A 72,089-nucleotide genomic window follows, 5' to 3' on the forward strand; every position below is an offset into this window, starting at 1 on the left:
ACCAATATTCAAGATTATATGCTGGTGTAAGGTAAACATAAATGTTAAAGAGCCCCTGGGTAGCGTAGCAAATAGCAATCACAAAACACTCTTATAGTTATAAACGGGAAGACAAATAAATGAAAAAATGGAGAAACCATTTACAGAATAATAAATTTTGTAGACTGTAGTCTGTAGATGATAGATTGTTAAGGAGAGCGATCTAAACTGCCTGAGGAAACTAGAAGCAATAACTGACAGCAATTAAAAGAAGAACGCCCGATGCTTGATAAAAAGACTAATGGTTTTAATTGGAAAACAAACTCCTCTTGCGAGGCCTTTCCCTTTTGCCAATCCAAACTACTTTTCTGGATGCCCTTCCCTGTCAAACCTCGAGGGAAAAAAAATAGCCAGAACTCCTAACGAAATCAAATCCTAAAGATGAGACAACCATAATAATCTAAAAGATAAACATGAATAAAAGACTCCTATCAAACTATAATAATTTAAAATATAAACATGAATAAAAGACTCCTAACAAACTATAATAACTTAAAAGATAAACTAGAACTATCATAGATCACATGCAAAACGATTTCAATGGAACTACAGATACATTCAGAAAGAAGCTAGATAGAAAAAAATTAGCCAAAGGAATACTATAGGAAGAGCGAAATCTCAGACTGACAAGGAATCATGATATAACTAAAATTCAGATTCTGACCTCATACTAGGCTAGGTATTACTGAAGTAGCAAACACCAAACAAGTGGGTAACGCCATCCACAATAGGAATAGCCCAGCAATAGCCTAGCCACAAACTCCTCCTGCCACATCATCAACACTAAAAATCCTCCTGCCACATCATCAAAACAAGCAAATAACCCAGCCATAGCCTAGCCACATCACTCAAAATTATATAAAACAAATAATTAACAATCACACAAAATACGGAATTAAATTTACTACACACATACGGGAAAATTCAATAATAATATTAAAATTTTAAAAAGTACATTAATTAAAAAAACACACTTCATTAAAATTAAAATAACATTACAACATCCTCATTAATGAGTTTGTCCCACATCGAAAGTGGAACATAAAACATTCAAGGATGTCTCTATAAAAGAGAAACAACCAAGAATGAGTTTGCCCCACATCGAAAGTGGAACATAAAACATTCAAGGATGTCTCTATAAAAGAGAAACAACCAAGAATGAGTTTGTCCCACATCGAAAGTGGAACATAAAACATTCAAGGATGTCTCTATAAAAGATAAACAACAAAGAATGAGTTTGTCCCACATCGAAAGTGGAACATAAAATATTCACGGATGTTTCTATAAAAGAGAAACAACCAAGAATGAGTTTCATAAAAAAAATATTAAATAAAAAAATTAAAAAATCCGCTGGGCGATGCGCTCGGCGATCCGGAGCGCTGCAATAGCGCCGAGCGGATCGCCTAGCGCACCGCCTAGCGCCTTGAAACCGCCGAGCGCTCAGCGGTTTTTAATTCCGAAATCCGCTGGGCGGTTGCAATGGACCGCCTAGCGCCGACGCTCGGCTAGGCGGTGCGCTAGGCGCCATTGTGAATGGCCTAAGTTGATATCCAAGAGAACAAAAAAAAAAACAAGACAGGATATATCGCATATCAAATGGGAGCATGTTTTTGTCAGCTCAGAAGAATATATCCCGCCATTTTGTACAACAAGCTTCTCCATTTCCTTACGTTCATCTATAATCAAATTAAAAGACCTTGTCACCTTTTTTGTTGCTACAGAAAAAAAGCAAACAAAATTTCCAACCTGTGGGAATTCCACTGACACATATCGTCAATCCTGAAAAAGGAGGAACCCTATAAGGTTCATGAGGAACGTGTTGGAAATATTGAAGCCTTTCAGACGGGCAAACTCTTGCTATTACAAAAGAACCAAAAACTGGAAGGTAAGTAAAACAAAGTAAATACAATAAAAGAAACAAGATGCAAACTATATTCTTCTTCAAGTCGAGTCGAGGTATCCTTCTCTCCGCAAGAAGAAATACGCCCCGGCTAGTGCTCACGGATTGACGTAACGTCCCCAAAGATGAAACGACTTTTCTCCTATCGAGTTGAAGCACCTCAAACTCGTAGGCTCCGGCGAACTTGAATTGGAGGTGAGAACCGAGCAATGCAATGCTCCTAAGATGCGAACTAGAATGCTTGAGCTAGAGAGAAGAGAAAGTGTATGTTGTGGTGTCCTCTTCCTTCCAAGATCAAGCCTATTTATAGGCCAAAGGAAGATACTTGAAAGGCTTGACAATCAAGACATGACATAAAGAAAATGGAGGTTACTTAAGTTGAAAGGCCAAAAGCCTCTCTCTTTTCCCCACATTTCTCACGTTTTCCTACAATCCCCCACATTGGTTAGAGTCCTGCAAACTCAAACCAACACCAGACACAAATGCATGTATGCAGACTCTTTTGCTCAGTTCTCAGGACACGATACTGTATTTGGAGAGGTAACTTGTGGTTTTGAACCTTCCATAGTCAACACTATCGGACATACCGGCTGACTAGTGGACGCGATGCCTTGAACTATTCCTCCTTGGTGTATGCCTAGTCAATAGCATCAACACAATATTGTCTCAACTCCATCAGTTCTCACGTTTGTGTCCGTTTCGGCCGTGGAACACCTCTTTGGAATTCATAAGTGACTCACACACACGAAGCGGCCCCACTTCTCATTTACATAGGTGATTCTTTCATGAGTATCCTGCCATACTGCATCACCTTGAGATTTCAAGAATCATTAAAAGTCAAAAGACTTAACCTCTTACCACGTGCAGGTTACAACACTCAATGCTTTCTAAAGAATGGGCGAAGATTAAAATCTTCTGAGTGTTACAGCTAGATTTGTATAGCTTCGTTTTCCCATTGAACCAATCCCATGGGATCTCCAATCGTATGGTTGGGTTACCACTATACTCATCTTTTAAGATGTGGTTTTCAGTCTCATTCCTTTTAGCAATTTATGCATTTGATCACGGTTTAAACCTTTTGTTAACGGATCCGCTATCCACTGACTTTACATAGTCAACTGAGATAATGTCACTTGTGATCAACTGCCTTACGGTATTATGTCGCCGACGAATATGTCGAGACTTACCATTATAAAAGCCACTTTGTGCTCTACCTATAGCTGCTTTGCTATCACAGTGTATCAATACTGCGGGCACTGGCTTCTTCCAACATGGAATACATTCTAGGAAATTTCTGAGCCACTCGGCTTCTTCCCCTGCTTTATCCAAAGCGATAAACTCAGATTCCATGGTGGAACGAGCAATACACGTCTGTTTCGTTGATTTCCACGAGACAGCACCACCCCCCACAGTGAACACATACCCACTTGTCGAAAATGAGTCTTTTGAATCAGATATCCAATTTGCATCACAGTACCTTTCAAGTACTTGGGGATATCTTGTGTAATGCAACCCAAAGTTAATAGTATACTTCAAGTATCTCAAAATTCACTAGATGACCATCACCTATGAACTTTTCATACTTGGTCAGTATAACCTTTTCACACTCAAATTCTAGTGAAAATCCATGATTTACTAGAAGTGAGTCTGACACCAAATTATTTCGGATGTCTGGGCCATGCAGCACATCTTTAAGGGTAAGAACCTTTCCTGATCCTAATTTTAGGAACATATTTCCCACACCAACCACCTCAGAAGAGGCTAGGTTTCTCATGCGTACTTTTCTACCTCCAACAGATTTGTAAGTAGAAAAAAACGCTTCTCTCGGAGCACACATGACATGTGGCACCCGTATCAACAAACTATTCATTTGGATTATTACCATGGTCCACGTCGGAGACCACTGCGATCACCTCGTGATATTTGTTGTTTATAACAACACGTTCAAATAATTTGTACAGTATTGTTTCCAACAATAAGTACACAATTATATTGAACCAAATGTGCATTGGTATATTCATCAACCCATGCATCCCAATTACTACTACCAAATCTAAATTGGTCTTGCTTGTCAAACGACAAACGATAAACATCATTCTCAAGAGAATAGATCTCAAGGAATTAACCACTCCATAGCGCATCGACATTGCGACCGTTCGTTGCTTTATTCCAGCTTTGAATTTCATGTTTCCTCCAGCATCGGTCAACATGATTTCAACAAGAGTACAATATTTCGTCTTGCGATTGTTGGAAATATTGAAGCCTTTTAAACGGGTAAACTCTTGCTATTACAAAAGAACCAAAAACTGGAAGGTAAGTAAAACAAAGTAAATACAATAAAAGGAACAAGATGCAAACTATATTCTTCTTCAAGTCGAGTCGAGGTATCCCTCTCTCCGCAAGACGAAATACGCCCAGGCTAGTGCTCACGGATTGACGTAATGTCCCCAAAGATGAAAAGACTTTCCTCCTATCGAGTTGAAGCACCTCAAACTCGTAGGCTCCGGCGAACTTGAATTGGAGGCGAGAACCGAGCAATGCAATGCTCCTAAGATGCGAACTAGAATGCTTGAGCTAGAGAGAAGAGAAAGTGTATGTTGTGGTGTCCTCTTCCTTCCAAGATCAAGCCTATTTATAGGCCAAAGGAAAGTACTTAAAAGGCTTGACAATCAAGACATGCCATAAAGAAAATGGAGGTTACTTAAGTTGAAGGCCAAAAGCCTCTCTCTTTTCCCCACATTTCTCACGTTTTCCTACAGAATGACACGGTGTTCTTTCCATCATTGCTCCAACCATTCGGTTGTGACTATTGGTTTTTTCGCTTGGGTTAGAGCCCACTGCAAAACAATTGCAAGGAGAAAAAGAAATAGAACAAGTTACGAGACTTAACCGATCAAACTATCATGTGGACATTTACTCTCACTCTCTCTGTTCTGATCTTCTTTTTCTTATTTTTCTCAATCTCTTTATTTGTCCCTTCATGTTCTTAGGACGCTGGCAACAGAAACTGACATCAAGTGCAAACCATACAATAGCTCAATTGAAATTCAGATTGGGGCAAACAGTTCCACTAAAACTGGGAATTCGTTTAGGGGCAGTTTGGTAGGGAAGATAAATAAACAAATTATAAGAACACATATTTTAGGTAATTTGGCCATATAACTCCAAGATAGATGAGTTATCTTCCCTACTAAGCAGCCCTTTATTATTAAAAGGTTCATAGAGTTCCAGGACTAGAAAAATAAAGAATAAAAGTAAACCTTGTATTTTTGGACTAGGACATCCTTCACAATTATGAAACTGACATCTGATGATGTTTTTTTCGTCACCTGTCCTCCCATAGCATTGACCTTCTTTCAAATGGCGTCCTACAAGTCATTTCGATAAACTAAAATTCGTCATGTGCATATATAATATGTGAAATAGAATTAGAAAGTACTATATTATAGGAAAAAGATGAGATGTCGAGTTACACTGCCCTTGATGAATGTGATAACAACGAAATGCAAACTCCAAAAGATATTATGGTGCTCGTGGCATTAAGAGCTACTAGTATATGAGACTTGAGTGTTACATTAGAAAATGGAAAAATACTTGTGTGATTATACTTTCCCCGAGCCGAATACACACCTAAAAATGTTTCCACCATATGCAATTCTAAAACAGTTTTACAAATAGCTTGTAAGTAATAAAAAAAGATGAGTTATGTGAAAATTCAAAAGTATAGGTAATATAGAAAGTAAGATGGCTGTACAGCTGCAAAACATGTAATATAATTTGGTATGATAAGCATGAGATGTACGCCCACAAGGAGAGCATAATCTTGTAAATTCTAAGCCCTTGTGAACCACAGATATATATCAAGACTCATAACAATTTACAAATAGCTTGTAAGTAATCAAAAAGATGAGGTATGTGAAAATCTAAAATTATCTCTAATAAAAGTTATGACGATGGCTGAACAGCTGCAGAACATATGTTATTTAATTTGGTAGGCTAAGCATATGATGTACGTCCACAAGGAGAGCATATACCTGTAAATTCTAAGCCCTCGTGAACCACGAATATATTAAGACTCATAACAATCACAAAAAAAAATTGTGAATTATAAAATACAATTAATTGTAGACAACAAGACGGGCATACATACAGTTCAGCTAATGTTTAATCAAGAATAAAAGAAGGGATGTTAATAACCCTTATTTAATTTGACACTGATTGGAGGAGCTAAGTGGCGCACTGTACCTTTACATCCTTCTCAAAACCAGATGTAACTATATTTACACCATCAAATGCAATGCAGCAAGTGTACCCCTGATTAGGTAGCTTTCGGCGCTCTTTCGCACAGAACAACACACACTGAGGACCTGGTAGTAACCAAGTTCCAGCTAAAGTAAACAAACTGCAAATTAACCTAAGATGTTAAACATGAAAAGCGGTTTACTGCATCACCTACTATGAATGCAGAGACTATTTGGTGTTTATTTAATGCATCAGAAATGTGGCACTAAAACAAGAAGATGATCACTACTTTTCCGATCAAATTCGCTTTGTAAATATTTTTACAGCAAAAATTGTTAGAGCTCATATAATATAATGATAGATAACACTGAAGCTTAGTCTATACACAAAATCCCCAAAATTGTTTCATAAGCGTACAAACATACCGAGCAAATTACAGTTATTTGATCGAAGATACTCGAACTTCTCCTGCAAAATCAACAACAAAAAAAGTGAACTCAATTAATTTCCAATGCAACTGCAGTTCAAATTTCACTTAAAGCAGATAGAGTTATGTACATGGTCGGGCGAGGGGGTTTTTTCTTCTTTTGTACTAGACTAGAGATTTCATTCCTCGTTTGTACTGGAGTTTTTTTTGTTCCCGATTTGGGAGAGACGCATGACCCTCATGCGTCTCCTTTTAATGAGACGCATGACGATCATGCGTCTTTCATAATGCGTCTCTCTTTTTTTTTCGTTTTTTTTAACGACGCATGAGGGTCATGCATCTTACATAGAGACGCATCTCCCTCATGCGTCTTTTATTTTTTTAAAATTTTAATAGACGACGCATGAGCGTCATGCGTCTTAGGGAGAGACGCATGAGGCTCATGCGTCTCTAATTCGAAATAAATCATTCGGGCAGAGGCAGTAGCCTCATTCAGGCGCAACACAGAATTTCGAGAAAACGAATTAGGCGATTTTGGAGTCCACTTTTCCGGTGAATCCGACGATTTCCCCTCGTATTCCGGTAAGTTTCTTTCAATCTTTCAACATTCCTCTCTTATTTATTGTTAATGTGCATATCTTGTTTAGATTTCTCCCAATTTTGTAAATTAGGGTTTACAACAAATTGCTTAATTTTTAGCCGATGTTTTGTTGTTTTGTTAATGGTAATGGATATTATTGGTTAAATTCATGCTATTGTATAGTTTATGATATGTTTGAGATGCTTGGTGTTGTGATTTTGGTTGTAATTGGAGAATAGAGTATGGGTTGAAATGTATCTTTTAATTTAACATTATAATTTAGTAGTTATATATAAATTAGGCATTATAAATCATAAATTGTGTTGAATTGGAGTGAAACATTTGGTTTATGATGTTTTGTTATTTTGACGATAAATTTGAATGTATATTTTATTTGTATTGCCATTGTGAGTTTGTAATTGTTGTTTTGTGAATATGTACTTAGATTAGATGGAGACTTCAAGTTCTAGCGGACAATTATTATATGGACCCGAAGACCCGTCCGTGCTAAATATGCAGAAAAATCACATTTCAAATAAACTCATAAAAGAGGGCACAACACAAGTATTTAAAGTCCGAAGGACAGAAAGTAAGACTTGGGACGTCGAAATTCATGAGAATGTTAGATATTGGCTTGACGTCTTTGGTTTCAAAAGCGTGATCGATTGTGGGAGGCCCATGAAGGTCGACAATGAGCTGATTATGGCGTTGATTGAGCGTTGGAGGCCGGAGAAGCACACTTTCCATCTATCGATCGGTGAGGCGACGATCACCTTGGAAGATGTGCAAGCCATTTGGGGCTTGAGGGCGGAGGGTCACGTTTTCACAGGGCGTGACTATCATGACAACTTTCCAGATTGGACCAACAAGTGCCGCGATTTGTTGGGATGGATACCAGATACTTCCACAGAGACAAAGCAAGGCGGTTTGCTGATGACCGCGCTGATCAACCAGACAAGGATGCCTATGGGTGATGACCTACCTACGTACGTATACATCCAAAGGGCACGTATCCATGCCCTAATTTTATTAGGAGGTCTCATTCTACCGGACACCACTGGGTGTAAGGTGCCATTTATGTGGTTGGGGAAGAGGTGAAGAATATTAGTTGGGGAAGTGCGGCATTGGCCTACCTTTATCATTATCTGTGGTGACATATCGGCGGCTTTTTCCACTCATCAGAACGCATAGCCTTGATGATTCCTTTGTGCCTATCCGAAATGATGCACACCTCCCTTTCGTACTTCACCACATGAATTCTGACATGATCCAAAAATCACTCCCAGTTGTCGCCAGTTTCTTCATCAACAATAGCATATGCAATAGGCAGACATTTCTTGTTAGCATCAACATCACAAGCAACAAGCAGCTTACCTTTAAATCTTTCTCGAAGGTGAGTTCCGTCTATTGTCAAAACTGGTTGGCACTCCTGGAAAGCATGTATAGCAGGCCCAAGTGCCCAGAACACATAATAGAAGACTTTAGTACGGCCCTGGCTCAACAACTCATTATTCCTCCACTCAACGATTGTGCCTGGATTCCTATACTGCAGTTCAAGCATGTAGCTTGACAAATCCCTAAATGACTCCTCCCATCCACCAAATACAATCTCTAAAGCCCTTCTCCGTGCATACCATGCCTTCTTATAACTGACTACCACATGAAATTTGTCATGAACAAAATTTCTTACGGCGGCGGCACTGAACTCGACATTTTTTAGCAACTGATGGCGAATACACAAAGCAATCATTGGTGATGAAAAGTTAGCATGTCCTCTATCATTACGATGGCCTTCACAACTATGGCGTCCCCGCCACTTCCTAATCTCCGACCTATCATCATGGGCCATGTGTGTAACAGAAACTTCCCATGCAGCTTGCTATCAAATTTTGTTCCCGCATTAATCCGATAAGGGTGTTCTTCATCCCAGTACATGGTACTGCGTTCATTACCAACTTCAGGTACCTCAGAAGGACCACTTGGCAGTTTGCGAAAATATTTCAACCCAATGTGAACATATTCTGGAAGTGGTTGTTCACCTTGTACGAAGGGTTTATACACTACCTCCTCCTCACTAGAGTCAGCACCGGAATCATCACTTAAAATATTATCAGACGATGATGACGACAATTCTGGATCATCAAGGTCTCCTCGTACAACATGAACATCAACATGCTCTTGTACATTCTCTTGAGTATTCAATCCAACATGAGCAACATCTGCAACATCTGTTGCTCATTCATACCGCAATCAATGCTCATAGGTTCAAACCTCGTAGATGATCCAACACCATCAACAATTGGTGGGATGAAGGCATTTCCAACAGACGAATACTCAACAAATAATTCAATATGCCGAGTAGAATTTAGAGCCGCATTGAACATAAAAAACACACTTTCATCACTATCAACCCCAGTACATACATAACTCGTACCGGTACCCAAGAAACAATGCCTCCAAGATATTTCGATGGAGTGTTGATTTGAATCTATTCTTATCTTAGCACATATCATTGCAACTAATTCAGAGAATGAAACACATGAATTCAATACGATGGAAGCTCTCGCACGAGGAGGATCATAACAAATGCCCACTTGAGGAAGTTGAAACATTCTACCCCCCCAATATAAACTCACGAATACTTGCATGATTTCTGCAAAAATATATATACAAACCAACAACAATTAAAGACAATTTTTTTCAATAAACCCTAATTTAATAAGTTTAAAATAAATTTATCAAAACCCCTAATAATATGCAATTAAACAACAAATAAGGGAGCAATGTTGAAAGATTGAAGGAAACTTACCGAAATATGAAGGGAATCGCCAAGGAAATCGCAAGATTTCTCTTCCTCTCTTTCTCTCGCGTATTCTGCCTATTCTGCCTCGGTGGGCAGAGTTTAGCAAGTTAGAGACGCATGAGCCTCATGCGTCTCTCTTTAAGACGCATGACGCTCATGCGTCGTCTATTAAAATTTTTAAAAAATAAAAGACGCATGAGGGAGATGCGTCTCTACTTAAGACGCATGACCCTCATGCGTCGTTAAAAAAATGAAAAAAAAGAGAGACGCATGACCCTCATGCGTCTTTGTTAAAGACGCATAATCATCATGCGTCTCATTAAAAAGAGACGCATGAGGGTCATGCGTCTCTCCCAAACCCGGAATAAAAAAAAACTCAAGTACAAACGAGGAATGATATCTCTATTCTAGTATAGAAATAGAAAAAACCCTCGGGCGAGGCGATGACGTGATAGTCGTTGGGTCCATTGCGGGAGGGATCGCAGCCGAGGAAAACCTGGGCGTCGTTGAAGTTCAAGACATCGTGCAGAGCGTCGAAGGCCTCAGGTGGAACCAGACTCGGCGATAGGCAGACATTCGTGCCACTAAACGCTTTTGCCGCCATGAATTCTCTGCGTGTAGAGGATTATGTTTCTGTAATTGGGAGAAATAGGGATTTCTACTCTTTCATTTGAGCGCGGGAAATGGCCACGTGTTTGTTCACATTTATACTAGTACATTCTTTTTATGTTAGATTATTCAAAAATATAATTATTTTATCTATTTTTTATTAATAATATAATTCCTTAGTCCACCGAAATGACTCATTTTCGTTTTTATTGTGTCAACCAAGATGACTCGTAACTAAACATGAAAACATTTTACCTTTACTTTATTCTCTCTTATTTTAATTTTTTTAATTAACATAATAAAAGATGTGATTAATATTTTTTATCGTTATTTTGATAAAATGATATTAAAGCGAAAATAATGTATAAGAGAGTTTTTCTATATTATTCTTACTCTACTTTTTCTATCAATTTCCTCAAACACGTACCGAAAAATAATCAGTCACTTGAGTTGGGATGAAAGGAGTATAAAATCACATGCTCCCTCCGTCCACGAAAAATATGACACATTGTGAATGATACAGGTTTTAATGTGGAATTAATAAAGTAAGTGAGAAAGGAAAAAAAGTACGAGAAAAGTGTTATTAGTGGAATGTGGAGTCCATATTTTTTTTAATAAAACCGCCCTTTGTGGGCGGGGGGTTTAGGCAGACCCCCAACCCGTAAATAAAATCAAAATGTAATGTTACAAAAACATGATCTTAGCCCAAAAGTGACTAAGATCTAAACAAGAACATGAAGAAGCAGAGTAGAGGTCCCACAAGCCGGGATCCTCCATTCTATCAAGTGGGAAAAAAGGACTAAAAACACTAAAGGGGAAACGAAAAAAGACCAAAGCCAACCACCAGAAGAGCTAGATCAACCCATATATCTACGTCGGAAGCGGAAGTTAGGATATCCCAGCTGGTCCATCCGAACTAACGCCTTCAGGTACCGAGGCGCAGAGATTGGATCAAAATATGTAAGGGTAGGGGTCTGGACACCCTACCTGCCAGAAAATCTGCAGCCCGGTTTCCTTCTCTGTAGATGTGTGAGAATCGAACATGTCGCTGAGCTGTCATGCTCCGGATCAAAGCCATATGGTGTCTAAAATCTGCGGAGCCAAAGTGTCTAGATGACAACAACCTAACCAGAGCCTCTGAGTCCAGCTCTATCCAAATGTGAGTAGAAAGCTCCATAGCCATCCCCAAACCCCGAATCAGAGCCAAAAGCTCCGCTTCAAAGCTCGATGATGCAGTTATCGGAGCACAAAAAGCCCGCAGAAGGCCTCCATCAGAACCACGAACCAATCCTCCCTCCCCCGCCGCCAGTGTCGATGTAGAGAAGGCACCGTCTGTGTTCAGCTTCACCCAAGGTGCCTCAGGGGGATGCCATAGGACCATGAGCGACCGCAGAACACGCTGTCTGGGGGAGAGAGGCATGAAATCAACCGACGGCGAGCATCCCCTCCAATGAGTTGAGGTGATCCTGCCGGCCAGAACTAGCACATGCAGATGATGAGTGACCTGCCAAATAACATGTGAATGAAGAAAAGGACGACCGCCATGCTTGCAGCCGTTCCTCTCCGTCCAAAGAAACCAAGCAATCAAACAAGGAACAAGAAAACTAATATGCATGGCGGGAGCCCTCTGGAAAGAGGACCTCCGCCAGTGACCTAGTCTAAGTGCAATATCGGTGCTCGTGTGAATCGGTGTGTGTGAGGAATGAAACCAGGCATCGAAATACTCCCATGCAGAAATCGCCGACTGACTCGAAAAAAAGACATGGCTGAGAGACTCGACCGAATGAGACCTACAACACTGACACCTAGACGCTAACTCAATTCCCCTCCTCTGCAACTTCTCATCCACCGGCAGCCTACCCAATAGTAACCTCCAAATGAACACCGACATGGTAGGAGTAAACCCCTGGTTCCAAATAAGACCAAAAATCTCCCTCTTCGGTAGTCTAGTCCGGATGCTCTCCCAGGCTGAGGTCACAGAGAATTCTCCATGGCTAGACTCCACCGCCTCACATCCTTCGCCCCCAACTCGATCGGCGTGGCTCTGATCTAGGCTATCACATCGAGAGGTACGCCAAACCTGAAATATAAACTATGCAGCATATCCTCATCCCATGCATACTCATGCCAATATGATGCAACGGCCTGAGATTGGGGAGGATCATTTTCCGGGATGCACAGACTCCGGATGGAGCTAGCCCCAAGCCAGACATCATCCCAGAAGCTGATCTTCCCCTCACCCAAGGACCAACGAATATACTCATGCATGTATGACCAAATACGACGCAAGCGACGCCAAGTAGGACTATCATGTGACCAACAAGGGGATGTATGCAAATGACAAGGAAGGATATTGTACTTCTGGGTCATGAACTGGGCCCAGAGAGAGTCCTGAGCTAGCAATCTCCACCACAGCTTGAACCCAAAAGCCACTGCCACCTCCCTGAAGCGGCGAATACCCAAGCCACCCTTATCAAAAGGCAAGCAAATCTGTCGCCAAGAAATCCAGTGCAGCTTCCTCTTCTCTCCAACTGTGCCCCAAAAGTATCTAGCCAATATCTGCTCCAACTCGTCAAGAAATCTTAGCAGAGGGTTCATAACCTGTAAGATGTGTAGCGGAATGGCAGCCAGGGTACTCTTAATCAGAGCCAGACGACCTCCAAAAGTAAGATGTCGGTGAGACCAGCTGTGGATCCTGTCCATCAGCCTCTGCCTAAGGGGCAAAAGATGGTCTGCCCTCTTCGCTCCTCGAAAAATCGGGACCCCAAGATATGTGAAAGGCATCGTCCCTCTCTGAAAACCTCCAGCCTCCTCCACAATGTCAGCGAACTCCATGTGCTCATTCGCCAAATAGAATTGTGTCTTCCCATTGTTCACCAGCTGACCAGACACGGCTATGTAGTGGTCCAGGCAGCCAACCAACTTCTCCACCGCCTCTCTATGAGCCCTCAAGAAAATGATGATGTCATCCGCATAGGAGAGATGAGTGATAACGGGAGCCTTCTTCCGGCATCTGTAGACCATATCTCTATCCCCCTTGATTAATCTGTCAAGACATCTCGATAAATAGTCTGCCGCCAAAACAAAGAGGGAAGGCGATAAGGGGTCTCCTTGCCTCAGACCCCTGGACGACTGAAATAAGCCTGCCGAGCCACCGTTCACCAGGACAGAAAACCAACATGACGAGATGCATCTCCTGATCATATCCACCCAGGCCTGTGAGAATCCCATCGCTTCCAAAACCTTGAGTAGGAACGGCCACTGAACTCTATCATATGCCTTCGCCATATCCAGCTTGAGAGCCAGATTGGGCGATCTCCCTCTACTCGAGAGCTCCTTCCCCAGGTCATGTATCAACTCTTGAGCTAGAAGAGCATTGTCGCTAAGCAGACGGCCCTTGATGAACCCACTCTGATTCAGTGCAATGACTAGGGGTAGTAGAGGTGCAAGTCTCGAAGCAAGGATCTTTGTGATGGTCTTGTTCGTAACATTGCAGAGGCTGATTGGTCTAAAATCTCCCCACGTGACCGGGTTAGGCTTGTGGAGTCCATATTATTAGTAAGAGAGAAGTTGTTGAAAACTTTCATTTTTTAAATGTGCTTTGTGGACAACCAAAAATGACAAATTTGCTTTATTTTTATTTTTTTGAACGGAGGGAGTATCACCTAATAAATTATGTCACTTTCGAACTATCTTTATCCATGACCCTCACCCAACTCAACATCAATCAACTTTTTAATAAAATATTCATTTCTCTATCCTCCACATACACAACCCTCACTCAATTCAACCCCCATCAACTTTTTTACTTCCATCAGTGACCCCAATCCAACCCAACCCAATTAAATATTTTCTTTTTCATATATTTTATATTAATATTTTGATTTATAATTAATTTAAATATATTAAATAATGTCTAAAAATTATAATAAAAAAGTATATGATTCTAATTTAAAAATGAAAATATTAGATATTCAAATAATTAAAGCACATTATAATAATAAATTACACACATTAAAAAATACAATACGATAATAGAAATAAACAAACCAAGATACAAATGAAGAGTGAAAAAAAGTTAGCTTAAACAAGATAAACAATAGTACATATTTAATTGTTTGTGCCAAATTTAATCCAAATGAGCTCAATCAAGTCTTCTCGAAGAGCAATATGAGCTTCTCTATTGCGGAGTTGAGCTCGATTAGTCATATATGATGATAACCTCCCGATCCGTTGAGTGGAATAGCAAAAGGCTTCAACATTTTCTTCATGTACTCTTGTATGCGTATCTTGAATAAACTCAGTTGCATCATAATAATTTTGATATGTATCACGTTCATCTTCTACTATCATACTATGCATGATGATACAAGCCATCATAATTTTTCCCATCAAAATCTTATCCCATACAAGACACGGCCTTCGCAAAAATGCGAAACGTGCATGTAGGACTCCAAATGCTCGCTCAACATCTTTTCGAATAGACTCTTGGTGTTGAGCAAACAACTTATGCTTTTGAGTTTGTGGAGAAGTATTGACTTGGCAAATGTAGCCCAGCAGGATATATGCCATCAGTAAGATAATATTCCATATTATATTGATGACCATTCACTACGTAATTAACAAATGGTGCTCGACCTTCTAAGACATCATCAAAAATAGGACATTAATATCATTGCACGCACCTGGAGTCCCAAAGAATGCATGCCATATCCATAAGTCGTATGATGCTACAGCTTCCAAAATGATAGTTGGTTTTCCACTTCTCCCTGTATATTGTCCAGCCCATGCGTTAGGACAATTTTTCCACATGCAGTCTATACTCCCTATCATGCATGTGAAACCACGTTGATCTGCTACATATAGAAGTTTAGCCATATCTTGTTCAGTAGGTCTTCTAAGATATGTGGCACCAAAACATGAAATAACACCATCAACGAAATGCATTAGAGAATCTCTTGTCGTCATTGAACTCATCCGCAAATATTCATCGACGACATCAGATGATGTCCCATACGCCAACTTATCCGCAAATGCATGTGACATATTGTTTTTGACATCCCACTTACTTTTGCATGTGATAGAGAAGTAATGTTCCTGACATCTTAATAATTATTTTTACTGGTAAATGCATGTGATATCAAACTCATATCTGCAAATGCATGCGGTAAAAAATGATGTTTGTGACACCCCACTTACTTTTGCAGAAAATGCATGTGACACTAATTTATACTCCCTCCGTCCCGTGCTACTCGCACGTTTGCTTTTCGGCTCGTCACAAAGTCCTTACACTATTTATAATTTAAGTTAGAATTAATGCATTTAATTAATATGTTAGTTTAAGTTAAGAGCTCTTTTATTAAGTGATGTCTCATTACACCTAAAATTCTTTTTTAATTACACAAAAAAATCAATCCCAAATATACGGCCTAAAATGAAAAGTGCGAGTAGCATGGGACGGAGGGAGTATTACATAAATTTATATTACATAAAGTGCAAACAAAGATCACACCAAATGAAGCAAATTAAGATCACACAAAACTAACATTACATAATTAAAAGCACACCATACAAATATTACTACAACTAAGATCACACCAAACTAATATTACATAACTTATTCTCACACCAAACTCATCTCAAACTAAAAACATTCATTTTCCAAACAGAATCTCCGTTAGTTTGCGTTTGATGTCTTGATCTTCTGGGGACAAGTGCTCTTTCTCCAACAACTTAATCAACATTTTTTGATACATCTTCATAGATGGCTTATCCAGCTTTTCACGTTCTATCTGCAGTCGAGTCTTTGCTATTTCGTTCTCATTATCTTTAGCTAGCCTAATCTGCAGCACATTGTGCATTAATAGAATCAGATTGTGTTACCTTGCCTTTTCCTTTTCTTTTTGCCTTGTCTCTGCCTATAGGTCGGGAACTAGTTGAATGTCCAGATGTGGGAGTTTCCAGATTTGAAGGGATAGTATAATCGCAGGATTCAGAAGTCTTTGTCCTGTTGCTACCATCCTGTTCATTCATTGTCAGGAAATACCTGTGTTGCATCATGAACACTCCACTTCTCATGTTTACTCATAACTTCATTAAACACTATCAAATCTTGAAAATCGTTGCCTCCGTCTCCTTTGTAGATGCAATGAGCTTCATTCTCAACATCCTGGCCGCTCATGCCACTCCTCATTTGGGCGTTGGCTTCTCTAAGTGCAGCCACCCATTTGTTGTCGTTTCCGTTAAGTCGTTTCCATCGACCGTTCAAAGATTCCATATTTCTTTTGTTAATTTAATCCGGATTTTCTGCTTGGCATCCATGATACAATTTATGGACATGTAGCCATAATGTATCTCCCTTTTGATTTTTTACCACACACACTGTCTTCGCTTGCGTAGATCCAAGAAGACATAAGTGTTATATCTTCTTTCACACCCCAACTTACATTTTTTGAGCTCCTCTGATTTTTGTTCGCTTGTTGGACATTTCCGAACAAATTGCGGGTGATATTTTCAGACGTGGGAATTTCAGCAGATGTAGGAATTTGACTTAGATTTGGAGAAAATTCAAGGTTTTGTGAATACCCCAGATTTGAAAAAAATTGGGAGTTTGGATATTCTGATAATTGTTGATAATTTTGGGAATTTTGATGGTTTGGGAAACAAGGACGATAGTCTAGATAATTTGGATCCATGAAACCAAATTTATCAAAACAAGAACGAAAAGAAAGTTAGTTTGTTTATGAAGAGTTTTGCATGCTTAGTGGGATATATATAGAAAAAATGAAGCACAATCAATTAATTATAAATAAAATGAACTAGTTCACGTGAACTTTCACAAGAGGGCTCACATGAATGTTTGGAAGAATAATCCACATGAGTTTTGAATAGGGGTGGGTCGGTACGGTATACCTTACCGACCGTGCCATACCGTACACCGTACCGGAAATTACGGTATGTCAAAATTCCATACCGATACTGTACCGAATTTCCGGTATATTGGAATTCCGGTATACCGGAAATTCGGTATGATAATTTTTTATACCGTTACCATACCGTAATAACGGTATGCGGTATGGTAACGGTATACCGAAAAAAACCTATTGTATCCAAAATGTTTATAAATGTAATATATATATATATATATATATAGGATTGTGATCAAGATAGAACCATTCTTAAACGTAGAACAAATGCCAAACGGAGGTCGTTAGATCTTTTAATCCAATGGTGTTGATTTGCACAACAACTTCTCATTACAACCAAAACTATTATTAATGGGTGAATGCAGAAAAGTGAAAAAATAAAGCATGCATGGACTCTTCTTCGTTTCATTCATTCTTCCATCAACATGTGAGTTTTTTCACATGTTGAGTCCGGAATGTCGTGAAAACATAGTCTAATATGTATGATTTTTAATCTTGACCGTCATTTTTTCCTCATCCAATGAATAAAATATGTAGAGTTCTAGGTTCTACACTTAAGAATGGTTCTATCTTTAACGCAACCCTATATATATATATATATATATATATATATATATATATATATATATATATATATATGGTTGTTTTATATACCAAACTAATTTTAAACGCTAAACACCAAATACATCATTATAAAACAACGCGGAGTTCATTACAATTTTATTTGTAGTTCATTATAGGGAATTCAAAGATTTAAAAACAATGATATCATCTAGCATAATATAAAGATCTGAAGTTCATTATAAATTTGTTATTAGTTCATTATAATGAACTCCATGTTGTCTTATAATGATGTTGTTCGGCGTTTAAGGTTTAAGACTGGTTTGTTATTCATCACAGTACTATATATATATATATATATATAGGGTATATATATATATATATATATATATAGGGATGTATTCATTTCCTTTTTGTTCTTTGTTTTTTTTAATCTCAGCCCCACGATTTTATCATCCGACGGTTAGATTGGTGCCACGTGTCATTTAATAATGCAGATTTTCAGTTGAATAATGCACACCGACTAATAATGCACCATTATAGTGTAATAATGCAGATTTTCAGTTGAATAATGCACACCGACTAATAATGCACCATTATAGTGTAATAATGCAGATCATCTGGACCATTGATGAATGAGATCTAACAGCCTATATTAAGAAGAATAAAGGATCTAAGGGATGAATAGGAGAATAACGCTCCCCTATATATATATATATATGCATTATAATGATAACCCCAATTTGTGCGATAACTCTATAACTAAATCTCCACCACACATTTTTAAAATATGTGGTCTAGATTTAATCTAACAAAACTATCATTTTATCAAATAAAACTATCATATTTCGGTTATATAAGGGCAAAATTGTCATTTCGTTATAAAATTGGCGCGTCGAAAGAAAACGTGAACTAGACGCTGAATTCAATTTCTCTCACACTCAAACCCTCCGAATCGCCATCAAACCCTCCGAATCGCATTTCAAACCCTTGATTCTCCAGCTTCGAAGGAAAAACCATACAAATTCTGGAATATGACGACGGAAAACGCTCTAGCATTATCGAAGAAAGGTTGGATGAAGTTTATTACTTATTTCACTGTTGTTTTTGATCGATTTTATCATTTTGCCAGCGATTCACGTTTTTTTAGATTCTATGGTTTTTTAGTGTAGATTTAGAGTTACATATGATAGCATGATGAATTTACTTTGAATTTACTTTATACTTGGTTTTGTATCATCAATTCATATCTTATTCCATATCCTAACCTCCTGACCTTTTACACTTGAGAAGCCATGATCTATTAGTAAAACGCTTTGGTTTAGAAAATTGTGTGCAGCAATAATGCAGATTCGAAGCAGTTTCTTTAAGTGCTAATTTTGTGAGTAGTGTTTTGTTCTACTTAAGTGACAAGTTAGGCTCTCTCTGCTGTTTTGAACTAATTGAAATTTAGCAAATGATAGTTTCAGATGGTAAAATGATAGTTGCACTTGATAAAATGATGGTTTCAGATTATGAAATGATACTTTGAGTAGATAAAAAGAGATTTGTGTAGATAAATGATAGTTTCAGTGGATAAAATGATGATTTCAGGGGATAAAATGATGGTTTCAGACATTTGTTTCTGCTGTATTGAACTAATTGAAATTTAGAAAATGATAGTTCCAGTGGATAAAATGATAGTTTCAGGGGGATAAAATGATGGTTTCAGATTATGAAATGATAGGTTCAAATGATAAAAATGATACTTTTGCATCATAAAATGATAGTGTAAGGGGATAAAATGATAGTTTCAAATGATAAAATGATACTTTTGCATAAAATGATAAAATGATAGTTTCAGTGGGTAAAATGATAGGTTCAGTGATAAAATGATACTTTTGCGTCATAAAAGGATAGTTTCAAATGATAAAATGATACTTTTGCATAAAATGATAAAATGATAATTTCGGGGAATAAAATGATAGTTTCAGTGGGTAAAATGATAGGTTCAGTGATAAAATGATATTTTTGTTTCATAATGATAGTTTTAGATTTTTGGCTGATAAAATGATAGTTTCAAATGATAAAGTGATACTTTTGCATAAAATGATAAAATGATAGTTTCAGTGGATAAAATGATAGTTTCAGGGGATAAAATGATAGTTTCAGTGGATAAAATGATAGTTTCAGGGGATAAAATGATACTTTGACTTTATATAATGACATAAACGGTTTAACACACTGAAATCTTTTGTGTATTAGGAAAGAACATTCGTGATGCTGCTGCTGCTGATGATGATAGGCTATTAGCAGATGAAATAGAAAGTATAAGAAATAAGAAGAAAAGAAAGAATAATGATGCAACTAATAGTAAGGCACTTTCAAAGAAGGGTAGGAAAAAAGTTGTTCAAGATAATACAGCCATTCAGACACCGACTTTGGCAGGAAGAAGGAACACTGAATTCTTCGTTGACATGCTTGAATCTCTAAATAAGAATCAAAGAAGAGTTGTCCGAGAGATTGGGTTTGGCGCACTCTTAAACTTCAATATAAGAAGTTTCCCAAGAGCATTGGCATATTATCTGATTTACAACTTTATGCCTAAAGTTCATCAATTCAATTAAACAGCGGGGAATCACTATTTTTAGATGATGAAGATGTTCACATAACTCTTGGGTTCCCGATTGGATCTCTACCTATGAATAGGATCAAATTTCAGAAGAATATCAACATCAAAACACAAATTGCTAGATTCTGTAAAGGTGGAAAGAAAAAAATGTTGCCAAAGTATATTGTAGAGCAGATGAAGAAAGACGAAGAAGGTGGTGAGTGGTTCAAATGGAATTTTATGGTTCTCGTGGAGTATGCCTTGATCAACACTCCTGCCGATGGAAATGTGAGCCCACAAATTTTAGATTACATAGCTGATGTTGAGAAGATCAAAGAATACAATTGGTGTAGCTATGTCATATCTAAATTGCATGAAACACAAAAGAGATGGAAAAGAAACACAGCAAAGATATTTACCGGACCAGTTATCTTTGTAGTGTTAAGAATATATTTGTTTTCCATTGTCTATGAATCTATTTATAGAAAAACTAATATTTAGTTTTTGTTAATGTAGGCTTGTTACGTGGACAGAATTGTCTTTGAAAAAAAATGGTGCCAAGATGTTATCCAACAGTTAAAGGATGAACTGCCGAACTGTTGAAAAAAGACAGAGCAGAAATGGTTGATTCAGATTTTGGTCTCGGTCATAAGTATGACCGATATAAAAAGCAACCACATGAAGAGAATGTTGAAGATGATGAATCTGAAGATGAAGATGATGAACCTGAAGATGTACAAGCTTTGATGATGAATGATCATGATGAAGAGGGGACAAGCAGTGGAAGTCAAGAAAAGACTTTCATAGATAAATGGAAGGAAACTGCCAGGGATTATAAAGCCTCAATGTTGAAGATGCTTGATGTCCTTGAAGAAGCGCCGGATGAACTCAGGAACTTTGACAGCTTTAAGATAATCTGTGATACAACAAGAAATGCAATGAGATTAAGAGAGGAAGGTGTGCAGAATGCTATAGAAACTCAGAAAACAATGACACATGTTATGAGCAATGATGAAATTGATGATCCTGAATGGATCGATATCATGATTGAGCTAACTAAAGCTGCTGAGAGGGCATGTATACTAAAAAATAGGAATGAGTTTCCTACCTTCACTCTGATACCGGAATATGAGAACACTCCAGATGAGAATCAAAATTTTAATCAGGAAAAGGATATGGAGAAGGAAAAAATGATAAGGTGGAAAACGAGCAAGAGAAACAGAATGAGGGCGAAAAGGAAACGGCTAATAAAGCAGCTCGAGAAGAGAAGGAAAAAGTGCTAGAGAAAGAAGTTCAATTCTTTCTCAATGATGAATATGAGGTAACTTTTAAAAATGATAGTTTAAGTACATAAAATGATTGTTTATATGGTTAAAATGATATAGGTTTGATGATGTTTTTTGGTTGTTCTGTTTTATTTGAAAAATGATACTTTTGCATCATAAAATGATAGTGTAAGGGGATAAAATGATAGTTTCAAATGATAAAATGATACTTTTGCATAAAATGATAAAATGATAGTTTCGGGAAATAAAATGATAGTTTCAGTGGGTAAAATGATAGGTTCAGTGATAAAACGATACTTTTGCATCATAAAATGATAGTTTCAAATTATAAAATGATACTTTTGCATACAATGATAAAATGATAGTTTCAGGGAATAAAATGATAGTTTCAGTGGGTGAAATGATATTTTTGTTTTATAATGATAGTTTTAGATTTTAGGCTGATAAAATGATACTTTTTGGCTGATAATATGAGTTCCATTGGGTAGAATAATATCCCTTCTGTGAATAAAAATTTATATTTTTGAATGAAAGCATGATAGAGCATATACCACCATAATATCCACGGTCATGGAGGATATACATGGTGAAATAGGAGATGATGAAGTTTTCCAAGAAATTTTGAAAAAGGACTAAGGGAAGAAGATGGTTTCTCAAGAACCTCCAGTTGAAAAGGAGAAAGTGGCCAGGACAACAAAGAAAATTGTTGAAGCATTGTGCTCTCCCTACAATGTCAGAGCAGTAAATCTAAAAGGAAAACTGAATAAAGAAGAGAAAGAAATAATGTACTGGTTGATGACACATGAAGAAAGCGAATAGTAAGTTTTGAATTACATAATTATATTCTTATTAAGTTCTTTTAACTAACATTAAATATGAATTTGAAATCAGTTATGAGAACAACATGATGAGCATGTTCAAGATTGATTTCCACAGCCTTGCTCCACGTACATACGTCAGTATCAACATCATAGATGCATGGGTTGTGTACCTCAACTACCAAGAAAAATTCAAATCAAAGGCATCACCGAGTCGTCTTTTCATCAACACCACACCTACGGTACAGTAAACGAGAAAATTAATAATAGTGTTACATTAAAAGTTAAATTTATTTACAAAAATGTAAACATGACAGGTATACAATATTACTGCAAGGAAATCTGAATGGACTGAAGCCAACGCTCATGAAAGATTCTGCTCAGCGTTAAATGATTTTGTGTCAAAGATTGAAAATTTCAAATGGGAAAATTATGACATGGTAAGTCATAATGAGATATACATTACAGAACAACATACCTATATTTTTTAAAATGACATTTGTATATAATGTTTTGAAAATTAGATATTCTTTCCGATCTGGGCGTACAAACATTTTTATATCATGTGCTTCAATCTCAAAATCCAAATGATGGATGTGATTGACAATGCTCTGATTAGTGAAGAGTTGATTGAGAAGAAATATGGAGATGCACCAAGGATGCTGGTATGTTTAGTTAAATGCATTCAATATTTATTAGTTAAAATGCATTGAATATCATTTAGTACTTTTTAATCAACCTCATGTATGTTTTGTGTTATTTGAATAGAAACATTTCTTCCGAATTTATCTTGGAAATGGAGTTAATCCATCAATGGGGAGAATTTTCAAAATGTCAAAAACCAGACACATGAATATGCCATGGTAGAACGATACAAATAAAGTTGACTGTGGAGTTTATGTGATGCTCCATTTGGAGACTTACATGGGTGGTGATGTTCGTAACTGGAATTCGGGTTTAACGAAAAAGGGGACTGAGGCTTTCACAAAACTCCGTGCCAAATATAGTGAAGCATTGCTTATTGAAGATACTAACAAGAAGGTTTTTGAGACATTAACAATGATACAGAAGAAGTTTCATAATGATAGCACAAATGGGGAAATCGATGTTGAAAAGATGATTAGAGAATTTGAACCCCCTAAAGAGAGCTATTAGTTGTAATAGTAACTTGTATGACTTGATTCTAGTGTTTTGTAATAGTGATTTCGAAGATAATCACCCAAGATTATCATTTTATCACTCAGAAGTATCATTTTATCTGCTGCAAGTATCATTTTGTCATTTTATAGGTCAGAAGTATCATTTTATCTGCTGCGAGTATCATTTTATTCGCTTAGATTATCATTTTATCAGGTTAAAGTGTCATTTTATAAACAAAAGTATAATTTTATGCGCTAAAAGTAACATTTTATCTGAAAGTAACATCATTTTATAAACTATCATTTTACCCACTGAAACTATCATTTTATGATGCAAAAGTATCATTTTACCCACTGAAACTATCATTTATCATTTTATCATTTTATGCAAAAGTATCATTTTATCGTTTGAAACTATCATTTTATCCCCTTACACTATCATTTTATGATGCAAAAGTATCATTTTTCAAATAAAACAGAACAACCAAAAAACATCATCAAACCTATCATTTTATCCACTGAAACTATTATTTTATGATGCAAAAGTATCATTTTACCCACTGAAACTATCATTTTATCCACCGAAACTATCATTTTATCATTTTATGCAAAAGTATCATTTTATCGTTTTATACACTTAAACTATTATTTTATGATGCAAAAGTATCATTTTACACACTGAAACTATCATTTTATCCACCGAAACTATCATTTTATCATTTTATGCAATAGTATCATTTTATCGTTTGAAACTATCATTTCTATATCATTTTAAACATATAAACAATCATTTTATGTACTTAAACTATCATTTTTGTAAGGTTACTGTCATTTTATCCTCTTAGATTATCATTTTATCTGGTTAAAGTGTCATTTTATGAACAATGTATCATTTTGTTAACAAAAAGAGTATCATGTTATCAGCCAAAGTGTCATTTTATAAGCCCAATGAATCATTTTATTAAACAAAAATGTCATTTTATACACCAAAAATACATATCATTTTATCTGCTGAAAGTATCATTCTATCAGCTGAAAGTATCATTCTATCAGCTGAAAGTGTCATTTTATATCAAATGGCTTCAATCTGCCTTCTCATTGACTCTACCACAATTTCTTGAATCATGACGACCACCTCATGACATTTACCACACCGTCGTAGAGGCTTATTTGCTTTCTTTATTGCACTCTCCCTCTCTGATACCCTGTCACTAGCTGATCCTTTGGTTCTAACAACGTCTGGAGGGTGTACATCAATGACATCAGGTACTGCCATTCCATAAAATTTCTCAACCATCTTTTTCTTTTCAATGACTGAAGGTATTGCACAATTTCCAAATATATGCTCTTCCAAATCATCAAGACCAGCACATAACAAAGACAGATGATCCATACTTCCCTCCGACTTTTGGACTAATCGATAAAAGTTGGAGAACAACTTTTTCTTAACTTCCTGCTTTTCATCCAAATCTGCAAGGTAAAAGATAACATTATTACAATAAATACTATCATTTCTCTGACTAAAAATAGAGTTTTTACAAACAAGGTTAAAAATGGAGCACACGTTCAAATGGTTGTATCTCCTCAGATGGTAGACCATGGGCTGCCTTTAGTAAAGAGCTCTTCAACCACCTTCGACCAAAATATTTCTCAGGAATGAGATTAGCAGACTTATTCTTCAACAAACAAAATATATGACAGCATAACAAACCAATTCTGGAAAACTTCTTACAACTACAGTCGAATGTGTCTTGCTTACAATCATACTTAACATCTCATGTTCTACCATATTGGTCCTTGACCTTATGCATCTTGATATTATCCTGAACAGTTATAGAAACAATCTTACATACCATATTTCCTGTTGTACATGTTTGAAAATAGAATCAGTGTAGATTGTAGATGCATGCTTCTCAATAGGCAATTTGGTTGACAAATCAGGAATAGTTGAGTAATCTAAGTAGTTCAATCGTGAATTGGCATTCCTTTGATCTCCCACAGCACAGTTAAAGAAATTGATGAATTGTACAAGATTTGCACGAGGCTTTGTGTAGTTTTTAAAAAAGCTATTCTCTGATTCAGACATCGATGTAGTCCTAAGAAGCGACCCGATGGGAAAATCTTGAAAATAAGCAGAAACCCAGAATTCTCTATCTTCAAACATCGATCCAAACCAGTGCACGTCTTCTAATCCATACCTTTCCATTATATCATTCCATAATATATCAAACTCATCAGGCTCTAACAAATCAGACCAAACACATGCATTCAACTCTTTTTTGAAATCTTCATTACCAAGCAAGGATTTGGGCAACTTATCTGACACCTTAACCATAATATGCCACATGCACCATCGGTGCCTTGTTTGTAAAAGTACTTGTTGAACAGCAAGTTTGATCCCCCAATCTTGATCAGTGATAATCAATTTGGGTGGTACCCCCATACATCGAACAAAACAACCAAACAACCAAGAATATGAGTCTCTACCTTCACTTGATAACAAGCCAGCTCCAAATGTAACTGCTCTGGAATGGTTATCTTTTCCAGTGAATGGAGCAAAAATCATGCAATACCTTCAGAACATAACATAAAAATGAATTATATTTTCATACATACAGAAAAGTATCATTTTATCAGCTATGAATATCATTTTATCAGCCAAAAGTATCATTATATCCACTGAAATATAATTTAATTAGCAAAAAGTATCATTTTATGTCTATTAGCAGCAAAAGTAATATACCTGTTAGTGTTGTATGTTGAGTCAAATGAAATTACATCTCCAAACATATGATAATTTCGTCTTGAAATAGCATCAGCCCAGAAGAGTTTAGTTAACTTTCCATGAGATCCTATCTCAATTTCATAATAGAAGGCATCAGATGATTCGTTTTGAGAACGCATATAATCAAAAATCATTTGAGCATCTGAACCATCAATATTGGACATAATATCGCGATAACCATTTCTAATATCAATAATATCACATCCAACATTTTCAGGTCCACCCATTATCTCCTTCAAAAGTTTGAATGTGAGAGTGGGACCAATATTATACCTGCCACAATCCTCCATAAACCTCTGATGGATAAGATCCAGACTGCGATCGGCCGTCATAAAATTCCTATGCTCATCCGCAACCATTAAGTGATTATGATACTCAACAAACTGATAAACCTCATACCCTTTGCTCATGCCATCTGAAAAATATCTCAAGTTCAGCTTAGCAAGACATTCACACCTAAATTACCGACACCTACGCTTCTTAACAGACACTTTAGTTGATTGGGATGCATCACCAGGTATAAAATTCTTAGAGCCTTGTCTACTGCAAGCCAAATACAGCCACTTAATAATACCATGAACTGATTTGTTGCCCAGTTTACGAATGCCAAAACCAACTGAACGAGCATAATATTCATAAAATCAGATGCTTCTACTAATGTGTTGAATTTCATACCAATCATTGGTCAAAGCATCATCACAAACAGGAATGTACATACCTACAAAAATCAGTAAAAGTATCATTTTATCAACTCAAAGTATCATTCTATCTGGAAAAACTATCATTTTATGCAGTAAACCTAACATTTATAAGCCAAAAGTATCATTTTATCAACTCAGAGTATCATTCTATCATTTTATGCAGTAAACGTAACTTTTATAAGCCAAAAGTATCATTTTATCAACTCAGAGTATCATTCTATCATCGTATGCAGTAAACCTAACATTTATAAGCCAAAAGTATCATTTTATCAACTCAGACTATCATTCTATCATTGTATGCAGTAAACCAAACATTTATAAGCCAAAAGTATCATTTTATCAACTCAGAGTATCATTCTATCATTGTATGCAGTAAACCTAACATTTATAAGCCAAAAGTATCATTTTATCAACTCAGACTATCATTCTATTCGGCAAAACTATCATTTTATGTAGTAAACGTAACATTTATAAACCAAAAGTATCATCTTAACACATAATCGGCAATACATAATATAATTAAATAAGAAGTTCAGTACATCAGAAACATAAACCAATCGACAACTAATATTAATCTAAAATCAAATTCAATACATGAAGCAAAAAAATCAATAAATTAAAATATGAACACAATCAATAAGCTAAATAATAGATAATGATTGTTACCTTCGTTATTTGCTACAAAATCCATCGAAGCAAATTCTGACAGCAATTAAACATTTAATCAATGAAAATAAGAATGCAAAATTTAAAACATCTTCCCGGTCACAATTATGCGAGAAATATGGAAACAAAATCTGGAGATTATGGAATAATCAACCAAATCGGAAGAAAATCTGGAAACAAAATCGATGAGAAGAGGAATATGGAAACAAAATCGCTAAGAAGAGGAGAGAATCGAACTGAGAGAGAGAGAGTGAAAGAATGGAGCGAAATTCAGAAATTAAATGAGAGAAATTACATATTTACCCCCTGCGCCTTTTTTATGAAGTAAATCTAAGTTTGAATCTCAACCACAAGATTAGAAAATATGTGCGGTTCATATTTAGTTATACGATTATTACGTGATTTGAGGGTTATTATATGATCACATCTATATATATATATATATTACATTTAAATTTTTTTAAATTTTATTTAATATAATATATATAAATGTAATATACATTTTTTTAAATATAATATAATATATATCCAAAATATTACATTTAATTTTTTTTAAATTTTAGAGAATTCTATTTTTAATTTTTTAATATATATATATAAATGTAATATATATTATAACATATTTAATATTAATATATATATATATATATATATATATATATATATATATATATATATATATATATATATATATGAGATCATCTCTCTATATGAGAGATGATATGCTGGGCGCTCATTGTGAGCGTCTCTTGAGCGCCATTCTTTCTCTCTCTCCACGTCACCTACTCTTTCCATTTTTTAATATGTGAAATACATCCAATTCAATTCATCTTCTCTTCTTCAATTCTCCAAATCAACATCACTTCTCTTCTTCAATTCCCTTTCGTATTCTCATTCAGTGCAATTCTTTCAAATCAATTTCACCTTCTCTTCTTCAATTCTCAAAATCAGAAGCTATACCATAAATTACCTCTCTTCCATTACTCTAAATCTACATATCAATGTTTCTTTTTCACTTTCTTATCTGCAATGTCAAATACGTTCACTTTGGATATATTGTAGAAGAAGTGTTTGATGAATGTATAAATTGCATTTGGATTGGATTTGGAGATGCGGAGAGTGATATAACTGAATTAATTACAACTATTTTGTTGACTGGGGAGGCAAACAGGTTAGGGAAGAGTTTTCATGGTTTTGCTTCAGCAGATATCTTGATCGCGATGATTACCATGAAATTAAGGCTGATGCCTTCCGGAATAAAATTATCATTTTTAATTTCATCTTCGATTCTTTATTATATTTTAATTTTTGTTAATATCCTTTTTTATCTCTTCACCGTATCTTCATTGAGAATTTACCTACAAATTACCTTGATTCTTTTTTGCTATCAAAGATGCAATCTTTTTTTCCTAAATAAATTCTAGGTTATTCTGTGTTCAATTGTCCATCTTGATAGTTTTTCCTCTGATCCCACACGTCCACCTCAAGTATTAGTTGGTGTGGTTCGCCCCAGTTTTGGTATTCAAGTCCGGACAAGCAAAGGTTTGATTTTTCACTAGACCTAGTTTGTTTTCATATTTATTAGGATCAAGAGATTGTCATCCATTGGTTCCTTTTAAAGTTACTTCTGATTTATTTTTGTAATATTGTTTTGCAGTCACCTTATGGAAGAGGATGTTCCTGTAAGACCTTGAACCTTGACCTCTGTCTTTATTCATTTTATTATGTTTTTATGTTTTTTTCATGTAAATTATATAGCATAGAATGTTACTGCCTCAATATTATGTATATTGAGAAACTAAGTTGCACAATCATTTTTACATGTAAAGAATAACGAAGGGGAAATCAACTACTTAAGTGAAAATATGAACGATGAACTATATATTCCTCAAGTTGCAAATGATCGGAAGCCAGAGACTGGAATGAAATTTGCAACAGTAGATGATGCATTTTCATTCTATAATCAGTATGCACGGGAATCCGGTTTTAGTGCAAGGTTAAGCAGTAGCAAAAGGAACAAGATGAATAATGAAGTTGTTTGGAAACAATTTGTATGCTTCAAACAAAGCTGGTCAAACTGATGAAGATCGTTCAAAGAAAAGAAAAACGAGTGGTGACACAATCAAGACAAAAGCTCGTGGTGAAGTTAGAACTAGTTGCAAGGCAAAAATTACTATTGTCAAACAACAAACTGGACCTGATTGGAGTGTTAGTGTCTTTGCGGAAGGTTATAATCATGGACTTTATACTCCTTCAAAGGTGCATTTGCTTCGATCACACCGTAGTGTTTCTATGGTTAAGAGAGTATTGACTCAGCAATTGTCCGAAGCTAATATACCGACATGTCAACAAATGCAATTATTGGAGATAGAGTGCGGTGGAACTGAAAGTGTTGGTTGCACGGAGAGAGATATTAGGAATTTTGAGAAAGAATTAAAGGATGAGCAAAAGGGGATTGATGCTGAAACTCTTATAGAATTCTTTACCTCAGAGAAAGAGAAGAATAAAGCATTTTTCTTTGATTATGAGACAGATTCAGACAATAGGTTCAGTAGATGTTTTTGGGCAGATCCTAAATCAAGGGGGACCTATAGTGTATTTGGTGATGTCGTTGTCTTTGATTCCACCTATAACACCAATAAGTATTCAATGATTTTTACGCCTTTCGTAGGGGTTAATCATCACCATCAAACAATAGTTTTTGGTTGTGGATTTCTTAGTGACGAGAAGACTGAATCATATGTTTGGCTACTTAATAAGTTTATGGAAGCTATGCCAACAGGTCCACCAAAATCAATCATCACTGATCAAGATCCTGCATTAACAAAAGCACTTGCACAAGTTTTGCCAGTTCATCGTTATTGCTTGTGGCATATATTGAACAAGTTTCCTAAAAAGATTTCTCCGATAACATTTCGTGACCACTACCAAAGCATAAAAAATGTTATAAAAAATTATATATCTCCTGAGGATTTTGAGCATGGTTGGAGTGAGGTAATAAGAAGTGCTAACTTAGAACAAAATAAATGGATATTGTTGATGTATGAACTGCGGCATAAGTGGATTCCATCATACTTTAGCCATGTATTTTTTGTTGGGATGTCAAGTAGTCAAAGATCTGAGAGTTCTCATTCATTTTTTATAAAATATATCTCCAATAAGAACTCACTGATAGATTTTATCACACGCTTCAATAGAGCACAGAGGCGTCAAAGACACAATGAGTTAGTTGCAGACCATATTGACATGAATGAGCATCCAAAAATTAAAACAAATTGGCCGATGGAAGCTCAAATGGTCAAAGTGTACACGAAAAAAAAGGATGGAGTTTCAAGATGAAATGAGTCGAAGTCATGGTTACTTTGTGGAGCATGCCTCTACAAGAGATGATATTATGATTTACAATGTGGTGAGTTGTCAAACTTCATCGTCCTTAAAACCAAGGTTACTCATGCATGATAGACAGGGAGATCATATATCTTGTAGTTGTGGAAAATTCGAGTTTGATGGTATTCCTTGTAGACACATGCATTAATCAAATATTTGAACTACTTGACAAGTATATACTCAAGAGGTGGACACGAGAAGCTAATATTGGTGTTGTATATACAATAGATGATGAGAACTCCAACGATGATCCAACAAGATTTTTGATGTCACGACATTCCAAGTTATCATATAAAGCTTCGATATTGATTGATGTTGCATCTTTGACTGATTAAGGCACAAAGTTTTTGGATGAACAACTTAATTTCATGGATAGTAAACTCAAAGAAATAGGTGTTAGTCCAACAACTGAATATGGAAGTCAAAGAAGGAAAAGCTCGAATAAAGCCATAAATATTGGCGATCCTTGTCAAATAAGAGCAAAGGGGTGCGGTAAGCGAATGCTATCATCAAAAGAGAAGTCAACTTTAAAGCTTAGGGCTTGTCATGGATGTGGGCAACGTGGAGTATCACATGACAAACGTAATTGCCCAAGTTTAAATGATGGGTATGTGCATAATTGTTTCATCATGTATATTGTATAGTATTTTAGTACCCAATAAATTTCACTTCACTAACTTAACTCTCATATTTAAATTTCAGATCTGTTGCAGGTTTTGGAAATGAACAACAAGAATGAGAAGACTTGATATGTTATGCAAGTTGAAGAAAAAAGATAGCTTCAAGATAGAATGATATCTCTTTTTTTTGCAAAATGAGTTGCAACTGTTATGTTACTTTTTCTTGGAATCAGTTACTGATGTTGGATAATATTAGATGTTTTTGCAAAATGAGTTGCAACTGTCATGTCTTCGTATAATCTTAGGTGTTTTTAGTATCATGCTTACCTAGTTTGGTGACCTCTTTTTGATTCTTCAGTTTAAAACAAAGTTTTATTTTATTATCAATTCTTACATAGTATTAATTTATTTGTGGTAGTATTTGCTAACTTTGAACTTAATAATCTGTAGTAAGTAATAAATGCTTGACATCTTCTGTTGTTGTTACATTATATGTTGCTTTGGTATATTATTCTCAGTTTGCAATGTATATCTGTCATCAGTTTAATTCTAGTAATTAGTCATAATGAAATGTTATTTGTAGTCTTGCTTGTATCCTTTTAGTTGATGCATATTGTCGTCTTGCCTGTGTCCTTTTGGTTGCTGCTCAACTTGACTTGTCTTATTACCTGTCTACTTGGCTGAACGGTTACTCTTATGTGAGAGGGAATCATTGAGATTGAGTCAAATACTATGCATGCAGATTCACTTGGCTGCAATTTTTTTGGTAAAATGACTTGAGGATATTGTTACTTGTAGAATATTTAGCCTTGTGATGTTTCTGATTTGTTGTGTTGCTCAGCTTCAGTTGATTTTGATGAAATATTGAAGAGTCATTTCATTAGGTAGAAGCTATCCATTTGTTTCTTCTTTCTCAAATATGTAGACTATTTTGCAACTTCTTAACATATTTATATTGCAAGTGCTATCATGAAATGCAGTAATCATGATGCACATAGCCACATTTTGGTATTGCTGACATACAATATGTAAATAAAGTTAATTCTAGTAATCTATGTTACAAGATGACTAATAAACTCTCAATTTCATCAAGCCAATATCCAACTTAGCCAATTAATCAAAAACAAAATTCAAACTCTCAATGTGAAGAATGTTTATTGAATAAGTCGTAAAAAGAGTGTATATTGAGTAACTGCAATTATTGTTTTAGCATTTCTCAAACAGCTGGGTTGCAGGCAGGAATGATCAATTAAATTCCTCACAATCTTATTATCAAGCAATTCAATTTTCCAGTAGCCAAAATAACACTATGAAAGATCCAAATTCATTATCAACATTCATAAACTAATTTTACAATCAAGTACACTTAATCCCTCTTAAGTACAATGAAACCAAATCTTAAGCCCACCCAGACTGCATCAATTGCCGGGCACTACAACTCCCTCGACGGATGGACTCTTCGACGCGTAGGTGGCTCTTCCAATTTGCCTCAGCATTGAGGTTGTGAATTTGAGAATTGAAGAAGAGAAGTTGAAACTGATTTGGATGAATTTCACAGATTGAGAAAAATGAAAGGGATTTGATGAAGAGAAGTTGAAACTGATTTGGATGAATTTCACATATTGAAAAAAATGAAAGGGATTTGATGAAGAGAAGTTGAAACTGATCTGGATGAATTTCACGTATTAGGGAAAACAATTCTGATTTTGAGAATTGAAGAAGAGAAGGTGAAATTGATTTGAAAGAATTGCACTGAATGAGAACACAAAAGGGAATTGAAGAAGAGAAGTGATGTTGATTTGGAGAATTGAAGAAGAGAAGATGAATTGAATTGGATGAATTTCACATATTAAAAAATGGAAAGAGTAGGTGACGTGGAGAGAGAGAAAGAATGGCGCTCAAGAGGCGCTCACAATGAGCGCCGAGCATATCATCTCTCTCTCTATATATATATATATATATATATATATATATATATATAGGTTAGTGATCAAGATATAACTAATCTTAAGTGTATAACTAGAGAACCAATCTCAGCCACACATCTTAATGGAACAAATATTATTTAGTTTAATAATATAAAATAGGAGAAGGGTATTTTTGGAAATTACATTTGAGATTTAAACCTGCGATCAATTACGCAGTTTTCTTCTTTCTCATTCCAAATCTGCGATCAAATCTCCTTCCAAATTTCCTTCCAAATTTCCTTCCAAATCTGATCACTTCATTCAAATCGCGATTCCATGACCTATGATGAAATTAGGTGTGTTTGGTTGCAGAGGATAGGGTGAATTTAATAGTTGAATGCTTGGCAGTTCCTGTACTCTTTATTCTTCAATTTTTTCTGTAAAATTTGGGTTTGACTGTGGAGCAAGTCCCCTTGCAGTTTATATTTGTATCTGAGGTGGGGAACTTAAATACAGGAAATATATTGTAATGATCCTTGATAATTAATAAATTTTCATAACACGATCGAGTAAATGAGGGATGTATTACAGTTGGGTTTTACTGTATATGCTAATGTTTGCATCATAAATCATACATTGCGCTATTTAGGGAGTTAATTAATTTAGATTGATAATTAATTATCGACTGAATATGTAGTACTTGTAGATGCTTTTGTGAAAGATGGGTATTATGCTATGCATGGACCATAGTTAAATTGGAAACATTGCTAGGTTCAGAATTGGATCGACGCCTTGACGTGCCCAATCAAACTCACTTATTACTTCTATTCATTTAATTCCAAATCCAATATTTTCAAATTAAAATCCGCCACTTAACCAATTTTGAAGTACTAGTTTTGTTAACAATATTACCTCACTCTTTGTGCAAATTATTACTGATTTTACTTCACTCTTATTGTGATTTTACTTCACTCTTGTTAACAAAACACATCACTCTTATTGTGATTTTACTTCACTCTTATTAACAAAACACATCACTCTTATTCTGATTTTACTTCACTCTTGTTAACAAAACACATCACTCTTATTGTGATTTTACTTCACACTTGTTTACAAAACACATCACTCTTATTGTGATTTTACTTCACTCTTGTTTACAAAACACATCACTCTTATTCTGATTTTACTTCACTCTTATTCTGATTTTACTTCACTTTTGTTAACAAAACACATCACTCTTATTCTGATTTTACTTCACTCTTGTTTACAAAACACATCACTCTTAGCATGATTTTACTCCACTCTTGTTTACAAAACACATCACTCTTAGCATGATTTTACTTCACTCTTGTTAACAAAACACATCACTCTTATTGTGATTTTACTACACTCTTGTTTACAAAACACATCACTCTTATTGTGATTTTACTTCACTCTTGTTTACAAAACACATCACTCTTATTCTCATTTTACTTCACTCTTGTTAACAAAACACATCACTCTTATTTTGATTTTACTTCACTCTTGTTAACAAAGCACATTACTCTTATTGTGATTTTACTTCACTCTTGTTTACAAAACACATCACTCTTATTCTCATTTTACATCACTCTTGTTTACAAAACACATCACTCTTATTCTGATTTTACTTCACTCTTGTTTACAAAACACATCACTCTTAGCATGATTTTCTTTCACTCTTGTTTGCAAAACACATCACTCTTAGCATGATTTTACTCCACTCTTGTTAACAAAACACATCACTCTTATTCTGATTTTACTTCACTCTTGTTGACAAAACACATCACTCTTATTCTGATTTTACTTCACTCTTGTTTACAAAACACATCACTCTTATTGTGATTTTACTTCATTCTTGTTTACAAAACACATCACTCTTATTGTGATTTTATTTCACTCTTGTTTACAAAACACATCACTCTTAGCATGATTTTACTTCACTCTTATTTACAAAACATATCACTATCAGCATGGTATCTGAGAGTATAAAAGTTTTGAAAAATTCAATTAACATTCTGCCATGTAATGCATTCTCAACTAGTAATCACCATTCCAAATTCCTGAAACTTGAATATATGAACTTGCAATAGTATAATAATATAGTCCAAAATTCAACACGGTTGGGCATCAACTCAAAGTCAACTTGCAGTACACAACCATTTTCTCAAAAATCAAATCGGCAGTTGAATTGTATCAATCCCCAACCAACAATAGCGGAATACGTTGTATTCTGTGTAATACGCAGCCTCAGCGAGCTCCTAATATACGAAGCACGCCACATCCCTGAGCTCGGCGGCCGAATCGAGGTGATCCAAATGAAGCTCCGGCAGCTGCAATCCATCCTCGAGATCGCCGATGCCAGGCATGAAATCGACAAAGGAATCCACAACTGGATCGCCGAGACCAGAGAAGTCGCCTACGACATCGAAGATCTCCTCCTCGTAGTCCTCTCCCCGCCTAATTTTGCAAAAGAAGGAAGATGAGAAGATGAGAAGAACGCAGTTTCTTTTTCAAATGCCAATGACGTAGCCTAATTTTGGATGTGCAATGACCATTATATCCCCGCCTTGTTATTGTGGAGTAAATTTGTGATTGAGGGAACTAATTTCTCCTTAAATTAAAAATGACATGTATTAATACTAGCCCTTGATTTTTTGATCTTGTGGCTATGATTTGTTCTCTAGTTATTTGGTTAAGGGGCATTTGCTCTAGATCACTACTCTATATATATATATATATAATCTATCGGTATACCGAATTTTCGATACATACCGAAGATTCGGTATACTGCGGTATAGAAAAATTGATACCGTTACCGTACCAAAACACTGCGGTACGGTATCATACCGTACCGAAAACTGCGGTATACCGAAAAATTGATATTTTCGGTATTTTTGCGGTACGGTAAGTCCGGTATTTCGGTATTTCTGTATAATTTCTCACCCCTAGTTTTGAAATGATATATAAAGACAAATATAATAATAATTAAATAAATTAAATTAATAACTAAGAGTAATAAAAATATTATAAATTCACATATGTTCAAAATATTCAAAATGAAATATTTACATTTCATATTTATAGTATACAATTCTAAAACATGTACATAAATAAAGTAGTGATTAATCAACAATTAATAGTAAATAAAAAAAGCAAAAATAATAATACATTGAGCCAATAGAAAATGGACATGTGTCCTTTGCCCTCCACTTTATGTTGGGTCTACTGACAAGCCCCCAAATTGGAGGTTGGGTTGGGTTATTTAATTTTTGCTTTATTTTGCCCCTCATTTCAAAGTCACCGATGAGGGTGGTCTAAAGAAGAAGAGAGTATACTAGTAATAAGTTATACTATTTCCTACTCCTCCATTTCCTAGAAATTGATATTTTAGAAATGAGACTTAGAGCACCCACAACCGTGCTCTTGCCAGCGAGCACGGTTGTGGGCACGGCCCCACTTTTTCTGCCTGCTCTCTCGCAAGAGCACAACACTCACAGTTGTGCTCTTTCGCAAGGACGAGCACAATTCAATTTAAAATTCAATTAAACAAAAACATTTCCATAATATTAAAATTTATTAAAAAAATCTAAATAATATTACAAATGACAAATAAAATAAAAACGACATAATTAAAATCCTAAAAATTCAAAATTACATAATTAAAATACTAAAAAAAAAAAACCACTACTCGTTGCCGAATTTCACCCACATGTGTTTGATTAGGTCTTCTTGTAGCTCAATGTGGGTTCGGGTATCGCGCATTGTGTGCCTTGTCTCGATCCTATGGCCCACCATCGTATGCACACCTCGGCTTGGGGGAGACCTCGCGGTTGAGCTTCCGGTTTCATCCTCGTCGTAGAAGCTAGCCGCCCTCGGTCCTTCATCGGCTATGATCATGTTGTGTAAGATAATACACATGTACATGATGTCAGCGATATTATTCATGTACCAGAGCCGAGCCGGGGCCTTCACAATGTTGAATCGGGCTTTAAGGACCCCAAAGGCTCTTTCGACGTCTTTCCGCGCGGTCTCTTGACGCTGCGCAAAAAGAACCCGTCTCGGGTCGTGCGGGTTGCTGAGCGTCTTCACGAAAGTCGACCACCTTGGATAGATACCATCGGCGAGATAGTAACCCATGTGGTATGTATTTATGTTGATGGTGAAGTCGATCTTCGGTGCTACACCATTCATCACATCATTGAAGAGTGGTGAAGAATAGAGCACGTTCAAGTCATTGTTGGATCCGGCAACGCCGAAATATGCATGCCAAATCCATAGGCGGTAGTCGGCGACCGCCTCAAGGATAAGTGTTGGGCCGCCGTCTTTGTGACCGCTTAGGTGTTTCCCCCTCCAAGCAGTCGGGCAATTCTTCCACCTCCAATGCATGCAGCCAATGCTGCCAAGCATTCCGGGAAAGCCATGGACTGATTCGTGAAGACGAAGCAACCGTTGGCAATCATCGGTGGTGGGTACCCGAAGGAATTCATCACCGAAAGCTGAACGAACGCCCTCGCAAAAAAATTTTACACAAAGGATTCCAGTGGACTCACAGATATGCAAATACTTGTCGAAGAGGTCGGTCGTTTGCCCAGTAGCGAGTTGTCGGATGGCACACGTACACTTCTGCAACGGCGTGATACTTTGCCGGCCGGCTGCATCTGGACCTGTTTGGAAGAATTCAACACGTGCGGACAATGTGTTGACAATTCGCATAAACAAGCGCTTTGACATGCAAAAACGGCGCCTAAAGTAATCTGCCGGAAACCGCGGCTGGTCGGCAAAGTAGTCGGCAACTAGTCTTTCTTGGGCTCCTTCCCGGTCACGATGGATGTAGCGGCGAGTTGATCTAGTTCGTTGAGGAGGATGAGCGGGGGTATTCACCGCGACATATGCTTCGTAAGCGGCACGATGTTGTTTGTAGTATTCTTGTTCTTCGCGCTCCTCTTCCGCCATAAGATGGGTGAAATCCATTTGAGGTTTTGAGTGAGAGATGAAGGTGTAGATAGTATGTATGAGAATTATGAATGAGAGATGATTTGATGTGATAAATGGATTATGAATGTGTGTATTTATAGATGATTTTGGGTAATAAAAAATAAAAAAATCAAAAAATTTCAGAAAAACGGCCAAAAAAACGGCCATATTTTTGGGATTTGGAAAATATTTTTTTTTATTTTTTATCGATTTTTAAAATTAAAATTAAATACCGGGTTTTAAAAAAAAATAAAAATAAAAATATTCAAAGGCAACGACTAGGTCGTTGCCCAATCGCGTGCCGCCACGTCACCTGCTCGCTGGCACGGACGTGCTCGATGCATCGAGCAGTGCCGTGCCAGCGGAGCGAGCGCAGCAGCGGACGACCTCCTCCGTGCATCCATCCACTGTTGCAAATGCTCTTAGTAAACTACTACTAATATAAAAGAAATAGAAAAAAAGTTAGTCGTGATGACACTAAATCTTTGAATTCTGACCAATCTTGAAAATACACTTTTTTATAACAAAACTTACTGGAGAATTATACCAAAATTGTTGTAGGGTTTTGATTCTAAAAATCCGAAATTCAACAAGGTAAACTCCCTCTCTCGCTTGCATTACATTTTCTTCTCCTCTCTTGTTCGTTTTTCCGTTGATCAAATATGCATCAGCCATGAAATAGATCTTTGCCATCACTTCGATTACGGAAATTTGATGCTTGCTTGTTCCTGGCCGCTCCACTTTTTATTGAATAAATTGACGGAGAAGCGATAGCCAAATTCTTCCATACGCCCTCGGCCCTTCAAGTTATTGTTAGGATTTAGGATTTAGCATTTAGCATTTAGAATAAGGGCTTAGGGTTTATTGCATTAAATTTCCCACTCCTCATATATTTAGCTCAGATACGTAATTTCTCAAGTTTGTTGATTTTTTTTCAGCTACATAGCTTCTCTGCTGCTTAAAATGTTTGCGCTTGTGTTGATTTGGAAAGTGTGGGTCGTCATGTCCATTGATATCACCCCTATTAAATACTAATATGTGGTGTTCGGTTTCCAAGATAAAATAATACCAAGATATAATCTAGGATTGAGTTGTGAGATTATTTTAGTCATAGGAGGTTAGCTATGACTAATTATCTCATGATTATCCATGTTGTGAGATTGAATCTCATGAACCAAACACACTACAAATTTAATCCTAGGATACAATCTTGCAAACCGAACGAAGACTTTTTTGTGAGGGTGCGGGGGGATTTTACTGTTAGGAAGATGACGAGATTAATTGAATTTCTCAAGTTCCTTTTGGAATTTATAAATGATACTCCCTCAGTCCCATAGAAATAGGCTATTTGGGGATAACACGGGTTTGAATGCGTAATTTGTAAAGTAAGAGAGAAGAAGAAAAAGTAGTTGAAATAAGTAGTGGATGGTGGGGCCTATAAATAATAAAGTAAAAGAGAAGGAGAAAAGGTTTCCATAAATGGATATAGACTATTTCTATGAGACGGATGAAAAAGAAAATTCAGCCTATTTCTGTGGGATAGGAGGAGTACTATTCTTAATAATATGACTGTGTTTGGTGTGTTCTTGATAATCTGGAATTTGTCCTTTTACTTGAAAAGAGAATTCCAACGTTTTTGGACTTGTGTATTTGATTTTCTTGTCAGCATGCTGTGGTTAGTCTTGTTTGTTACATGGAATATTTGCCATTTAGGATGCATTCTCTCTCTATTTGTTGGTCTATTGTGAGTGAGTATAGTTTTTCAGCCATGAGTAGTATATTTTTTTATGGGATTTTAACATATTAAATCATATTGTGAATATAAAGTGATAGGTTAGTGAATATAATTGAAGTATTAGTTATATTTATGGCAGACTGAACCAGGAGATGACAACCAACCTAAAAGCAAAAGAGCAGTTGCATGGAGCTGAAAATGAGCAACCTGTGCCAGTTGCATGGTTACAGAAAATTGAAGAGCGGTATAGGAAAACCAAAGAAGATGTCGAGGCTTACCCCTACGTATGGGGTTCTTATATTCTTGTATACGGAGGTTTTGGTCTATGGCTGACCTACAGGTGGAGAGCTCTGCGCAAAACTGAAGACAGAGTCCGAGCTCTTCAGGAGAAGATCCGCAAACAACGTGAGGAGGCGTCTACTTCTGCTGAAGTTGTAGAGAGATCAGTAAAATATGGCTCATCGAAACCTAAGCCGCCATCTGTTGATAAAGCTAACCAATAGTCAGTGTAAGCTAAATATTCTTCTGGAAACTTATGTTTTGCAGCTCTAGTTCAGAGAAACAGAAGATTCTGGTAATTACCCACTCGTTGTTGGATCATATGAGCAACATTTCCAGTATATTGGTAGTTAAAGAGTATTATTTGAGCTCTTATTCAAGTAACAGATCGTAGACATGAATGATGAGTTGGAAAACATTGATTCTGGCTTTTTTTGTATGCTGTTGAATGCAAAACTGGAACATTTGCTTTTGCCACAAATGTAGATTTCACTTTTATGCAACACATCCATCATAATCTGTGAGACTTGCTCTGGATATGGTGGTTTGTAAATTATTGCTGACAAAGAGAGTTTGAGAACGCATTGTGAAAGTGGAAGATGTGATGTATCTTTGTGCTGTCTGGTTCATTTTTCACTATTTAATTTGTAGTAGTTCAATAGCTTTCTCTCACCCATTTAAAGAATAATAAAATTAAATCTTTAATTTTAAGAAGAAAGCATTGAATTATAAGATTGATTTTAAACTACTTTTAATTTCGAAAATTTGGACTTAGCAATTAAGATCTCATATGTTAACAAGTTCACAGAAAATATAGATAAATATATATAGTGTCATCGGAAATAAATAATTATACTACAAAACAATCACCAACCAAAGTATAAGCATCTAACTATGTTCTTGAATTCAAAGACGTGTTTTAGTTTTTTTTATTTATTTAATTATTACTCCAATTTATGGCCATTTACTAGACAACTTCAGATATCGGTCTTTAATTTTAACATCAGTGCTTTTTGTATGCCAATTTAAGTGGAAAGACAAATTGAAATAATTAAGTAGACTGCATTCATCAACATTAAATAGAATCTACTTTTATAATAAGATAGTATTACCACAGGCCAATTGCAGTACTAAAAAACGAAATTAGAATGATTGAGGGAACCATAGACTGACTAATTAAGTAAAAATAATTTAAAATCCTCATACAAGTTTTCATGATAAAAACATACAAGCTGAAACTATTGAATTTACGAAGTAGCATGTTTTTGAAGTGCAAAGATTGGAGTAGCTTTGAATGGAGAGAATAATTGTAATTAGCTCTAAAGATCGAATATGTTATCTGTGTCACTAACAAAATTATACTCTTATCCATCTACAAAAAAAATAATTCCCATAATGACATACAAAGAGAGAAATCACTTTCGATCTTAATACGCAAATCCGGCCGAGTAGAATTAATCGAATTTTGTCAAAGACAGTTCGGTAGTCGAACCAAAAAAACAGAGAGAAATCGATAAAGGAAAATAGGACCCTATACATTAGAGAGAAATTTAGTAAAAAGATGACTAAATTTTATGAACCAACAAAAAAAAACTATTTTTGTGGACGGACGGATATAATATATCGATAGAAAAACGTTACCAATATACAATAATATGGCCTCATGAATATGCATAGAGCTGGGCTCAGCTACACAGCATAAATTATAAAACAGATTTGCAAAAGCTCTTCCAGAAATACTTTTACCCGATCAAACCAGACTTGTCATTTACAAGATATGATTCTAACTTCGAATAGTTTGGTTCCTACTCGTCTCCGACATTTCTTGATTCTCGCCAGCCAGAGTAGAGGTGATTATTTGATGTTGCGTTCGTTCCTTAGCCTTCCTCCGGTTTGATTCCAGGATTATGAGAAGTGCCGTGATGTCAGCAGGGCTTACTCCACCTACTCTACTAGCCTGCCCAATTGTTTGCGGCCTCACCTGCAGAAAATCGGGTTGAATCATGTTGAAAGCTGACCAACTAGTTTATCCTTTATTCAGAGGGGAAGAATCAAGTCATCTGGTGCAAACAACCATTCACACTTCTATTGTGGCATCATCTAATATGTAACCATAACAATCTTACTTCTTGTGCAGGATGTGCGAAATTCTAGTTACGCAGATCAATTTATTTGAGCATCAATAATATCCTACCCAAAACCATAAAGGAAAAGCAAATAAGCAATTTAAGTTGTTCACTGCCTATTTGTCTGTGCCTTGCTTGAAGAACAGGGGAAAAATGTGAAAGCTATTAATTTGTAGGTAGAAATAGCATTACTACAATCAATAAGGAAAATACCTTCGACAGTTTCTCACGTGCTTCATGTGACAAAGTTGTCATATCAAAATAGTCAAGGTCCTCAGGGAGGCGACTGTGCTGTTGTTGAGCCATCTACAAAGTCAATTAACAAAAGAAAATGAGATTTTCTAATTCACTGAAATCAAAATAAATAGGCTAAAAAAGATCTCCTGATACGTGTATACAAGCACTGACACGGGAAAGACAATATAGAGAGAAACAAGCTCGCTGAGTGTTAAAATATAATTTATCATGCTTCAGTTTTCTACCTGCCGTAGTTGAGTTTGTTGACGTATGATGAAGCCTTCGTACTTAATATCTATCTCTACGCATTCCTTTTCCATCCTAGATAATAGAGCATTCCCATATCCATGCTTGTCAAACAATTTGTATTGCACGTGGGGCTTCTTAAGGAGGCTTTCCAGTGTAGATGATTCCTTCACAGGCTGAGATGAAACCTCCGCAACTTCAACAGCAAGATCTCCGCCTGAAAGCACACATAAAGGGTACGGTATTTATAGCCACCACGCAAAAATAACCTTTATGTTAATTAAAAAATACTACCCACAAATATTAGCAAAATTTTCTACTAAAACATTCAGAAGTTATGCAACGGAAGATTCTTGGCTGAGGTGTTTGACTTAGTTAGTTGAGAGAATTAATTCCAAGAACTGATGGTTTTGCATCTAGCAAGTTGTTTACGGCTTCCCGGAATGTCCTCTTCTATAGATTCCAACCGGGTATAAATTTGAAGACAATCAGCATAACAAATGTTGATCATGATTCAAGAATGACAACAGAGTATGCAGAGTTGTGGATAGATAGATCTCTACATCATCGTTGTGCATAAACCAGCCATTTTCAAGAGATGGACTTTTAACTTCTTTTATCTATTTTTTAACAAGGTATCAACTTTAAAATCATCATACAATGTCTGTGGATACTCGGGAATAAAAGCATGGCCAACCTGAAATTCTGACAGTCTTGAGTCGATTTTTTTCTTCCAAGATACGAGCCTGCTTGTCCTGGTAGATCTTCCAACGCACATCATCTATCAAACCAATATCTCGTCCAAGGGGTGTGAGACGGCTATCAGCATTGTCAGATCGCAACAGCAAGCGATGTTCAGAGCGGCTGAAAATTTGTAGCAAAAAAAATAAAATAAGAAAATAGTTCACACAATCAAGTAAATAGTAATAAATATATTGAATATATAGTACTATTCAACAGTTAAAATTAGTGTCGGAGCTAGCCATGCAAATACCACTCTCCCAAAGATGTGAATGCAAATGAGAGACCAGTTGAAGCTAGAATAACTGATTGTTGTTCAGTTATGAAAAGGAGCATGGCTATATAATCAACAATCTATTTCCGGTAGTTAGTTAATGACTAATGAGGGAGAAAGATTAACTACACGATAGAGGGTTTGATATATTGAGCTCAAGCTGGTTCTTGGGGATTATCATCCTTATAAATTCATTTTTATTATTTGTAAGGAGGTGGTCTGTAGAAAATGATAGTGAATAGGATATAGATCTTTACCTTGTCAACACCCGATATGGTTCCCGGAGGTCCTTCGTCACCAAATCGTCAATCAAAGTTCCTATATAACTGCTTTCTCTCTCCAGGACAATTAAAGATTTACCATCTGAATGTCTCGCAGCATTTATTCCGGAAATGATGCCCTGTCAGATAAGGTACTGAAAATTATATAATCATTTATAGATGACGAACAAGCACATCATCATCGCATTAGTAGTAAAATACCTGCGCAGCAGCTTCTTCATAGCCAGTTGTACCATTTATTTGCCCTGAGAAAAATAGTCCTTCAATTTTTTTTGTCATGAGGGACCTAAAACACTGATGTGCTGGCAAGTAATCGTACTCCACAGCGTAAGCAGGTCTCAGCATTGAACAATTTTCAAGTCCAGGTAAAGTTCTTAACAGTGGCAGCTGAAGTCTCTCCGGTAAGCCCGTGGAAAATCCCTGTTAGATAAGAAGGCATAATGATTATCTCTAATAGATCAACTCCGAGTTGCATAAGATAAGCCCAACGGTTGCATGATAAGAAGCATCGCCCCCACATGTCAGTACACACACTAAAGTCCAGAAAGGATATAATTTATGTTTAAAGATGACTTTTTCGTCAAGGCTGTACAAACGTAGATTAACAATTGGCTTTCCAACAAAAAAATGTGACTATAACACCGTACCTTTACTTGCCCAGAATACTGTATCCTATAAGATAGAGAAGTGTTCTAAACAAAAAACAGGGTTCAGCAAAAAGTTGCTGAAATAGCAAAAACAAAAGAGTGACTGAACAAGTAGAGAGTAGTTCCTAGGTACATTATCATTTTCTCATGCATATCTATTAGCATTTTATCAATACTCTTGTCGATATAGTTTAATGCTAGTGAGTAGTGACAATATTGAATTATTGATTGTGACGTGATACGGAGCTGGAACTGCTAACTATGATGAACGCACTAACTATGGATATGATGATAAAAATAGACCAATCCTATACCATCCTTCTATTCAAATTTGCAAAAGCAATGCCTCCCTGCATAATATGGATTCCATGCATTCATGATCTGGATGTGAATGAGTCAAATTACTTATTCTTCTGTCGATTAGTGGATCATCTCTCTGAAAGAAGTTCCACTAGAAATATTCTTTACGATTGGTGTTCATAATGGCAAATATAGGTCACAAAGTAGGAGAATTTGTATCTACTACTCCCTCCGTCCCAGATTAAGAGTCACTTTTTGCCATAAAAGTCCGTCCCAGTTTAAGAGTCACATTTAGAATTTTCCATATTTGGTCATACAATTTTACCCCATTCTTCATCAAAATTACATAAAAATGTCATTCTCTACATTAAAATAAACCAAAATAAAAATCAAACATTTAATTACACACTCTACCATCTCACTTCATTTATTACACACTCCAAAAAGTCAAAAGGGACCCACCTTCAACCAACTCACTTCATTTATTACACACTCTACCATCTCACTTCATTTATTACACACTCCACCATCTCACTTCATTTATTACACACTTCAACTCTTTCTTAAAACCCGAGCCATCACAATAAGTGACTCCTAATCCGGGACGGAGGGAGTATAAATTTACAAGGACATGCAAGAAGCGATAGCAGATCCTGTCTTTGTATCTACTATATATTGGTTCCTACAATTCATTAGTATATCTTGGTTTTCCTAATTGTTATTTGAGGAATAGATTTAACCTAGATGAAAACCTCTCTCTCTAGTCTCTACTCACTATATATATGGGAGACTCGCATTGTGAATAATGAATATACATCATATTCTCTTCTTCTATATGTCTCTATACCTTACTGCTTACCTTTCTTACAAAGTCTAAGAAAATGTAAAAAAAAACGAAGAATTGGAAGACAATGGTAAAGCCAAATAACCTGTACATACAGTTCAGGCACTGTCCGACCCTCTGGTTCTAGAAATATTTGGTGAGACTCCTTGTCCTGAAATCTGACAATCTAGAAAGATGTCACACAACAACTTTAGAAAAATATATTTACATACTGGAAGAAATCTAATAAGCAGGTTCATGCATTCTGTATCACATTTATCTATAAGTGGCATGCACACAATTTCTGAATGGCAAAGAAAAGAAGGCAAAGATACATCATACATCAAAAGTTATCTACATCATCCTCACCTTGTCTTCAATAGAAGGGCAGTATCGAGGTCCCTTAGCTTCCACCCATCCTCCATAGGTTGGGGTCTCATGCAAGTTATCTTTTATTAATTGATGAGTTTCCTTTGTAGTACGTGTAAGATAGCAGCACATCTGTTCCCTTTCAATATGGTAATCAGGATCAAAGCTAAACCAGCCTACCTGTTGATCATTAAAAAGAGTTCTTACACACCAAAGGTATAACTATTACGAGCACAGCCACCAAATAAGATTCTGGAAGCTATAGCTGATAGTTAAGCTCAAACCAACAGAGACAGAAACAGAATATAACAAACAGCTATTATGTCATTGTGGGTAGAGATTTCATTTTTGGTCCAAATTCAACTACTGAGTCATGCAGACCAATTGTCATATTCACCATGATATAGTTATAGCTCAATTTCAAAAAAATTATAAAAAAAAAAAGCGGAACTTTTTAGGCATTGGACTTAACAACATAAGAATTAAGCTGGGTGGCCATGAGGTCTGGCGCCAACCAAAGATAAGTATGGTAATATCAGGTAAACAAGACCTGAAGGTGATTCAACCCTAACATGCAACCAGAAATTTGAATATCAATCCATTATTAATAAAACTAGAGAATAAGACACTAGGAAGATTTGTCAATATATAACATCAGTGGTCCAAAAAATCGGAATATTTGAACGAACTAAGATATTTGAACTAACTACCCAACTGCCTACATCATGTCTTCTGCAGTTGCTGTCTTTTTCTTAAGCCAACTGCATTACAGTGTAAAAGGTATACAAGTTTAGGTACGAACCCACATCATATTGGCCATAAAATGTAAATAGTTTACCAAATAAACAGTAGAAGCTACGTCCCATTGAGCTATTGAACCTATATATGAAATTTAGTGGTATAACCTCTTCATCTCCATGTTGAGGCTCCATTCCGGAGAAATCCACTGTGCGAGAATCTACCCGTGCAGGTGTTCCAGTTTTTAACCGGTCTGTCTCGAATCCAAGCTTCTGTAGATTTTCTGTAAGGCCATGGGAAGCTGATTCACCAGCTCTTCCTGCAGGCATTGAAGTTCTGCCAACCCAGATTTTCCCACTCATGAAGGTGCCAGTAGTGAGAACAACTGAAGGTGCATAAAACTTCATGCCAAAGAATGTCTGAACGCCTTCTACACTGTCATTCTTCCCTACCAATACATCCGTCACCATTGCTTCTCTAATGGAAAGGTGAGGAGCACTGAGCATATGAACTGATAGTTAGACAATGAAAGCAACAAATAACAGTTACATCTCAGATCACACAAAGCTCTACCCTTGTATAGCAGCATTATAATAATTTAACAGACAAAGAGAAGCTTCAGCAAAAATTTCATCGTAAATGGCATACAGATGAAGCAATATCTACTACGGTGCAATTAGTGAACCACGGATAACATAAGTCAAGTTTACTCATAAGTGCACTTCAGTTATATCTCTCATCATAGAAGGACGGATGAACTTGCCTTTCCACAATCTTCTTCATTTCAAAAGCATATTCCCGTTTATCAGTTTGAGCACGTAATGCTCTGACAGCAGGACCCTTTGAGAGATTCAATATACGCTTTTGCAAGTAACACCTGAAATATAGACATCATATCCACTCATTTACATATAATAAACAAGCTGGCAAAAGAGATAGGGAACATTGTCTACCAATCAGAAACACACATGTGAAATAGGAACACCATGTATTCAATCTTCTTATTTCTTTTGATATCTTCTTATTTCCATCAACTCATCATATTGAAGAAACTTATTCATTAGTCATTACATCAGTCAGGCATATCTGATGTCCAATTAGTTCAGTACATGATGTTGTGGCACTAGCCAGATAAAAGCATGTACTCAATCACACCTCAATGCTCTAAGTACTCATTTATTTTCTCTCATGGACTAGCCCATTAAATATTTCTGATCAATCACGAAAGTTCATAACTTCACATGGTGGCCTTTTATCCCTCATTCAATGTCTGGCATTAATTTCAGTATAATAGAAACTTCAGCATTTGAAAACATAACTATTGGCTTCCAGCCTTCTCCAAGTGGATTTGACAATTACCAAATGCGAAAGAATTGTGAAACATAATACACTAATTAGGAAGTCATTACCCCCTCACAAACTAATCAGAAGAAAACAATTTACACTGACCTTCATAAACCAAAATATAATGGCATAGCTAAAAGAAAGTGGAAGAACACCATGAGCCCATGCCAATCAACTGATATGCATTTTACGTTTGGTTTCCTTCTTTATTCATTAAATGAACACAAATTTAAAGGCCATGCAACGGTGGACTCGAACCCGAGACCTTTTGCCTTCGGCATTAACCACTCTACCACTAGGCCAACTACCAACACACGCACACGCGTTTTTGTAATCTACTTGAACATCATGTACAACAAGAGCATCACACAGTTATCATGGTCAATTTAATTTTAAACAATACCAATATAAAGTTCCAATTGTTTACCTATCTGCTACTTTTCCCATTTCACCACCAAGTGCATCCACTTCATGTACAAGTTGAGACTTTGCAGGTCCACCAACAGCTGGATTGCAGGGCTGTATTCAATTCTACTTAGTGCAAAAATAATGTGAATCTCAAGCACATATAAGATCATTTTCCCTCAAAAAGATATACCATGAATAATGATTTGTTTATTTACCATTGCACCCAATATGTTTATTTACCTGTTTGACCTTAATACCAGGGCTGTATTCAACTCTACTTAGTCTTACCATTTCACCCAATAGCGTTATTAATTTACCTGTCTGACCTTAATAATGATTTGTTTCATTTTTTTCGGTAACCATACATAGTTTTAAAGCGACATGCAATGTGCATGGACAGTATTGTTAATGCAATCCAAAAGCCTAAGAAGTAGCTTAATGTGCCTCTATTCATAAATATAGATACCGCTGACTGCTCTGCAGGAGCTGCATATCTCAGGCTTTCTACCGGCTCAAAGATGTCACTCATCAGTAACATCAGGTGAACAAATGAAAAATCTTTGCTGTCCCATGTTTATTCTAGTTTTAACAATAAATAATTACCAAATGTGTCTTGAGTGCAAGACTTCTCATCTTCTTTGAAAATTACAAAAACCACCTTTGAAGTTTGTATCCCTCACAACTACAAATGACATTAGTTGACCTAACACATATTACAACTTTTGTCCAACAATAATGAGAAAAAACATCTCCTTAATATACCATTTCAAAATGAATTGAGAGCGAAAAAAATTGCCTTGGGTACAAATAATTTTTCAGAGAGTGGTAGGGTGAGAGTAGAGGCTGGAAAAGTTGCAAAATTACTTAAATTATGTGTAAATGGGTCGGGAATGGGTCAGAGTTTAGGGTGAGCGGTCGTGTTATTGGGTGGACGGGTCACATTATTCTTACACACATCACTTTGGGATAACAAGCAACCATAACTTGTTGCAAACAGAATACTAGTAACAAATGCTAATTGAATTCAAGAACTCAAAGGGAATATGTATCAAAGCTAGCATTTGAGAATATGTAGTCAAAATTGAATGGCAGATAAAAAATGGTGGGACTTGATAATAACCTGCCATGCAATTCGGTCAATGTTGAGAGTGAGAAGAAGTGTTTTTGCTCCTAGACGAGCAGATGCAAGTGCAGCTTCACACCCTGCATGCCCACCACCAACTACAATCACCTCATATATTTCATCTGATCCACCCCTGTGATTATTCGATTCTGCAAATAACATGAAAGACTTCTTCAGCATTTTTCACAAATACAATAAAATATAATACCCACAACAGCTAAAAGTTCCTAAATCAAATTCTAAAGAATTTACTACTTCCAATTTTGTTGCAGTTCAACCTGAACAAGAATTCTAAATAGATAGCAGTAGCATTTCACATTCAGAGCTCAAGAAGTTTCGTAATTGAAGTTCTAAACACGCGTTGAGCAGACAAAATGCCAATTTAGAGGGAATTGGATTGTACCTTGAGAAGCAGAGGCTGAAACACAAAAGGACCTAGGTGGATTGCGGCGAGTAGGGCTGGATATGGCGCGAGTGTTGTGAGAGGGCAGGCTAATCGAGCAAGTGAGCGACCTATTGAGGAAGAAGAGAGGGGAATAGGGTGGACAGAGAGAGGCGAAGCGATTGAGATGAAGAGAGAGAGTGGCGGCCATTGAGATTTGCAAAAGCTTTGAAAAATTCATGGAGGCATAGCAACAAGTAATGGAAATTGTGGTACGAGTGGCTAATTGGACCCGTTGGAAATTCTAAAAATTACAAAAATGTCACGACATGATATACTATTAGTTGTGTGTCAAGCTAATCTGTATACGAACACGAACGAAACGAACTCGACAGTCATGTGTGTCAAGTATACGGTCCAGTTACATCATTGACGAATTTGTTGTTTTCCAAAAACTGTATCTTGCTTCTTCACAAAGAGAGTACGTTTAGCTTTGAGATGTCACAATGCTTTTGTGGTAGAATGTTGTGATTTTAAAGGGGATAAGCTACCAAGTAAGGTGGACAAACTAATTCATTTAAGATATTTTGTTTGAATGACAAAGCTATCTAAGTCTATATTAGGTGTGCACAAACCGAACCGGACCGGCGGTTAACCGCCGGTTCGGGCCCGTCTGTTCATGAACCGGAACCAGGACCGGAACCGGCGGTTTGAACCGGCCGGCGGTTTCACGGTTCATAAGGGCCGGTTCAGGTTCGGCAATATATTGAACCGTGAACCGGCGGTTCGGCGGTTCGAACCGCCGGTTCAAAGGGTTAAATAGTGTTTCGTAGGTTAGGGGTTCGTAGGGGTTTAGGATAGCCGGCGGTTTACAAATGGAACCGGCGATTTTCGGTGGAAACCGGCGATTTTTCGGGTTGAACCGCCGGTTTGGGAGCCGGTTTCCGCCGGTTCCGGCAACTTTTCAGAGGCTAGGTCGTAGATTCAGTGTTTAGGCCTGCAAAAACCGGTCAGAAACCGCCGGTTTTCGGTCAGAAACCATCGGTTTTCTGACGCAAACCGTGGACGAACCGCCGGTTTCGGCGATAAACCGACGGTTTTCGGCAGAATTCAAATTTTCAAATTTTTTTTTTTTTTTTATTTCATCCAATTTTACTCTATAAATACCCCACTTCTCCTTCATTATTCCTTGCCCCATTCTTGACTTTTCAGAATTTTATTCTCAATCTCCATTTCTCTATTCTCTCATCATTCTCTCTAATTGCGCAAGTTTAATTCTACACTTTCTACTCACTATTGTATTTGTTGTGCTCATAATTTACCACTTCTTTTATACTTCATACATATTTCATTCCAAGTCCATATTACTTTCATTTATCAATATATTCAATATGTCTTCTTCTCGTGGTGGATCGGGACGTGGTGATCGGGGCAAGGGAATAGCCCAAGATCAAAGTACTACGCGTCCCTCAAAATCTCGACGACCTAGTCGTCGAGATGTTATGGAAGAGGTTTCCCGAGTGGCAGCCGAACGCATGCAAGTAAGTAATGAAAAATTTGTTTTCCAATTCATATTTCAAAATTTCATTAAATTTTTTTTTTGCGTTCATACTTTTAACTTCTACGTACATAATATTTGTAGATGGAAGAAGATCATAGGACCGCCATGCTACTTGCTGAAATGTAACAAGGTGGGGGGTAGGGGAGGTCGTTCCCAACAAGATGAGGAGTTCGACGTTACTATATCGTCGGACTCGGACAACAACGAGGATAGATCGCATTCTCGTATTCCTTCTAGCACCGACGGAAATGAGGAGATGCCTCCCCCTCCACCCGCTAACCCGGCAAAAGCTTTGAAATCGGACATTTTTGTCAAACACTACAAGAAGGTCCCTGTGGTGATTCCAAGTCCTCACGATCCGAACTCTCAAGAAGAGACTTCGGAGTTTCATGTTTACTGCAACTATTGCGATAAAGTGTACAAATGGTCCGCCGGTGGTGGATATGGCACCCTCCGTCGCCATTTGGTGACAAAGCATCCGGTAGAATGCGGCACTACCTCTACCCAAAGCCAACTAAACTTCCAACCCGCCGACTCGGGTTCGTCAGGTACGTCTCTATTTAAATATGAGAAAAAGAATTTTGATGATACAATGACTAAATGGGCGGCTATGAAGCATTTGCCCTTTAATGTTTTTGATGACAAAAGTTTTGAGGTTACTATGCAAATTGGTTTGAATGTAGCAATCAAAAGAATAGGTAGAATGACCGTGCAACGATCTACCGTTCGGCAATGCTTGGAGAAAAAGGTAGAATTATCACGTTATTTAGTTAACTTGGGCCACAGGGTGAACATTTGCTCAGATGTTTGGACGGATTGTTTTAACCGTCATTCATACATGGGTATTACGGTTCACTTTGTGGACAATAGTTGGACTTTGAACAAGCGTTTAATTGGTTTTAGAGAATTTGAAACTCCACACACTGCACCCGAAATTGCTTCTTTGATTATACAAGTGTTGAATGAGTTTCAGTTATGCAACAAGATATTTTCTATTGGTTTTGATAATGCAACTGCCAACACCGCAAGTATCGCCGATTTGATTGCGGCTTGTACACCGGTAATTGGAGGTAAGTATTTTCATCAAAGATGCATTTTCCATATTTTAAATTTATGTCTACAGGATGCGCTTGAATTATGGCAAAAGCATGTTTCTCCTATTAGAAATGCAGTTAGATTAATCCATCAAAAGCCACCTATTGGCAAAGCATGGAAGAAATATTGCCATCAAAAGAATGTTAGGTACACGAATTTTACTATGGATGTGTCTCATAGATGGAATTCGACATATGATTGTCTGAATTCTACTTTGACACATAAAGATGCTTTATGTGATTTTTATAGAACTAATCCCTACCGTGATTTATATCTTTTGCATAGTTGTTGGGATAACAGTTTGGCTTTATTTAAATTGTTCAAATATTTTTAAAATGCTACTGTTGAATTGTCGGGTGTTTATTATTGCACTGCTGTTCGTGTTTTTGAGCATTGCATGTACATATCCCTTGGTTTTAAAACTGCAATGAAAAATGCTTCCTCTTCTCCCGAGTTAATGTGCGTTTTGTATTATATGATTGAAAAATGGCTCAAGTATTTCAGTGAGATTCCTAACGTGTTTTTGATTGCAAAGGTATTGGATCCAAAATGGAAATTAGCAGGTACCTCTAGAATTTTAGATTTTTATTATAACAATTTGAGTTCAATTGATCTTGGTCCCCTTCAAGCAATCCAATCCAATACCAGTGATGAATTTGGAGTCGACCTCTCAGAAACCTTTCAAATAAACCTCCCGGACCGGTCAGTTGTGCAACAAATCCTCGAGTTTAACTTGCGCTCTCTCTACACCGAATATGAAACCAAGTATAACACCACTCACCAAGTCAGAAGACCCCCTCCTCCACAACATAACTATGGCTTTGCATTTCAAGCCGATTATGATGACCCCGACGCGCAATCCCAACTAGCCGACCTATACAACTACAGCATCGACGGAAGGTCCTCAGGTATGGTCAGTGAATTAGATTTATATTTTGATTCACTCTTTTCCTTTGGTGATGAAGGTCCTACTCCTCCCGCCCAAATCGACGTCCTCGATTGGTGGGGAACCCACGAGAAAGATTTTCCCATCCTTGCTTCAATGGCCAAGGAGATTTTTTCTGTTCCGGCTTCCACCGTAGCCGTCGAGTCCACTTTTAGTGTTGGCTCGCGCGTGTTGGATGAATCAAGAAGTAAGCTCTCGACGAAAAATATGGAAGCCGTGATGTTACTTGATGATTGGGCAAAAGCTGACGTCCGAGATTAAAAAAATGATTGGGATGATCGTCAAGAGGGATCACAAGATGAATTCACCGGGGACGAAGCTTAGGCCAACCGTCAACCGCCTCCGGCCAAGCCAAATAGGTAAGTAAGGTAAGAGAACTACGTGGACTTTGATTCCTAATGCAAATGAGCAATTGGGATACGTAGGCACCTCAACTTAAATTTTAAATTTAAGTTGAGCTCAAGTCCTTTTTCTTTTATTTCTTTTTTTCCCATTAATTCTTACTTTAAAAATATGCAAATACAATTACATAATTGTATTTGTATATACTCTAGTCGATGAAGTATATTTCTCTATACGGCTAAATGAGGGAAACTTTTGACAGTTCTACTATAATTGTTGATTGTTAGACGAAACTCAACATTTAAAGTTGAATTGCTAAAGGTGTCCTTAATTTAGTTATGTAGAAAGATCTTCTTCGCCGATTAAGAGTATATATATAATACACTTATACGTTTAAGAACTTCAACGTCGTTCTTGTCATTTGTAATTAGTTGTTGACTTGTAGTCTCATTGTATTTAAATTTTGTTTAAGACTTCAAGACCGGCATATGTTTTCGATTTGTAATTGTTGTAACTTGTAAACATGCAATTTCAATAAAATTGCAACTTTAGTCGTATTTTTTTCAATTTTATTTACTCACATTTCATACATAAACAACTTTGAAAGTGTAATGTAATTTGATTAAAATTTGAATAGTTGAAAAATGCAAAAAAAAAAGTCGACGAACCGTCGAACCGGCCCGGAACTGGCGGTTCAAGCTGAAAACCAGGGGTTTTGAACCGCCGCGTAAACCGCCGGTTTTTTTAACCTGAACCGGAACCGCCGGGAGCTAGGCGGGCCGGTTCAGGTTCAAGCATTTCCTGAACCTTGAACCGCCGGTTCATGAACCGGAACCGGCAGTTCGTGACCCTTGTGCATGCCTAGTCTATATGCAGCCTCCATAGCTGTAGACCTTAGATTTGCGAGTAGCAGTTGTGGTTGACATTACATTGGCATATGTGATTTGGAAGATAAAAAAGACTAAAACATTTGTTTCTCAATGACAAAACAAAAGTGATTGGAGGGGGAAACTAAGACTAGAAGGGCTAGAGGAGTTTAAGACATTAAAAAGTATCAATAGTGAGACTGCTTGCATTGTAGATATTCCGAAATAGATTAGTCTAGGGACATGAAGGGTGTTTGTTAGAGCATCTCCAATGGCGACGTCAGCGTAGGCACGCCGATTTTTCACGGACGCCGGTGCTGACGCCGAACCATTGCAGCCGGCGTCAGCGAAACCGGCGTCAAAATCGGTGCGCCTACGCCGATTCTTGGACTGACGCCGACTCTCACGGCGCCATTGTAGGCCCCGAATCGGCGTCAGAAATTTATTTTTTAAAATTTTTTTTTCGAAACACTATATATACGAGCTTTGGACGTCATTTTCATTCGCACCACTTGTATTAACGAGTACTCTCTCTATCTTAATTTCTGTACAATATCAACAACGAGAAATGGAGAACAACTACGAAGGTACTCCAGTGACGACCGGGTCTCAGACTCCCCCGACTCCCGGGGGAGGGTCTCAGACTCCCCCGACTCCTGTGGGAGGTGGTTGACCTCCGATGACCGGGTACTACAACATGTACCCGTGGCAGCAGATGATGCCACAGATGGTCGCCGGGGGAAGTTTGCCGGCTTGGCAGGGGGTACCGCCGATGCAACCCCCTATGCAGATGATGCCGGGGTGGGCACCCGGGATGCAGCCACCGCCGCAGGGGACGCCCGGGGGAGGAAAACGTCTATCGGCCGGCTTTGGATTTTTCCACCGGTTCTTCGCACACATCGACCCCAACGGATGCACAGTACGCCGTTTGAGAGCTTCTCCTTAGAGGAGTTGGGTTTTGATATTAATGAGGTTCCGGAAACCCCCATTCCAAGTCGGGGAGTAGGGCGGGGTCCGAGCGCCCCTAAGAAGAAGGGCAAGGTCAAGAAGGTCGGCGAGTCGTCGCAGCCGGTTGAGGATAGCGGGGTCCGGAGAAAGTGGACGGAGGCGGCGGTGGCGACGACGAAGGGCTGGGCGAGGACGGTGGCGAGGAGTGATTTTTTATGTATTTTTTTTGTACTTTTTAATTTTTGTATTTTTTTAAATTAATGTACTTTTTTTATAAATTATTGTACTTTTTATATATTTTAATATTATTATTCAATTTTCTTGTATTTGTCTCGTAAATTAAATTCCGTATGTTGCTACGATTGTAAATTAAATTATATAATTGTTATTAGTGATGTGGATAGGCTATGGGAGGGCTATTGCATGTCCAGTTGCATGTCCAGATGATGTGGCAGGAGGATTTTAGTGCAGATGATGTGGCAGTGGAAAGGCTATGGGAGGGCTATTGCATGTCCAGAACCATTGGAGATGCTCTTAGTGATGTGGATAGCACATCAATTGTGTTGAACAATACAAATAAGCAGAAAAAAGGGATTTTATTAGCTGAACTTTTGTAATTTGAGTTTAAATTCGTCGACCTTTCGGAATATGGGATTAAATCATACGAATTTTTCAAAATAAGAGATTTTACTTTTTTATATTTTTTTTTCTTTTTTCTTATTATTTTACTTATAATATTTATCAATTGACAAATTACCTTTTAAATTTGGACTCAAATTCTAAACAAATCTAAATAATTATGCAAGAGAGGGATTGAAAATTTATGTTGCCTCTTTCCTTTAACTACAAACCCGCCTCCACCATTCTCCTCACTCCGCGGGAATGAAGAGGATGAATATGATCAATGATATATAGTAATTAGTTGAATAATCGCACCACTAAGGGGAGGAAAATGGTTTTTTTTTTAAAAAAAATTTGCATTAAGGTTGACTTGAATTAAAATCGAAACGCCGAATTTGATCTCCATAATGATTTGAATCATTAATTGGTTGATTATTGCCATTAAACGTCGAATCATTTCCATGTGAAAATTTCTTCTGTATTCAACCGCTTTTCCATTTATGGAGCAGCTAAGAGCAGTCCACGCGGAATTCCTACCGGCGTGCGGGAAATCCGTGGCGGACGTCCGCCATTGAGCGTCCCTTCCACGGATACGGAATTCCACGAAAGAATTCGCAGTTCCGCGGCCATCGGCGGAATTCCGCGTGGACGTCTGCCATTGAACTTCATTTCATTCGCACCACGATGATCCTTGAAGCGGTAGCTGACTACCGGTTGTGGATTTTAATTTGGTGAAATGAACTTTTCTTTTTTCTATTAATGGAATATTTTTCCCTATTTGTGTCGATTATTTAATTCCTTAAATTTCTTACTTCCGAAAATTGTTTAATTTGTGAATTTTTTTTAATTGTGGGAATTCCTTCGGGAATTCAGCAGGGAATTCTGCCACTGTGCAGTGGGAATTCCTTATAACGTGACAGTGCAGTGAGAATTCCTTATGACGTGGCAGGAGGTATTTTTGGGAATTACGCAGGGAATTCCGCCGGGAATTCCACACCACTGTGGATGCTCTAAGACCACCTCCATTGGTGACCTTGGAAGGAATGATGTCACACATAAAAGACAAAATAGTCATAAATAAAAATAATTCTAAAATAAATTAATCCACCTCCCTCATTGTTCGGTATCACCCTGCCGCTCCCTTAGAGCATCCACAATAGCGGATGAACGCATGCCCTAGCCACCGACTAGCGGATCGGGCTTGGTGTTCGTCCACTATTGGGTGGACGAGCGATCGGTTAACCACAATTTTTATTTATTTTTATTTTTTATTTCAACTCTATATATAGGGCTCGTTGCACTTCATCTCATTCACACCACTTGTTTTAACGAGTATCTCTTTCTCCATTCTCATTTCTATAGAAGATAATGGCTCACGACAGTGAGTCTCTGATAATCAGCGTATCACAAACGCCAACGTTCCCCAGTGCAAGTGAGGGAAACGCTGGCGGGATGACTGGAATGCCCGGGATGGGAATGGGTATGGGTGGATTTACCGAGTACTACGGGATGTACCCGTGCATGGGCGGGATGTTGCTCGGGATGGCAGGGATGCCCGGGATGAGTGGCGGGGTGGGTGGGATGTTGTCCCGGATGGCCTTGATGAGCGGCGGGATGGGCGGGATGGCCGGGGGTGAGCAGCGTGATAGGCGGGATGCCTGGGATGAGCGGCATGGGAATGGGCATGGGTGGCATGTCTGCCGCTGCCGGAGGTAGTAGATCGGGGGTCCCCCAATCGCCTTTTGGGGACAATGTCTATCGACCCTGTTTAGATCATTTGACAGGTGGTTTGGAGGACTCTACTCCATCGGAGACTCAGTACACCGGCATTGAAACTTTCTCACTGGAGAAGTTGGGTCTTTCTCCGATAAGGGAACTGAAACTCCTCAGCCAACTAAGAGAGAACTGGTGGTAGGACGGCAGGGAGGGATGGTTCAGCGGGGAGATCGAAGAGGAAGGGCAAGGGCAAGGGGGTTGCTGCTAAGTCATCGCAGACGCAGGCGGTGGGGGAAGATGTTGAGACCCGGAGGTCTGTTTGGACTACGGAGGAGTGCACTGCTCTGGCAAAAGCCTGGGTCTTGGTCGTGGATGATCCCTTTCGGTCGAACAATCAGAACAACGATGTGATGTGGGCTCGCATCGTGGCGAGCTACGAAGTATTTAAGCCGAAGAAAGCGAAGTATCACATGTCGGAGGAGGTCCGGAAATAATGGGATCAGATAAAGGTCGCCGTCTCCAGATTTTTCGGCATCTACGAGAACAACAACCTCACGATGACCAGTGGCATGAACATGGACGATGTGAAAGAATTGTCGATGCGGCAGTTCCCCGAGGTAAGAAAGTTCGGTCGGTTTAAGTACTGGGATGCCTATGTAGAGCTGATGGAATCCTCCATGTTTCGTGTTGGGATGGAGGCTGGTTGGCCGAAGCGGACGAGACTGAATGTCTCTGGCGATTACAGTAGCAGTGCCAGTTCCCACGACCTCCCCGACAATGTCGAAGAGGCCCCTCCACCAATTCCCTGCCGCCGTCGCCCGTTTGGGCAAAAAACGGCAATGCGGATGTCTAGAGGAGCCTCAAGCGGGCACTCTGAGGTCCAATCTAGAGAAAATTGGATGCATGGGGCACTCTACTACTACAATCTAAAAATTGTACCCACTTTGTTATTTGTTCCAATTATGGGAAAAATGTCATCCGTGTCGGCGTGTTATTAAGTAAAAACGTCAACCACGATGACGTTTTATAATTAATTTGTGATTTTATGAAAATAGAGTCTTTATTGTAACACGCCAACTAGGTTCGCATCGTGGCGAGCTACGAAGTATTTAAGCCGAAGAAAGCGAAGTATCACATGTCGGAGGAGGTCCGGAAATAATGGGATCAGATAAAGGTCGCCGTCTCCAGATTTTTCGGCATCTACGAGAACAACAGCCTCACGATGACCAGTGGCATGAACATGGACGATGTGAAAGAATTGTCGATGCGGCAGTTCCCCGAGGTAAGAAAGTTCGGTCGGTTTAAGTACTGGGATGCCTATGTAGAGCTGATGGAATCCTCCATGTTTCGTGTTGGGATGGAGGCTGGTTGGCCGAAGCGGACGAGACTGAATGTCTCTGGCGATTACAGTAGCAGTGCCAGTTCCCACGACCTCCCCGACAATGTCGAAGAGGCCCCTCCACCAATTCCCTGCCGCCGTCGCCCGTTTGGGCAAAAAACGGCAATGCGGATGTCTAGAGGAGCCTCAAGCGGGCACTCTGAGGTCCAATCTAGAGAAAATTGGATGCATGGGGCACTCTACTACTACAATCTAAAAATTGTACCCACTTTGTTATTTGTTCCAATTATGGGAAAAATGTCATCCGTGTCGGCGTGTTATTAAGTAAAAACGTCAACCACGATGACGTTTTATAATTAATTTGTGATTTTATGAAAATAGAGTCTTTATTGTAACACGCCAACTAGGTTGGCTTGTTGTAACACCCGCGATTTTCGGATAATAAAATTTTTCCTATTGAATGCGATATGGTGATTAAAATGGAATTTCCCAGAAATAATATTCTTTGGAGCGGTGAATTCTTTTAGTTTCTTTGTGAAATACGAAATCTTGACTTAATAATCAAGTGGATGTGATGGTGAATTATTGTAGTACTTGGCATAACACCAAGGGACTAATTATTTTTAGAGTGCACGAAGGGGAGTGTGTACGATGATTTAATATTCATACTTGCATAATGTGGATTATTTTGGTGGAGAGAATTATCATCGATCTTCGTAGAATTTATTTAAAGTACTATATGTAGTACGTAGCGTGTTTTAATCAAAGATCGGTTGAGGAATTAATATTTGGAACAACACCAAATATTAATTATTGCGTTGGGCGATTTTAATCTTTGTTGGGAATGAGACGGCGAAATTAATTAAAGTTTTTCGTGAACTTTAATTAATAAAAGAGATGCAAAAAGTAAAAGTAAACATTTGGGCTTCTCAAATAATATAATGTCCAATGTTTTACTTTACAAAATTGGCTTCGGGCCATGAGGATGAAAAGTCCAAGAGAATAAATAAATAATTAGAACATCCCTAATAAGAATCGGCCGGCCATAGCCCAACCACAAACTCCTCCTGCCACATCATCAGGACAAGCAACTGGACAAGCAATAGCCCATCCATAGCCTAGCCACAATAAACAAAATTATAAAAAACAAATAATTAACAATCACACAAAATACGGAATTAAATTTACGACACAAATAAGGGAAAATTCAATAATAATATTAAAAATTAAAAAAGTACATTAATTAAAAAAACACACTTCATTAAAATTAAAATAACATTACAAAACGACCAAGAATGAGTTTGTCCCACATCGAAAGTGGAACATAAAACATTCAAGGATGTCTCTGTAAAAGAGAAACGACCAAGAATGAGTTTGTCCCACATCGAAAGTGGAACATAAAACATTCAATGATGTCTCTATAAAAGATAAACGACCAAGAATGAGTTTCATAAAAAAACATTAAATAAAAAAAATTAAAATTTCCGCTCGCCGATCGGGAGCCTGCAATAGCGGCCAGCCGATCGGCGAGCGCTCGGGAATCAGCGTGCGCTTGCCGTTTTTCTCACCGATTTGACGCTCGCCGGCTGCAATAGTTCGGCGAGCGCCAAAAATCGTCGAGCCGGTGCGCTCGCCGCTATTGGAGATGCTCTTATACAAGTTTGGGCTCACAACTAATGAGTCTAAATAAATCTGCTCCTCCCTTCCGTAAATTCCTTCTGCAAAGAAATCGGTCCAGCTTCCTTTCCCCTTTGCAGCAGCCGTTACCGGCATGAAATTAATCACCAAATAAGTGCCAATCATGGTGATTAAACTCAATTAAATCAGCCACTAATTGCAATTAAATCACCAAATTAATTGGGATTTACTCTCAATCAATTCCCAGATTCTACTTCCTCATATTCACGGCTGTTTCACCTTTCCTTGTCACTTTCACAATCTGCAAATTCAAGTCACACAATACAGAGAGCCGACAGAGAAAGAGAGTAGAAGAACTTGTTTCCAAATTCCAACAATTCACGGTAATACTCCTTTCAATCTCTCCTTTGAATTCCGATTCATCACAACGGAGGAATTATGGGTGTAATCGGCCGACCGGCGTCGCACACGACGCCTTGGGCGGCTGCCGAATAATTGAAATGCATGAAAATCGTGAAACGAGATAAAAGACTTTAATTAGGGTGCATGCATTCTAATTAGTAGTTTTCTCGCGCTAATTGTTGTGTTACTACCTTGTTATTTAAAGGGGATTGTTCCGTGAGACTCTAATCTAGAAAGAGGAATACTCAAGTGCGATATCTGTTAAGCGAACAAGGTGGACTTTCTTTTAAGTACCATTCATGAAATATTTTTGACTTTGTTCCCAATGATGATAAATTCTTTGACGTGAAATGAATGATTGTCATGCCGTGTTTTGGATTTTGTGGAATACCTATCTGCACTGACTTTGAGTCGGATGCCTGGCGTTGCCAGAGGTTAATCGAATTCGGGTTTATGTGTGGGCCGCAAACCCCGCTTAGACTAGTGATCACCATGTGGGGACCGTGAGCCATTTGTTGTGCATTTGGCCGGTCCAGTGACCGTCGTGGAATGTGGCCACACTCATGGTACACGAGGATATTATTTCAGATAGTGTATGGACAATGGAAATGGTTGGCCGACCGACTTTTATGGAAATGAAATACTTTTTGAAAGCTAAAACCCCAAGATCACTTGAAATGGGCTTGACAATTATTTTTATGCAAATATTTTCGGCAACTGTCTACTGAGTATCTCTTCAAGTACTCAGCTCTGCATGTGTTTTCCTTATGTGCAGGTTGAGCAATGACGAGTCGCGGTTGGTGTTGAGTGGAGCCTCTGAAGTCTGCTTGTTATCTCGTACAGAATGAGTCGTGTCTTCACACATGACGTCATTCCTTTACTCTTGTTTGCTTCTGCTAAGACTAATTATTATTTTTTAATAATGCGTTGTGCGCCGAGATACTTTAAACTCGATCACTCTGATACATCTTTTGATGATTTTATAAATTATTATTCGGTCTAATTCTGTAAAAGTATGGTATTACTTCAATTCTCCTTTCTTCCCCGCTTCTTATAACCCTCCCCAGTCGCGATAAACCGTTCTTTCTATCCTTAGAAAGGGCAGGCGTGACCGTGTTTAATTAGAAAACGCCAATTTGGCGTCTATAAATGCACAAAGGCCAGTCATGTTGCCGTTTTAATGAAATTCTGATATCTAATAAATAAAGTCATAGATGTAAAATGCCAATTAGAATGGAGTGTTTCTGCATAAAACGCCGACGTAGTTGGCGTGTTTTACTGGACACAGATATCAGTCTGGTTTCTCCCCAAAATCGCGAACCCTAATGCTTTACCCTCCCCAAACGCGAAAAACCTTCAACTTGCGCGAAACCCTTGCCCGAGTCGATCCAATCGGTGATTTGAGCGAGAAGATTTTGATTTTGGCCCATTCTTCCAGACATCAGTCCTCCTATTCGGTTAGTATACATAATATTTTACCAATATTTGATAGATTGTTATGATAGTAAATATTGTAGTGTAATTTATGGAAAAAATATTGATGATATATAAAGTTTCCTCTACATAATGATGAATTTAGTCCAAAAAAATAATATATATTTATTCGTGTGTTACATTATTGCAGATAATATGACGTGGTGTGTCAATTTATATTGGGCTGGAAAGATAATTCCCGGAGTAGTTATTTCATATGACCTTTTCTCAAAAGGATTCATTATGTTGGATGAAAGTGTTGCCTACGATAAGTTTGTGGGTACAATTTGTGAAAAGGATGGGTATAAACATATTTGTACACAAAGTTTAAATAATATGGAAACGTACTATATGCGTTGGATCCGGAGTCACGTTTATAGGTACTCTACTAGAAGAAGTATGCATGCCACCAATGTTTAGTGAGAGTATGGCTATAGGTCAAATTGAATTATTTGTTGATTATCCGGCGATTACTCAACAAATAGTCATCATGTCATAAGTTATGATGTTGGTACGTCTACGAGCCAAGAACCAAGTTTCGCCGGAACATATAGACATGCAACACAAGAGCTTGATGTTGGAGGCGTGTGTTTAGGGGACAATGATAATAGTCATGTGGTTGATGACATTATAGGTCCTGATAAAGCCGACTTTCTTGATCCACAATCACCTTATGATTCAGAAGATGTAAACATTGTTAGTACAGAATGGTGATCCGTCTGATGATGAACAATTTGTTGATTCAAGCCATCCATTCCAGTTGGAGAAACAGCAGTTGAAGAACGGTGAGTGGAGAAACAACAGTTGGATGAAGAGCGGTTGGAGGAGTATGAGGCAAAGTAGTTCCACAGTTCCCACAGTGTAGATTGACTATTTTTCGCACCTTACCAGGTACATATGATAGTTTTGATCCAAAGAACTTTGAGGTTGCTGATGCTAGTGTGCATGATTGGACTGAAAAAGATCCTAGCAATGTCGGATTGTATACTAAATTTAGAACGAAGTTGGAATTGAAGACGACCATGACATTTTGGCATTTGAAAAAAATCCAACAGTATACGGTTGCTGAAAGTAAGGGAAAGAGATGACATGCGGTTTGTAAGTGGCCACAAGGAAATCCGAAGGATATTTCAACACCGAAGTGTTTGAGGGAGTGTCGAGCAACATTGAGAAAGCATGATGATCACTCGCAAATTAGAGTGTGGAGCACTTCTCATACTTGTATGGGGGATCACAATTATAATGGGCACGCTAATCTTTCATCGTCCATGATATCATTGAGTGTTCGACATCAGATAGAAAAACGATCCGGCCTACAAGGTAAAAGCTATTGTGACGGATATTGAAAATAGATTTCATGTGAAAATTAGTTACAAGAAAGTATGGTATGCTCGGAAGAAAGCTATTGAGCTTGTGTATGTTGGATGGGAGTGGTCATTCAAAATTTTACCGTCTTATATGAATGAAATGCAAAGATAAAATCTTGGTACAATTGTCGAATGGTTGCATGATGGAAAGAAGAACCCAAAGGTCATCACATGTTTTGCTTGGTACATGTTAGAACGAATGTTCTGCAAAATCACAAAGGTATCATGGTCAAAAGATTGGTTTGGAAATTGGGTATTGCTACAAAAAAATGCAAGTTTAAGGAAAGACCTCGTTTACTTCGAGACGTCAATAACAAGGCTTTAAAGTACCTTGATACCGTGGATTTAGAAAAATAGAATTTGGTGTATGACAAACACAGAAGATGGGGTGAGGTGACCACTATTATGGTGGAATCTTACAACAATGTGTTGAGAGGTGCAAGAGAACGACATTTTGAAGGACAATAGAATGGTTCAATGAGCGGTCAATTGCATCAAGATAGTGTGCGGCATCACTTACCCCGTGGGTGCATGAAAAGATGTGCAAATATGATGTAAAAGGTCAATTATATAACGTGAGAGCATCCAACACAATTCAAGGGAATTATGAGGTTTGAACAAGATGTTGAATTGGTGGAAAAGGGTGGTAACAAGTGGAAGGTGTTATATTTGCAGTCGAACTGCAAATGTAAAAAGTGGTAGATGTGGAGACTTCCGTGTTCACATGCAGCGGCAGTTGCGCGGTTTAGAAATGACAATATGATATCACTTGTTAATGTCGTATACCACACAAGTGTTTGGGTACACAAATATTCTGGGGTGTTCAATCCACTTAGACACCCAAATTATTGGGACGTGCCTGAATGGACTATACAGTGTTCACCAACTCAGTTAATGCCTCGAAGTCGCGGTCGATACCGTACAACTAGGATTCCTAGTTAGATGAATGTCTGTGAAGCTGACCAGCCATGAGCTCGACGTCGTTGTAAAAAATGTGGTCAAAATGGTCACGACAGGCACAACTGCCCGACTTCTTGATTGTTTAGACATATATGGTGTTTATTATGTAGACTTATGTATTGATTACTATTTAGACTTATTGTATTTTGTTTGGACTTATGTAGTATTCAATATTTTGCCTTATGTATTGATTACTATTTGAATGTATTATATTGTAATTGTGGCTTTTCAGGGCATGTTATAAACGAAAACATTCATGGAAAATATTTCTGCATAAAAATGCCACTGAGGTTGGCGTTTCTTTACAGAATGTTTCCCGTCAGTTTAAAAAAAACAAAACGAAGTCTAAAACGCCAATCCCGTTGCGTTGGCGTTTCTTTACAGAATGTCTTCAGCGTTCTACCAATTTAAAAAATGCCAACTCAAACACGCCAATCCCATTGGAGTTTCTAATTAAAAAAATTGAAAAGTAAAACGCCACTAAGGGTGGCGTTTCTTTACAGAATGTCTTAACCGCTCTTCCAGTTCAAAAAATGCCAACTCAAACACGCCAACCTAGTTATCATTTTAAGGCAGAACATTTTCAACAACATCTTACAATTCATTATATTGGTTATTCAAAATATTGCAAGTATTCCTACTCATTGTATAGCATATTCAAAATACAAATAACAATATATTTGAGTTCTAAAATGATCAAATATAAAGACTTAGTCCTAAATAAAAAGATTACAAGGTTCACAAACACAAAGTTCAACTCAATAACCTAATAAAAATATATTTAGATTTGTTCAATCTTTTCGCCTTTTCTGCATAAACAGGCTCCGGATCCCCTTACCGATTTCGGAAGAATGGAGTCTAGAGGGAGGAGTATCTTGCACAACAACATTCTCTAAATCCACCCCAAAAAAGTCATCTTGCATAGAAGACCGAGGTGGAGAATGGTAGTCATCACTGGGACGAATATCTTCACTCGTACCACCAGTGTGACTGACTGAGTGATGACCTCGAATTGTAGATCTAGGTGGAGGTGGACACACAAAGTCTTGCACAACAACATTCTCTAATTCACCCCAAAAAAAGTCCTCTTGCATAGAAGACCGAGGTGGAGAATGGTAGTCATCACTGGGACGAATATCTTCACCTGTACGACCAGTGTGACTGACTGAGTGACGACCTCGAACTGTAGATCTAGGTGGAGGTGGACACACAAAGTCTTTATCAGAGTCATCTGCCAAATGAACATCCATCCTTGTAGATGACGACTCTCCACAACTAGTTTTCTTCTTTTCACGTCGTTTTCCTTTTTGCCTCACGTGCATGGCAATGTCCAGTCCAGATCGCTGGGAAGGACGGTAGTCCATTATCTCAGCCTCTCCACATACCTGCAGACAATCTTCAACCATCTTCGAAATTGTAACCAAATCAGGTTTAGATCTCGCCCATTTAGGAAGTGGCGTATTTGTTGAAGCGGTTTCACCTACAATTTTTAAAGTTAATTACATTTCATCATATAAAATTAAATAGTTAATATTTGTTTCAATATACCGCGAAGCTATGTGAAGATGCCGTTTCATGGAAGCCCTCTTGTGCGTGCACGCCGGGTTGAGTTAAGTACACCACGGTTATTCTACGAAACCAATTCATATACTCATTTGTTGCAACTGGGTCATTTGAGTACTCCCAATCAGTACATACCAAGTTGTGCCTATTGTCCCACTCTTGTATATAAATTTGGTGGTAAACAACCCAATTTCGTTCTGATTTACCATGACGATCCTGTTTCACAAACTCTGCCAGGTGGAACAGGTTAAGGATCGGGACATACGGTTGGACGATCCCAAATTGTCGCAACACTCGTCGTGGCATGTGTGGCTCAACCAAATTCCAGCAAATAAGCGATGTTATCGACGTCCATATAGGACGACCTCAACACAAATATCCGACAAGTTTTGCATAAGATAAGACCTCCAAATAAACTACATACGAAACAAATCTATGCGAAACAAATTTAGTCAAAACAAATTCAATCAAAATAAAAATCAATTTAAGTTACATAAATTACCTAGTTAGCGTGCATTCTGGAGAACCGACCTCTAAATTGTTCAATGTAATGCACGTGTGCTTTTACATATGACGTCGGACCACTCCATCTAAAAAAATTAAATTATGAGCGAATAACACGAAAAATAATGAAAATTATGATTAAAAAATTAATGAGTGAACAACTTAAGCGACTGCACATGGTGTGTAGTATACATGCACGGGAGCTATCACTTCGTTCTAATATTTGGGATTCTCTCCCATGCCTACAATTGTAACAAAGTACAAGCTCCCCGGACATCGGTCCTCCTACAAGGTGCAACTTCACATAAATTGTGATACAAGGTAGCAAGAGTCGCACCACTCCAGCTCTAGCTAGAGCATTGTTCTATATCCATGAAGAATTGCAAGTAGAAGAATGAAATTTTATTCCCGGAGGCGTTCGGAATCATCAGACCACCAAGTAAAAACAGACAATAAACACGAGCTCATTTAACATATATATAGTTGTCGTGGTCATCACTCAACTCAATCCTTAATTGATTTGATAAGGTTGTCTTCTTCCAAACCAATTCTTTAAACTCAACTGTATGTGTAAATCCAAGATAATCTAAACAAAGCTGCATCTAATAGTTGACATTCTTAATGGGAATGTAACCAGTCAAAGCTTCACCGTCAACTTTGAGGCCCCATAAGACCTCCACGTCTTCCAATGTAACTGTCGCTTCACTAAAGGGAAGTGAAACGTGCAACGTTCAATCAACGCAATGATCAATTGGTGGTCAATGTCCTTTGGCTGGCCTCACCTCAATATGCTGCCAAAGCCCATCTCGTCTATTATCGCCAAAACACGAGGATGTATGGGAATATCCCAAATAATCCATCTCGAATTTGTCTTAATAGAATTAAATCTATTCAAATCCATAGGATAAAAATAAAATAATATTAATATTGATCCTAATCCATCTAGGATTTAATCTTGGAGTAAATCCATGTAAATCCATAGCATAAGATAATATTATATTATCATTATTCAAATCCATCTAGAACCCATATATGAATAAATCCATATAAATTCATAGTATGAGAATAAAATATTATATCATTACTATCCAAATCCATCTAGAGTTTATCTATGAATAAATTCATTGGATAAGAATAAAATAATATTATCTTTATCTAAATCCAACTAGGATTCGTCAAGGAATAAATCCATATAAATCCATAGGATATAGATAAAAACTAGATTATCATTTTCCAAATTTAAATAGGATTCATCCAGGAATAAAATCCATATAAATCCATAAAATAAGGAAAGAATCTTATTAATCCATGATTTAATTCATAATGAAATTTATACAATATATAAAATCGACAAAAGATATATTCAAATCTTATTTTCAAATTAATTTTGAATTATTTCCAAAATTAAATCCAAGGGAAAACCCTAATCAATTTTTGGAAAGCGAAGTCACGAGACGAGGAGATGCGACATCGCACGGGTTCCACCCACGCGAGCGTCGCCGTACTCCCACTGAACCGCAGTCGCTGCCTCGTCTCTGGCAGCCCGTGCCCCTCCTGCACTGCTGCAGGGAGACACCCAGCCGCCTAGCACAGCCGCTGCAGCTGCATCTTCTCTGGCGCTACTGTTGTTGCTGCGACGTCGCCTTCGCAGCGGCTGCGACAACAGCTTCCTCCGAGTCCAGAAATTGCCCATGAAGGGCTCCCACTCGAAAAGCTGTCGCCTCCGGAACCTGTTGTCTTGCGCTGACTTTCGCTGCTGCATCCCCACATGTTGGAGCTGCTACTGCGTTGTTTCCAAAACTCCGACGCTGCTGCGGAGTAAAACTCCACGACGCCTTCGCGATCAAATTACGTTGCAATTACTTAGCCAATTAATTACCTTATGATCAATATGTGTAGCAAAACATGAATTGGAACAAATCGCCACAAACAGGTATATGTATTGCAACTAATGAGAACAAAGATTACTCAATACGTCAGGTAATAATCACTAATTTGGAATAAGAGAATTAATTCTCCCAATTCGGCTTCTTCGTACACACGATATTCATACATTCGAAAATAACAACCACCACGCAACGAAGAAAACCATGCATTCAAGCAATTCGCGTAACATGAAATTAATCCACACAATCAGACCCAAAAATTGGCTCTGATACCAATTGTTGGGGTTTGGTGCCCCTTGCACAACGGAAGACTTGTACATAACAAATAAATCAGATAAGGATCTATTTGACCGATTATGCGATTAATTAATTCACATGTTAAACAAATAATTGCATGCTAGAATGCAAATAATTCATACTTAAAGATAGTAAATCCTAAACATGAATACTACGGTTTAGAGTTACCGATTTGATTCTCCGAAGAATCGTCGATTGCTTGCGCCTTCTCCACGATGATCTTCAATACTAGACCACGGATCTTCTGACTGGTTCCCGAACTGTATCTCGATATCAGGGTGGGCTAATCTTATCAAAATACTATGACTTGAATAAAGAAGATAGAAAAATTCCTCACGGAGGAGGAGCTGAAATTTTCGTCTCCTACTGTAGAGAGCAGAGGGGCGAAATTTCTGTAGAGAAATTAATAATAATTTTGTCTCCTTTATTCTCATATTTATAATAGTTACATATTGTGCCCAATCAGGGATCTATGGAAGGTTTTGGATACGGCCTCCCCCAATTAGCTTTTTACTAATTAAATTGAACCCACAATTTAATACAAGCTTATGTTGGAATATTACGAGCAGCCACTACAGAAGTAATATTGCACTGCCCATCCAAATCTGAAATTATAAGTAATCCGGGCTTCCTTGTTTAAATGATTATTTCCCGCACTTAAGATAGAAATGTCCATTAATTAATTAGTATATGCTATAGACTTAATTAACTAATATCTTATTAATTCCAAGAGTGGACTTAGCAAGAAACACTTATTTATTATTCATGGAATAATTAAATTCCAACTGGCCAGTTTTCGAATAATAAAACCTTGTTCGAGCTCCTCTTGAGGACATTATCAAACAAGACTCACCAGGCGCACGATTCAACATAATAGCAATCCTAGCACTGCTAGATATTAATCACCACTACCTAATATATCAGGATTATTGGGTTGCGAAAAACCCGCACAATTTGATAAGTCAAAGTAGTGCATAATCAATACCGTATGCTCAATACTAACGTATGTTGATTAAGAAATAGTTGTTTATCAAGACTTAGTCTTCCAGTAGATAGCATGAAGACATGTAGATTCGTTCAGTGCTATACCACACCAATGTCATCTAATTTCAGTAAGGCTTAGAAATAATTGGACTGACATTGCAACCTTTTGCGATAGGTAGCCAAAGCCCATCTAGGTTGTGAAATTCTTCTTTCTCTTTTGCAAAGCATTGCTTAGAACCGACCGTGTTACCTTAAAGTGGACAACGCCCACAACCGGTCTACTAAGTAAAAGACTTAGACTTTGTTTACTTCTTATGCATTTAAATGTTCGTAAAACATCTTATAAATGCACAAGCAAACACAATGTAATAATAATGGTGATTCTATTCATGCGTAACTGCTCGAATAATACTGAATCGGGTTAAAAGTGGATTGTAGAGTTTTTCGTATACAAGCAAGATTCTATTCGTGCTTGAAACATGCTTTTCAGTATACCAAACCTAACACTTTATACCATAACTAAATACCAATATTTCAACTTTTAATC

The 72,089-nt window shown here is 37.5% G+C and overlaps 4 protein-coding genes across 4 annotated transcripts in view; 1 reads left to right on the top strand and 3 right to left on the bottom strand.

The window, feature by feature from the left end:
• Positions 1-5,888, bottom strand: part of LOC121743506 (DNA topoisomerase 2-binding protein 1-like) — a 7,746-nt gene extending 1,858 nt beyond the window's left edge. The window contains exons 1-2 of the mRNA XM_042136815.1: positions 5,200-5,888; positions 1-834 (exon numbers count right to left, since the gene is read on the bottom strand). The exon at positions 1-834 is cut by the window's left edge and continues 112 nt beyond it. The gene's annotated coding sequence lies outside the window, so the exon portion shown is untranslated. The remainder of the gene's footprint in view (positions 835-5,199) is intronic.
• Positions 5,889-24,992: 19,104 nt separating this feature from the next.
• Positions 24,993-29,053, bottom strand: LOC121745928 (protein FAR1-RELATED SEQUENCE 5-like). Its single transcript, XM_042139874.1, has 8 exons — positions 29,043-29,053; positions 27,181-27,248; positions 26,908-27,120; positions 26,664-26,847; positions 25,774-26,493; positions 25,485-25,552; positions 25,316-25,390; positions 24,993-25,234 (listed from the first exon to the last, which is right to left on the bottom strand). Exons 1-8 carry the CDS (start codon positions 29,051-29,053, stop codon positions 24,993-24,995), a joined length of 1,581 nt encoding a protein of 526 aa, XP_041995808.1.
• Positions 29,054-30,100: 1,047 nt separating this feature from the next.
• LOC121745929 (protein FAR1-RELATED SEQUENCE 5-like) lies at positions 30,101-36,490 on the top strand. The gene is made up of 2 exons (XM_042139875.1): positions 30,101-30,957; positions 36,253-36,490. Exons 1-2 carry the CDS (start codon positions 30,101-30,103, stop codon positions 36,488-36,490), a joined length of 1,095 nt encoding a protein of 364 aa, XP_041995809.1.
• A 6,101-nt stretch (positions 36,491-42,591) lies between these two features.
• Positions 42,592-51,491, bottom strand: LOC121744454 (tRNA uridine 5-carboxymethylaminomethyl modification enzyme MnmG). The gene is made up of 13 exons (XM_042137994.1): positions 51,056-51,491; positions 50,650-50,801; positions 49,549-49,640; positions 48,541-48,654; positions 47,945-48,275; positions 47,040-47,219; positions 46,777-46,857; positions 45,102-45,320; positions 44,877-45,019; positions 44,302-44,468; positions 43,604-43,821; positions 43,335-43,427; positions 42,592-42,976 (listed from the first exon to the last, which is right to left on the bottom strand). Exons 1-13 carry the CDS (start codon positions 51,273-51,275, stop codon positions 42,779-42,781), a joined length of 2,208 nt encoding a protein of 735 aa, XP_041993928.1. The 5' UTR covers positions 51,276-51,491; the 3' UTR covers positions 42,592-42,778.
• Positions 51,492-72,089: the final 20,598 nt, after the last annotated feature.

The sequence above is a fragment of the Salvia splendens genome, chromosome 8 (assembly GCF_004379255.2).
Source record: "Salvia splendens isolate huo1 chromosome 8, SspV2, whole genome shotgun sequence".
Taxonomy (NCBI): domain Eukaryota; kingdom Viridiplantae; phylum Streptophyta; class Magnoliopsida; order Lamiales; family Lamiaceae; genus Salvia; species Salvia splendens.

Bases quoted from the DNA above. Each gene is read 5' to 3' on its own strand.
- LOC121744454 (XM_042137994.1), bottom strand. From the start codon at position 51,275: ATGAATTTTTCAAAGCTTTTGCAAATCTCAATGGCCGCCACTCTCTCT. The intron at 48,655-49,548 runs GTAAACAATTGG...TCTATATTTCAG, and splicing joins ATGGGAAAAGTAGCAGATAG to GTGTTACTTGCAAAAGCGTA. The intron at 45,321-46,776 runs GTTATTTGGCTT...CTTATCTAACAG, and splicing joins TGCCTGAACTGTATGTACAG to GGATTTTCCACGGGCTTACC.
- LOC121745928 (XM_042139874.1), bottom strand. The intron at 25,391-25,484 runs GTGTGCTCCATT...TTTACCTTGCAG, and splicing joins GGAGATACAACCATTTGAAC to ATTTGGATGAAAAGCAGGAA. The intron at 25,235-25,315 runs GTATGGATCATC...CAATACCTTCAG, and splicing joins AGTCCAAAAGTCGGAGGGAA to TCATTGAAAAGAAAAAGATG.
- LOC121745929 (XM_042139875.1), top strand. From the start codon at position 30,101: ATGAAGTTGTTTGGAAACAATTTGTATGCTTCAAACAAAGCTGGTCAA. The intron at 30,958-36,252 runs GTTTCCTAAAAA...TGTAATACGCAG, and splicing joins TTGTGGCATATATTGAACAA to CCTCAGCGAGCTCCTAATAT.